A 72089-nucleotide genomic window follows, 5' to 3' on the forward strand; every position below is an offset into this window, starting at 1 on the left:
GATATCATAATGGCAATGTGGTGTCATCAAGGTATTGTGATATTATAATGCTTATGTGGTCACAATGTATTTCTGATATCAACCCACAAGCAATATTTGCAATAGAATGAGATCACAGAATAGCATTCCAATGTATCTGTGACATCACAATTACATGCGATTTGATATCATTGTTGTTTTATGATGTCATAATGTGCTGATGTTATCATAATGACAATGTGATATTACACTGGTGATGATGTTACAAAGATTTTGCGATGTTAAAATGGCATGCCTGATCTCAGTTGTCATTAGCTCAACATGAGGATATGAGTACACAAAAGGCCTGTCATGTCACAAAAGCCATGCTTTCTTTCAAAGCTTCTGAGGTGATAATAGTTTGCGGATTTCACAATGTGATCATGTTGGTACAATGGCAATGTAATAACACAATGAATTTGTGATGTCTCCGAGGTAATGAGGTCACAAAGAGTTAATGATGTCTCATCAAGTTTGTAATATAACAATGTTATTTACAATTTCAATTTCTTCTAATTCACTATGAGGATAGTATAATAACCAGTGGGGCCAGAATTATCTGTGGGAGCTGATATTCATTGTAAATTCTTGGCTTGGCCCCCTGGAGAGTGTGGGGAATGCCGCCAAAGGTGGAGGTGTCAAGCCTCACACGATGAGCTGTCAAGAAGTGATTGAGCATTGGGCAGTTTTGGAAGTGATGGTTAAAAACTGTTAGGCAGGAAATCCGTTGGAGGGAGGAGGGGTACAACCTATATTTAAGTTGCATTTTCAGAGCAGTGTAAGGGGAGATAAAAATGGGAGTTACCCGGAAGGAAGGAAGTGGTGAGACAGCAGGAAAGGAAAAACCTGAGAAGAGAGGAAGCTGAGGGAGAGCAGAAGGTTGGCAAGTGGTCACTGGGACAGAGTAAGGCAGGCCTGTGGGGAGTGGAGAGGCCTGAAGAGAAGAAAGAAATGGTGGAAGTGAAAAAGGAAAAGACCAGAAAGGAATGACAGGTCTGTAGAGAAGGAGGGAAGAATGGAAAAGGATAAAATCTTGCCCATTGAGGTTTGGAGCTTTGGAGATCATAATTTTGTGGTTGGTGGTTTCCAGACCAATTAAGAAAGGGTGGAGCTGCCCATTGGAGGTCTGAGGGTAGGTGGTCATGGCTGCTCTTGAACCTGGGTATCCAGTCCAGGATAAGGTAATCACAGTCCCCTTCCTAGTGAAAAAATGGTTTATTATATTAAATGTGACTGGATGGTTTGTCTCCTCGCCTTAGAGGTCATATGTACATGAGTTCACAGAAAGAGCTTGAAGTCTCAAAGTCCATGAATTTTCTAAGATCTGATGAGGCCATAACAGGTTTGTAAAAACATAATGGGAGAGTGCTATCACAACAGAAATACCACAATATCATGTCAAAATAATGATTTGATACAACAATTAGTTGTTGATGCCATTCTCGTGATGAGGTCACAATAAGTTTGTGATGTCACAATGAGTTCACAGTGTCAGAGTGGCATGGGAGATCTCAACTGTCATTAATTGGCAATGAATATATGAGTTCAAAAAGGGACTGTAATGTCTCCAAAGGCATGTTTTGTTAGAAATGTGAGGTCACAATGTGACAAAATAGTCAGGACAACTGGCAGTTTGATGTCACTGGGGATTTCTGATATCACCTGTCATACCAGAAATATCAGATTGAAAACAGATTATGAGCTCACAAAGGGCCTAATATATGGCAATGGCAGTATGTCACAAAACTTATAAGAACAGGACTGGTTTGTGATGGCACAGCAGGTTAATTATATCACAATGGCAATGGGATGTTACAAAGGATTGTGATATCACAATGGTTATATGGTCAAAATGGGTTTCTGATATAGAATGAATTCACAGAATAGGCTTTCTCACTGTTAAGTCTATGATGTAACAATGTCACTGTGATTTATATTGCTATGATGCCATTGTCATTTGGTTATGTCACAATGAGCTGATGGTGTCATAATGACAATTTGATGTCATTGCTGATTTATGATGTTACAATGGTTATGAGGTCAAATTATGTCTCTGATATTAACATGCATGTCAAATTTGAAATAGAATGGAAAAGCTGGGCGCCGGTGCCTCATGCCTGTAATCCTTGCTACTCCAGACACGGAGATCTGAGGATCGCAGTTCAAAGCCAGCTCAGGCTGGAAAGTCTATGCGAATCTTATTACCAATAAAAACCATTTGAAAACCGGAAGTGGCTCTGACTCAAGCGATAGAGCGCTCGCCTAGAGCTGAAGAGCAGGGACAGTACCCAAGCCCAGAGTTCAAGCCCCACGACCAACAAAAAAAAATATTAGAAACAGGCATTCACGATCTTTATAACATCACAATGACAATGTGATCTCATAATGCTATCTTGTCATTGTAGTTTTGTCATGTCAAAAGTAGTTGATGCTGTCATAATGACAATGTTATGTCACTCTGGTGATGTCACAAAGGGTTCATGATGTTAAATTGGCATGTCTGATATCAATTGTCAATTCATAATGAGGGTATAGTTCCACAAAGGATCTGTGTTGTCACAAAGGGCATGTGGCTTTTCAAAGGTGATAAGAGGTCCTAATAGGTTTGGGATGTCACAATGTGATAGTGATGTCAAATGGCAATGAAAGCTCACAATGGTTTTGTGATGACACATTGGTGATGATATCAAATAGTTTTGTGAAGTCACATCTCATAATCACATGTCCAATTTTACATGTCCAATGAGGATATGAGTTCACAGAAGAAGACAAGTATAAATGGCCATGAATTTTCTAAAATGCTATGAAGACATACTAGGTTTTTGAAAACACAATGGGACAGTGATATCATGATGGCAATGTGATGTTGCAATAGGATGACTTAAAATTTTGATATCATAATTTGTGATGCCACACTGATGAGTTCACAAGAAGTGTGTGATGTCACAATGGGTTGGTGATATCAAAATGACACATGTGATTTCAATTTTCATTAACTCACAATGAGTACATGAGTTCACAAAGGGACTCTGATGTCTCCAAAGGCATGTATTTTCACAAAAGTGATGAAGTCCTAACAGGTGTGTGTTGTCAGAATGTGACAAAATGCTCATAACATCTATCAGTGTGATGTCACCATAATCTGGATGTCACACTGGATTCAAGTATCACATTTCATACATGGATTGGATTTGAGAGGATTGGAATTTCACAGTGGCTTCGTGTTATCACTATGGAAATGTCGGGTCACAAAGGGATTGTGCTATCACAATGGCTATTAGATCACAATGTGTTTCTACTATAATAGGTTTGTGCTGTCACAATTGGTTGGAAATGTCACAATGGCATGCCAGATCTCAAATATCATTAATTCACAATGAAGATATGAGTTCACAAAGGGACTGTGTTGTCTCTAAAATCATGTGTTTCACAAATATGATGAAGTCCTAACAGATTTGTGAGTACATAATGTGCCACCATGGTCTTGATATATATCAATGTGATGTTACAATGTTCATGATGTCACAATGTTCATGATGTCAGAGTCAATTTCTGATATCATGTCATACCTGAATTATTATGAGTTTCAAAAAATTATAAGCTTACTAAAAGCCTAAGATATCCTAATGGCAGCATATCATACAAGTTATGACTTAGTTATGACCTCCTCATCAGTATGGCATCACCAATTGTGACATCAGAACATTATTACAACATGATGCCTGGACATCACATTGTCATTGTGAAATCACTGTCCCGTTGGGTTGTCACAAAGTATAACCTCACACTATGAAGCTTCTTCTATCAAATGGTATCCTCATATTGAAATATGAGTAATTTAAATTGGATATATCATTCTGATATTACAAACAAACTGTGACATCACAAAGCCATTGTGACCTCATCACCACTGTGACATCAAAAACCCAAAGGGACATCTCATTCTATTGTGACATTATGGATCACATTGTGCCATTCCAAAACTATTATGACTTATAACCACCTTTGAAAACACACATGGCTTCTGTGACATCAAAGAACCTTTTTTGTATCCATAACCTCATGGGGAACTAATGACAACTGACGTCAGACATAACAAGGAAACATAACAAATCCTTTCTGACATCATAATTGTGATATCATGTTGCCATTATGACACCATCAGCTCATTTTGACATGTAAAACTACAATGACATCATAGCATTGCAACATCACATTGTTATTGTGATGTGATAGACACGTTGTGTTTGCCTATTATGTTACTGAATCTATTTCTAATGTGGCATGTCAGTTGATATCAGAAACCCATTGTGTGTTCATGACCATTTTGATATCATGATGGCTTATTTCCCTCACATTGCCATTGTGATGTCATGTTGCCAAAATGATGTCACAAAGGAATTTTGATGTGACAATGGTTGTGAAATCAAAATGAGTTTCTGATATCAACTCACATGCCACATTTCAAATACAATGTAATCACAGATTAGGCATTCATAATGTGACTGTGATATCATAATGATATAATGGCAAATGTTATAATGTCATTGCCATTTTGTGATGTCACCATAAGCTAAAGATGTCATAACAACAATGTGATGTTACACCAGTTATGATGTCACACAGGGTTTATAATGTTACAATGGTTATGAGGTCACAAGGTGTTTCTGATATCAACTGACTTGCCACATATTAAATAGAATGAAATCACAGGATATATATTAACAATGTGTCTAAGACAGCAAAATGGCAATGCGATGTCATAATGCTATGTGGTCACTGTAGCTTGTTGATGTCACAATGTGCTGATGGGGTCATAATGATTGATATCACACTGGTGATGATGGAACAAATGGTTTATGATGTCACAATGGTATGTCAGATCTTAATTGCTATTAGTTTACAGTGAGGACATGAGAATGAAGTTACCATGACATATACAAATGAACTGTGATGACACAAACGCCATGTTTTTTTTTGTCAAAAGTGCTAAAGTTCCTAACGTTTTGGTTGTCAAAATGTTAATGATATAAAAATGGGTTAATGATGTCAAAACTAGTTTTAATATTACATATTATTTCAAATTTCAATTGCTACAATTTCACAATGATACAAGTTCACAGAAGGAGCTTGATGTCCCAAAGGCCATGCATTTTCTAAGATGTGATTCGGTCCTAATAGGTTTGTGAAAGCATGATGGTACAGTAATATCACAATTGCAATATGATGTCAAATTCTAATTAATTGGGGATGCCATAATAGTGATGAGTTCAAAATTGTTTTGTGATGTCGCAGTAGATTGATGATGTGACAATGGCATTCCAGACCTCAATTGTCATTAACTCACAATGAGTATATAAATTTAGAACGGGCTTGTGAGGATTCCAAAGCATTTGTTGGCACAAATATGATGACGTCAGAACAGATTTGTGGTGACAATATGACACAATAGTCATTACATCTACCAGTGTGATGTCACTATGCTTATGATGTCAAAGTATATTTCTAATATTTCATGTCATTCTTGAAATAATATGAGGTCGAAAATAGATTGAGCTATCAATGGGCCTAACATAACACAGTGGCAACATGTCACAAAACTTTTGAGGACAGGATATGCTTGAGTTGTCACAGTTGTTTAGAGATATCACAACTTCAATGTCACATCACAAAAGGATTGTGATGTCACAATGGCTATGAAGTCAAAATGTGTTTTTGATATGAACCCACATGCCACATTTGAAATGTAATGAAATCACATAATAGGCATTCATAATGTATATATGATGTCACAATGACAATGTGATGTCATAGTGGTATGATGTCATTACAGATTTGTGATGTCACAATGAGCTGATATTGTCACAATGACAATGTGATGTCACACCGATGATTATATTGTAAATACTTTGTGATATTTCTTTGGCATGTCTGATGTCAATTGACATTTCACAATGAGGATATGGATACACAAAGGGACTGTCATGTCACAAATTCCATGTGTTCTTTTTCAAAGCTGCTAAAGATGTCATAATGTGTTTGGGAGATCTCAAGGTGATTGTAATGTCACAACAGCGATGTGATATCACAATGGCTTTGTGATGTCACCTTGGTGATGAGGTCACAGTGGACAGGACCAGTTTGTGATGTCACAACAGGTTACTATCACAATGGCACTGTTATGTCACAAAGGGATTTTCATGTCACAATGGCTTTGAGGCCACAATGGATTTCTGATATCCACCAATATTGCTCACTTGAAATAGAATGAAATCACAGAATAGGCATTCACAATATGTCTATAATGTCACTTGACATATGATGTCATAATACTATGATATGTAAGTTTAATGATGTTAAAATGGCATGTCTTATCTTAGTCATTAGATTACCATGAGGATCCCAAAGGTTGCTATTTGCTGAGTCCTTCAAAAGGCTCATTGTGCTAAGTCCATTACACAGGGTTCTTTGTGCTATTTTTTAAAATTGTTCTGAGTCCTTGCGAGTAGGTATCCCCAACAATATCTCTCTCTCTCTCTCTCTCTCTCTCTCTCTCTCTCTCTCTCTCTCTCTCTCTCTCTCACACACACACACACACACACATAGAGGGACACCGTGCACCTGCTTGGTGTGTGGGGTGGATGGAGAAGAGTCCCCCAGCGGTTGGGCTGAGGGGAGATTCGATCCCCCCTCGGGCAGCTGCTGGGGTTGGGGGGAAGCCCTGACCTGAGGTGAGGCTGCTTCTGCCATGGTCTGGTAGCCTTAGGGCAGTCAGGACAGCACAAAGCCAGGGATGGGGCATGGCTGAGGGAGGAAGGAGGCATGACCCAGGGGAGAACAGGGTATGGCTGAGGGGGCACATATCTGCTGCAGCCAGGGGCACACAGGGGCTGGAGCACTTGTGCAGCGGGGGTGGGGCAGCCCCAGAGAGAAGTGGGGGCAGAGAGAGAGCAGAGAGAAGAGCAGGCTCATGCACCAGGGATGGCAGCCTCAAAGACTCTGCTGCTGTAAGAGCATTGGTCTGGGCCAAGAGCACAGGACAGAAAACCAGCACATCAGGCACATCCCTCGCACAATCGCTGCATGCTGCACACAGAACCACAGCCTACAGATTCTCCCAGCAGCACAAGTGAGTGGCCGCCCGCAGGTCAACACCTTGCGACCTCCCCCTATCACTACCACTCCCTCCCCTGCAAATCCTGCCTTCCCTCTTGTCTCCCAACCATGCCTCCCCAGCACAGGCAGGACAGCCCTGACTCTGCCACAAATGCGACCCAGAATTGGGGGGGTTGAGGAGTGGGTGTTGACTCTGGGAACTCACCCCCACCCTAGTGGCCAGTATCCCTGGAAATGGGGAGATGTAGGAATGGGTGAGAAGGGGTCACCACTGAGCCCCTGGCTGGAGCAGTGGGAGCCACACAGTCCCACATCTGTACCCTTCCTCTCCCTGGTGGGCACCTGGTGGCTTTAGTTAGAGGTGGGGAATATCACCAATGCACCTGCCTTATTCGGTCTTTTCCTTTGTTTCTGGGAGTGGGGGATGTTGGATGCAGAAGATAGGCCTCTCTTGCTGTGTGAGCACTTGTCTTCTGTGCTCGGTCACCCTTTCATCTGAGGAGGGTCCCAGAAAAGCCCACTAGGGAGATGAGTGCACTGGGGGTCAGATAGTAGGTGAATGTATGGAAGGAACACACACCCTCAGACACACATAGACCCTGCCTATCCCCACACCCCAACTGTCAAAAGTACTCACAGGGTGATCACATTTCCCAGCTCTGCCAGCATCTGCTGGTGCTCCCTATCCATCTCGTCTCCTTGTCCTCTCGAAGAATCTGCCCAGTTGCCCAGAGGCATCTAGGCTGGAAGTAGGAGACTGTCCATGTATGTAGCCTTTAGGACCCCATCCATTTCCTCAACACCGCCCCCACCCTGGGTCAGACACCCCCCTTGGGACCCCATGACCCACTGCTTGTTTCAGTCCTGCTCTGGGGAGCCACCTGTCTGGGGATTCCTTCACCCAGCGTCCTGGCCTAGGGCTTTGGTGAATGGGGAGTTAAGGCTGGTTGTTCGCAAGGGGAAGGGTCTGGCTCTGGAGAAGGGGAGAGCCAGGGTCCTGCTGTGTCATTAGAGTGGTGCTCCCCTTGTGTGGAAGCCCTTGGTTCTGACAAGGGAACGGAGAATGGGAACCCACGTGATCCAATGAGGAGCCAACAAACTTAGGAGAGGTACTACTCTGAGTCTGCATGTGTGTGTGTGTGTGTGTGTGAGAGAGAGAGAGAGAGACAGAGAGAGACAGAGAGAGACAGAGAGAGAGAGAGCAGAGAGAGAGAGAGAGAGAATCTTTTTTCTTGTACAGCCTGACTGTCCTCAGGTGAGTGATCAGTTGGCAAATTGCAGGTGCTGCATGGAAGAGTCATCTGTCACCATTCTGGAGTTGTGTGTGTGTGTGTGTGTGTGTGTGTGTGTGTGTGTGTTTGTGTGTGTGTGTTGGGAGAGCAGGGAGATGAGAACAATGAAAATATATTTAAGTCACCATGTCTAAAAACAGCAAAAGCATTTTATTTCTCTCTCTCTGTGTGTATTTGTTGTTGTTTTGCTTCATCAATACCAAGTACAAGCCCAGCCACAATTTTTGTTTTCTCCTTCACAGTTTCATGGCTCCTTTATGGAAGATTTCAGTAGACATTACTTTCACCCCCTTTCCACCTCTCTCTTCCCCATTTCATGTAGCCCACAGTAACTGCTGGGCCTGAGTGGGCCTCCCCCAGAAGAACTGTGTGAACCCTGGACTGGAGTGGACTCCTGTCCTTCTATCCCCAGCCAGAATTTTGGTGAGGCGAATGAGATCACAGCCACATTCTTCCAGCCAGACACTTTGCTCTTGTGTGTTTAGTGGGAGGTAATTCAAGGGTTTGGAATGTATTGGCCCAACATAATTAGGGAACGAGATGAGGGAAATGATAAGGCATGGGCTGTGAAGCTATGAGGTTTTTGGGGACTGGCATATGGTGTTACATGGCAGATGGGTCACCAAGACAGTGGATGAGAGGGGAACCATATCTAGGGCATTAATGGTCTCTGTGGGAATCCAGGCACAGGCTGCAAGCCCCCACTGGTGGTGAGGATACGCTCCTGGGGCAGTGCCCAGGGTCAATCCTCCCTGGAGTCCTGCAGAATCCAATCTGTGTCCCGCCTCGGCTGTTTCCAGCTGGGCAGTGGTAGGCAAGTCCATTCCCACTGCTGGAGCCCGCTCGGTATCAGGAGGTGGCAGTTATCTGTAACCTACTATAGGCTGTCTGGAATGAAAAGGGGACCACTGACTTTGGAAACCTTTAAGTTTGATTGGGACAAATTAAGTACCACATTTTCCAGTTTTGTTTTTTTTTTTAATTTAAGCTGGCAATTTCCACTAATGCCTGGGATTATGGATCAAATTAGATGTATGACTTCAGCCATCAAACAATCATGTTCAAAGCAGCACAGGCAGAGTTCCCAAGCCAGATTGTCTCCTGCTTTGAACGTTGTGCCTTGACTGTCTTTCTCTGGCAGCTGTTGTATCTCTCTAGGGTGATGACCCCACTTGAGGACATTGTGGGAAGCAGAGATTGTGATCTCGCCATCCACAGCCTGCCAGCAATGAGCAGAGATGATTCCCAGCACCTGTACTGGACTCTAGGAGATTCAGAGAACCCAGGCTGCCTCAAGAATCCTTCATCTGCAACATGAAATTTAGGGGCCAGACGATCCTGGCTGGCCCCAGAGGGAGGACAGGAGTTCCCTTGAGCCAGGCATTCAGCTCACAGCAAACTAATTCACACCTCCATGGGGAATTGAGTGCCACAGAGCTTGTCAGCTGCTGGAAAGAGATCTTAGAGAAGATAGACATCCCAGAGGTCCTGGAATGTAGCGAGTACATAGTGGCTCACACCTTCAAAGCCAAAACAGTTAAGTGTTGTGGCACGAGGAGTGTGTAAGAGGGAGGAGGGACAACTGTGGGAGAGCTACATCAGGCTTTGTCCCCACCCTCCCACAGATGATTCTTACCTGAATCAGATGGGAATTTTCTGGAGTATTGTCATAGACAGATGTTCATTTATTTAACCAACAAACCATTACAGTGTGCACCAGGCTCTGGGGGGTCATAGAAAACGAAAAGTTCCAGGAATGGTTCCACAGCCCATGAAGAAACCTTGGATTGATCTGGATGCCAGTGCTTCTAGCCTGTCATCCTAGTTACTTAGGAGGCTGAGATCAGAGGATTGAGGCTTTTGTCCCGGGCAGGAAAGCCTGTAAGACTCTTGTCTTGAATTAACTACCAAAAACAAAACGCCAGAAGTGGATGTGTGGCTCAAGCCATAGACTGCTAGCCTTGAATACAAAGGCTTAGGGACAGCACCTAAGATCTGAGTACAAGGCACAGAACTGACACAAAATAAGTAAAGAGAGACAGGAGGAAAGGACAGAGGGAGAAAAAGAGGAAAGTAAGGAAGAAGGGAGAACATGAAAGCCTTGGTTTGGAGTCCCTGGATAAAGGGAGCCAAGTATTCACAATCTATGTGGGGACAGTTTCAGAGCCTAAAGCCAGTATGTGGGACCAAGCCACTGACCCCTCAAAAACTTCATGGCATCCAGGAGCTGTGTGTTCACCGACCACACAGAACCTAGGGCTCAGAGTGAGTAACCAGTTTTCAATTATGCCCAGCCTCATCGAGTTTATTTTCTGGTCAGATAAGAAGAAAGTTTCCAAGGGCTAGGGAGGTATTGGGGTGAGAGAGTTTAAAGGGGGGTCAAAATATAAGTAGGAATTTGAAGAGGGAGAATGATCCTGGGTCACGTGTGTCAGGCCATTGGAGCCATGACCTCACCTGACAACATAGACTACCAGCCTTTGATCCAGCCACACTGCTATTAAGTCCTGGCACCTTGGGTTCATCATTGACAACCCTGTTTCCGTTCAGTGCAGGATGCCTGTGCAGTACATCCTTAGGGACTAGGACTTTCCAGGGCTCAATCTGACGATATCACTCCCGGTGTTCATTCCTTCACCAAAGACTGAGGTAAGCATGCCACTGCCACAGGACAGCCTGGGAATGAGGGCAGGAAATGGGTCTCTTGGCTGGTTCACTCTTTAGTATAGATGGCAGATCTGGGATTCAGAGAGGGCAGGCTGAAGGTGGGGCAGAGCTGGGTAGAGGTTGGTGGGAAAAACAGAGGCACGGAGCTCTGAGCAGGGTGGTTTCTTCAATAATACTCACAACATAGGAACATTTCTGGGATAGAGCAGCCCTTTTCAACTCCCCAAGAGGGACCTAGATTCCCCCAGTCTCCGTCCCTTGACCAGGAATCCCTTTGGGTCCCATATCATGTGGTGGATAACTAGACCTTACCTCACTGCCCAGTGTTCAGGCAGGACAGCGAGAGATCCTGAGTCTTGATAAGGTCAGGGGATCTTCAGTATGAGATTGTACTTGAATGTCCCAACTTGGTGCATGGTCAGTCCCATCTAAGACTGCCATGATGTAGGACATAGAATCTAGAGAATCAGGTCTGTTCTGGGAGTCCTGAGTATTATGTGTTAGTTTTGAGCTCCCGTGTGCCCACTTGCTTCCCTTTCTTGGGTGGGTCTATGCTAGAGAAACCTTGAAACTAGGGTGTGGATCTTGTCTTTTATGCTCCAAGATAGCACTCTACCATTTGAATCCCAGCTCCACTTCCATCTTTTTTGGGTGTTTAATTGGAGATAAAGAGTTCTCACGGGCTTTGCTGCTAAGTGACATCCAATGCAGACCTCAGATTTCAGTCTCCTGGGGGTAGAGGATGACAGGAATGGGAAAGTTTGTTTGGCTGGGTGCCAGTAGCTCATAGCTGTTATCCTAGGTACTCAGGAGGTTAGATCTGAGGATCACGGGTCAAAGTTAGCCTGGTCAGGAAAGACCCTGGGACTCTTACCTAAAAGGAATTGCCAGAAAACCAGAAGCTGTGCTGTGGCTCAAGCAATTGAGTGCTTGCCTTAAGCTGAATAGTTCAGGGACAGCACCCAGGCCCAGAGTTCAAGCCCCACAACATAAAAAAGAAAGAAAAAAGTAAGACATCGTTGCCTGCAAATGATGGTGGGGGTGTGGGGGTGTGGAGAGGGTGCTATGTTTGAGAGACCAAGTGCTTGCCTCACTGTACAGATATTTGTAAGAACTCCCCATGTTTGCCCCAGTTTGAAGCCACATCTTCAAGAAGACGTGTCTTGTGACAGGCAGTGAGTGGGCGGAGGGGTGCAGGTGTGAGATAGTTGTGTCTTTATTTTCTACATTGAAGGATAGATTTGGATGCTGGGTATCAAAATCTGAAGTGAAGAGTTGCAAACAGTTTGTGGCCTGACGAAATGGGTTTCCTCTTTGTATATGAAGGTGGCTGAAGCCGGAAGCCACCGGTGGCTCACAACTCTCATCCTGGCTACTCAGAAGGCTGAGATGTGAGGACCGTGATTACAAGTCAGCTTGAGCAAAATAGACTGGGAGACTTGATGATAGACCACTACAGAACAGGAAGTGTTGCTTTGGCTCAAGCGGGAGAGTGCTCACCTTCAGCTGAATTGCTGAGGGACAGCACCTTGGCCCAGAGTTCAAACCCCTTGACCAACAACAAAAAAAGAGGTGACAAAGTTTTCCACATAGCAGTGTGCATGATAGGAAATGCTTGCTGGTCTATGAGACATTCCAGATATGTGTGAGGCTCAATGTTTTGTCTACAGTGGGTCTGATGTCAGTACTGCCACCTTCTAGGGGGTGGGATCTGATCCTAATTGAGGGAGTTCATGTTTCTGTTCTCAGGGACTGCTGAATCCTTGAGCTATCCTGTCTGTGTGTGTGTGTGTGTGTGTGTGTGTGTGTGTGTGTGTGTGTCTGTCTGTCTGTCTGTCTGTCTGTCTGACTGTCTGTGTCTGTGTCTGTGTCTGTGTCTGTGTGTGTTTGGAGGTAGAAGAACTGGGCCTTGAACTCAAGGCCTAGGTGCTGTCCCTGAGATATCTTGCTCAAAGCTAGAGCTCTGACACTTGAGCCACAGCACCACTTGGGTCTATTTGGTGGTTCAGTGTAGATAGGAGCCTCACAAACTTTCCTGAGTGGGTGGCTTTGAACAGTGATCCTCAGATCTCAGCCTCCTGAATAACTATGATGACAGACAGGAGCCACCTGTGATGGCTCTCTGTGTGTGTGTGTGTGTGTGTGTGTGTGTGTGTGTGTGTGTGTGTGTTTGTAGAAGTTGGTTGTTACAAGGAGTTGTTACAAGGAGTGCTGGACCCTTTGGTAACTTCTAACCGCTATCTTTTGGAGGTGCATGGACTTTGTGGCTGAGGTCTGGGGGCATGGAAGGGTGAGACGTTTGAAGGGGACTTAGCACCTTCAAATTATAAGAGCAAGGGATATTTGTGACGCGGAACTATCTACTCCCTTGGGCCTGGTTGGTGGCAGAGGGAGCACGGGAGGACCTGTGGGTGGGGCCCATAGGTATTGGCTCCCCAGGGGGTCAAAGAGCGTGGTCAGCACTTAGTAAGGCTGTGAGCCCTGTTAGTATGGATCTTATTGGCATGCGTCAGACTCTGGGTCATCGCATCATGAAGTCTGATGGGCAAGGCCAACCCTACTTTAAATCTTGACCTGTAATCTTCAGATCTCAGCCTCCTGAGTAGGTAGGGTTATAGGCATGAGCCTCTTGCACCGGGCCTCAGATTCTTTTTGGTATATTAGGGTTTGAACTCAAGAGCTTAGGCTTTCCAATCAGGTCTTCTTCCATGGGAGCCAAGCCTTTCTGTCTTGGGCATTTCTGAGATAGAGACTCCATATATGCTCAGGCTTGGCTGGATCATGGTCCTCCTTTGACAGGCAGGTGTCACCATGCCTGGTCCTCTGTAGTTGGGATGGTAGATATGTAGCGCCATGCTCAGTCATCGGTTTAGATGACTGTCCCAAACTCTTAGTGCACAGCAACCGATTTTTGACCACATTTGAAGCTCTGGGTTCGGCCTGGAACCATTGGTCCTCAGTCTCCTCAAAGGACAGTTGTGAAGAAACAAGGGACCAATACGGGGAACTCTGGGGCAGGGCCAGCATAGAGGCAACGGTCATCAGATAAGTTTCTTGGCAATTCTGTTAGCATATAACAAGAAGATACCTGGAGAGGACTCGGAAGGAGCCTGTTATTTATCATGCCACAGGTATGGGATTATGAAACAAAACATGGCTCTTTTTCATCCTTACCCTATCCCCATGAGGAAGGGGATCCTTCACTGTTCAGCTTTGCAGCTGGGGAAAACGAGGCACGGAAAAGCTGGGTGACCTACTCATGACCCCCAGATGACAGGAAGCTTGGCCTGACTTCTCTGCCATGCTCCCTAGGACAATGAGTGCTATTCAGTCCATTTCTTGTGGTGGGAAGTCCATTTATCGTCAGTCGTGGGGCTTGAACTCTGGGACTGGGCACTGTCCACAAGCTGCTCAGATCAAGTGTAGGGCTCAATCATTTGAGCCATAACACCACTTCTGGTTTTCTGGTGATTCTTTGGAGATAAGCATCTCACAGACATTCCTGCCTGGGCTGGCTAGGAACCATGATCCTCATATCTCAATGTCTAGTTACCATTGTAGGCTTGTGCCACCGGCAGCCTGCTTAAGTGTAATTCTCTCCCTCCCTCCCTCCCTCTCTCTCTCTCTCTCTCTCTCTCTCTCTTTCTCTCTCTCTCTGTCTCTCTGTCTCTGTCTCAGTCTCTGTCTCTCTCTCAGTAACTTGTTGAATTTGTCCTGGAGGAGTTGGCTCAGCATCCCCATGTGGCTGGGACCCAAGGTGACACTCTCGTTCTGGAGGTAGTTCCAGGATCAGGTGTGTCAGGAGGTGTGTCAGGATCATTCTCGCTTGGACTGTGGAACTAGCTCTCTTAGGTAAGCCCCTCTGTGCCCGGGGTAGACCGTGATGGTTACTCATTGTCAGTCTGTCTGGTGAGTCCTTCCCCACTACCCTCTGCTAAGACGGTTAAAGGAAATTGGATGAGGAGGCATCGCATTGTTCAACTGCACAGCACTATTCCGAGCCTCTGATCCTCACTGCCACCTATCTGGCCAGACCCTGATTATAAGAAACTGAATTCACTCTATGTCTACTTCACGTTGTTGCAGTGTGTCATTTCGGGGAGTAGAGTCAGTGTGCAGAGGAAAGACCCGAGGTCCGACACCTCCTGGCGGACAGTTGTTCTGTGACAGCGCAAAGTCATTGCTGTTGATAAGGAGGAAGCTGGCATCAGACTGAGCCAGAACAATGCTCAAAGGTAGGTAGGCTGTTGAAGTATCAAACCCTCACAGGTCTGCTTCCCAGTCACAAAAAGGAGGATGCAGTGCAGGTAGCCCAGCACTGGCCCTAGGGGACTATAAATGGATGGTGACGGTCAGGTGCCAGTGGCTCTCGCCTTTCATCCTATCTATTAGGGAGGTTGAGTTCGGATGGTCATGACTCAGAGCCAGCCCAGGCAGGTAGGTCTGTGAGATTCTTATCTTCCATAAACTACCTCCTCCCTCCTCCCCGAAAAAGCTAGTTTTGGTGCTATGGCTCAAGTTATAGAGCCTCAGCCTTGAGTAAAAGAAGCTCAGGGATGAAACCGAGTCCCTGAATCTGAGACCTTGGACTCAGAAAAAATAGAAGAAATGAAAAGTGGGCACTTGTTATCTTACTACCAAAAAGGATGGATGCATTCTTCTCTCTGGTACTTGTAGCCAAAGTAAGTGGCTTCCCTTGATGCTCCTCTAAACATCTCCTTCTCTCTATTATCTCTCCTGGCTTCAGCTGCAGGATAGAATTCAGATCATCCCATTGGATGTGACCTTAAGTACCCTCCCCTACCCGCCTTTCTTGGGGTGGGGATCCTGGATGTACTCACCACTGGGTGAAAGGAAAACCAGAGAGATGGGGGTAGGTATCCCTGAAACTCATACTAACATGCACACACACACACAAACACACACACACACACACACACACACACACACACACACACACACACACACACACACACACACACACTCACCTAGGCCAATTCTGACTAGCCTTTTCCAAAGATACTTTATCTCCTTGGGTTAACTGACCTAGGAGAGAAACATGATCCCCTATAAATGACTATTTTAACTAGAGCTTGCTAGTTGACACAAGATAAACAGAAGCTCAAAGGAAAGGTTCTGGAGCCTGGCTCACACTTGACATCCTGGCTCCTAGGTAGGCAGATATCTGAGGATCAAAGATCGAAGCCAGCCGGAAGCTGGAAAGCTGATAAGACACTTCTATGCGTGGAACCACCAAAAATCCAGATGTGGAGCTGTGGCTCAAGTGGTAGAGTAGCAGCCTTGAGCATGAAAACTCAGAAAGACAGCTCCCAGATCCTCAGTTCTAGCCCACAAAAGAAATGGCCCCATTTGTTGCCCCCAGACTGCCTGGGTCTCAAGTGCCCTCTCACAGAGTGTGATACTGCACTGGTTCCTGGGTAGTGTATCAGAGCCTTCAGAAATTGGGTGGTGAAAGCCAGGCCTTCGCCTTTGTGGGCTCTCAACCACACCAGATTGAGGCAGAGCATGACAAGGTCAGCAGCCTGGAGAAGATCCCCCTCTGCCAGGGTGATTAGAGCAGGCTTCATAGAGGCAGCACTTGAAAGGGGGTCTTGCTTAACAAGGAAGATAGGACAGGAAGCACAGAGAGAAAAGATGCCATAGATAAAGGACAACATAGCAGACCATGTTCTTTTCCAGCCAAGGCTGCTGGTTAGATACTCAGTAAAGATGTGCAAGACTGTCCTGACTCAGGCCCAAGGGGTCACAGAAGAACAGCTATCCAATGTTGGGATTTTGTCTCAGCAGTAGTGGGCTCACCTAGCACACAGGAAAACCTGGGTTCGATTGCTAGGTCCCACATACACAGAAAAAGCCAGAAGTGGTACTGTGGCTCAGGTGGAAGAGTGCTCTCATCAAGCAAAAGAAGCTCAGGGACAGCACCTTTACCCTGAGTTCAAGCCCCAGTTCTGTCAAGGTAAAACTTTACTCCAAGGGACTTGGGTGACAGGTGGATGGTGTGCCCTGTAGCACTTAAGAGATCCATCCATGCTTTGTGTCTCCTTCTTTGACAGAGGGGATCTGGTCAGTCTTTCTGCCCTGGGCACCCCTACAACCGGTTATCAGCAACCTTCCAATGTCTTCCACTGGGACATGGAGCAGCTGACCCCATAAATTTTCAGGTACAAGTTGGATGTGCCGGAGGGATACAAGGGAGGCCTAAGAGGTAGAGGAGGGTCTAGGTGGTAGTGTCTAGAGGAAGACTAGTTGGAAATTGTAAAGAATGAGACACCATTGGCCATGTGCTGATGGCTCACGCCTGTCATCCTGGTTACTGGGAGGCTGAGATCCAGAGGGACATGGTTTCCCAGCACAAGGAGGAAATTCCGATGAAATTCTCATCTCCAATCTCCAACCGGAAGTGGTGCCATGCCTCAAGTGGTAGAGCACTGGCCTTGAGCAAATTCATCATCAGGGACAGAACCCACGCCCTGAGTTCAAGCCCCTCATCCAAAAAAACAAGAGAGAAAGACATCCCTTGCTTGCCAGAGATGGTGAAGGAGTGTGGTTGCTGTGGTTGGGACACCTGGTTCTGGCCTCAGTGTACAGCCATTTCTAAGAGCTCCCCAAGTTTTCCCGAGTGTAAAGTTACAGCAGGCTGGACGTTGTCTTACCAAGAACTCCAGAGGTTGTGGCCTATTTTAGGCAGGGAGTGAGCGGATGGGAGTAGGGTTGGAGGGTAGTGTCGATTATATTCTCTGCAACCAAGGAAGAATGGCTTTGGATACTGGTGTCAAAGTCTGAAAGTGAAGGGTTGCATGTGCTTTATGGCCTGACAATTTGGATTTCCCCTGATTGTAAGAAGGTGGCTTAAAACGGGCACTGCCAGTGCCTCACAACTGTCATCCTAGCTACTCAGGAGGCTGAGATCTGAGGATCACGGTTCAAAGCCATCTTGGGTAGGAAAGTCTGTGAGACTGCATCTCAAGGGAAACACCAGAAAACTGGAAGTGGTGCTGTGGCTCTATTGGTAGAGTGCACACCTTCAGCTGAAGAGCTGAGGGATAGCACGCAGGCCCAAAGTTCAAACCCCATGACTGACAACCAAAATGCTGTGGCTGAGTTTTCATCATAGCGGTGTGTACAGTAGGAAATGCCATGCTGTTTTATGTGCCATTCCAGATGTGTGAGAGCCTCTGAGTTTTGTCAAGATTTTGTCTGAGGATGGTAGTGCCATCTTCTTTGAGTTTGGGATGTTCAGTTGCTCAGGGACTACTGAGGCCTTGGGCTACCCGTGTGTGTGTGTGTGTGTGTGTGTGTGTGTGTGTGTGTGTGTGTGTGTATTTTTCCCTCATCATTCTCTGCCCACTGCCTGGGTGCTTGTCTGCCTCTTCCTGACCTTGGATGGTGCCCTTCCTCAATAGCAACGTTGTCTTTAGTCCCCTATCATGGTCTACAATGAATCCCAAATTGCCAGATACCTGCATATTCCAGCTTTTCCTTGGGACCCAAGTCTGGCTGTCCATGTCTTTGTCATCATCCAGGGGATTCTGGGTCCTCAGGGCCGGTTGGCATATGTTCTCTCCTGCCTCTGGTAACCAGGGTGACTCATGCTGTGTCCTGTCTTTTTCACAGCTGGGCCCCTGGCTGCATATCCCACTCCCACTGGTAGTGGTGTGGGGGAATATACACAACTCTATACTCATGGGAATAGGTTGTCATCCAGTTCACCACAGTTATATCTGTCATCCTATACTCAAGGAAATACATAATACATCAATGAATAAAACACAAAACAAAGAGAATGACTACACCAACCCCATGATGCCGCCCACCCATGTTTGGAAATATAGATCCTCTATTTAATTATGAATTTATTACTATATTGGCCCCCACCAGGGCTCCATCCCAGGTCCCAGGAATGGCCTAGTTCTTTAGTGGCTCGTAGCCTGCTGTGCTCACCATGACCCATTCACCAATTGGGCCTGCTAGGCTTTGAGTTCAAATTCCTGCACTATCAAAAGATTCATTCTGATGTGAGAAGCCTATGGTGGCACAGGTTTTCCTGTCCTGTGAATGTCCTAGGTCTCATTGAGGATGGAGAATGCTATATAGGCAACTCTTGGCCATGGGAATAGGCTGTCATCCATGTCAGCACAGTTATACCTGTCACCTCCTATGCAATAATATACACAATACATCCTTGAAAAAGACACAAAATAGAAAGAATAACTACACTGAATGCAAGATACATATCACACCTGCAGGTAAAGAGAAATCCTATGTTTAAAAAAGGTGGCCTTGCTATTTTGTCCAGTGCTGGGGCTTCAAATCAGGCTCTGCATCAGGCCTGACATTCTACTCTTCAAAGATGGTGAGCTTCCCCTTCTCCCACAGTGCAACAGAGTTACCCAGACCTGTGCTAAAATCCCAGCACTGACAAAGGTTCATCCTGATGTCAGAAGCCAGTCGTTGTGCCTTTTATCCTCTCCTGTGAGAGAATACATAGGCAACCCTGTAACCATGAGAACAGGTTGTCATCCATGTCAGCACAGTTATACCTGTGACCATGCTTATTAAAGTACAAAATACCTCCATGAATTAGAGACAAAATAATGAAAATTATTGCACTGAACACAAGATGCTGTTTATACATGTATGTCAATTTAGATCCTATGTTTAAATTATGAATTTCTGACTATAGTGGACCACCCTGGGGATCAATGTCAGATTCTGGGGATGGCCAAACTCCTTATTTGCTCACAGATTTGTATGATCACCTTGACTGATTGGCCAATTGGTTTTGCTCTGCCCTAAGTTCAGATCAAAGCACTACCAACAAGTGGATCGTGGAGTAAGAAGGAGAGTGTGAAACTTTTTTCCTTTTCTCTGAGAATCCTGGGGGTCAGGCATGATGGAGAACATTTCTACAAATCTAGATGTTCTGTGATAGGTTGTCATCAATGTAATAAACACAATGGGTTTCATCATAGTAAAATCAATGATAAATAAATGAATAAAACCAAAGATACAAGGAACAACGACACCAAACATGTATGGACTGAACATCTATAGGTAAGGATAAATCCTATCTTTACAATATATATAAATAGCATGTTTTCCAGGGCTGGGTCTTGCATTCAGGACTAGTGAACAGGCCTGACTTTTTTATCTTCATGTAAGATGATCTTCCCCTTCATCCACATTGCTGCAGATTTACCCAGATTCTGAGTTCAAATCCAAAGCCTGTAAGAATAAACTGTGTGAATTGCAAGCCAGGGATCTAATTTTTTTTTCTCAGCATGGGGCTTGAACTACGGTCTTGGCAAGTCCACCTCAGCTTCGATCACCCTATGATGGGGTGAAGCCATTGGACACGCAGGTGCTCCTGTGATCCTAGAACCCCAGGTCTTTCAGGGAAAACAATGCACAGAAAAAATGTGGCCTTTTATGTTTTCTTCCTTTGCAGTGACCCTTCTGGGTCTGAATGACACTGTTGCAAAGGGTACTTCACCTTGCATTGCTGAAGGCTGGCAGACTATCAGGGAAGCTATAGGCCCACGTGGCAACCTAGGCCCTCATTTCGAATCCCCGTCCTGACACCAGCCAATGGCAGGAGATACTAAGAAACTGGTTCCCATCCAAAGGAATAACACTGGAATTTACTCAATGTCACAGTTGAATGAGTTCATGGTGCATGATGATCTTATAAAATTAAACAGCATCATTTCAGAAGGCTGGTTGATTTTATTTAATATTTATGAAGCATTAAAAGAATATTATTACTTACAGGAACACAATAATTTCAGACACTGTGCTTTCATTAATACTTTAAGGATTTAAACAGTAACATTAATTACATGGATGCATAATGAATACTCAAGAATTGGTAGGAATATAGTCTAAATAACTGAATAATGTTTAGACATCTCTGATACTCTATAAAGATATGTATTTATTAGCATACTGCCATGTGCATGTCCATCTGTTTTCATTTTGTTAACCCCTGGGGCTCGTTCTCATGTCCTGGGAACATCTTGGCAGCTCAAATTGCCCCAGGATGGCCTGTTGACACTCACCCATTCTGCTTGCTTCACAGGATTCTGGCCACACCCCCATTCTTTCATACTTCTTTCTGACCAATGGGATACAAGAATGCTCTCCACACACACATTCCATGCTGCCAGGTAGCACTGGGATTCCCTCGATTAGTTTACACCACTACCAGAATTTGAGGAAGGTAGAGGTGGCTGAGTGGTGAGGAAGAGACTCAAGGTGACGTTGGTGTATAGTAGCCAATTGATGCTCACACCCCCACATGGTCCTTTCCCTCCTTCATGCGGTGCCAGGTTTCAAACCTCAGGCAATGGCGTGCTGCCAGCAGGCCTAAATCCCCAACCTGTTCTCTGCCCCTAGTCATCTGCTCTGGGCCCATGTGTCCCCAATGCTGCTGGCATTGCTGCTGCCCCACTTGGAGCAGCTGCCAATAGATTCTTTCAGCAGCACAGGTGAGTGGCCGCCCCAACACCAACCCAGGTCAAACACCCCTCTGGGGGCACCATGACTCCCCTGATTGTTTCCTCTCCTGGCTCTGATGAGCCATCTTTCTGTCTTGAGCATTTCTGAGATAGAAAATAAATATATGCTCAGGCTGGGCTGGATCGCAGTCCTCCTGTGAAAGATATGCTCCACCAGGCCTGGTCCTCTCTAGTTGGGATGGTAGACATGTGGCACCATGCTCAGTCATTGGTTTAGATGGATTATCCCAAACTCAGTGAACAGCAGCCGATTCTTGACCACATGTGAAGCTATTGGTATGGCCTCAACCATCGGACCTGATTCTCCTCACAGGACAGTTGTGAGGAAACAAGGGATTTATACAGACAGAACTCTGGAGAATGGCTAGGCAGAGAGGGAGCGACCTTCAGATATGTTTTTGGCAATTCTGTGAGCATATGACAGGAAGATACCAGAAAGGGCTCAAGTGGGGCCTGTTATTAATCGTACCACAGGTGTGGGATTATGAACTGAAACATGGCTCTCTTTCATTATTACCCTATCCCAATGAGGAAGGGGATCCTTCACTTTGTTCCGTTTTGCAGCTGGGGAAATCGAGGCACAGAGAAGCCAGGTGACCTACTTATGACTTCAAGTTCAAAGGCAGCTCGGCCTGACTTCTCTACCATGCTCCCTAGGACAATGGGCGCTATTCAGTCCAATTCTTGTGGTGGGAAGTCCACTTCCTTTCAGTCGTGGGTCTGGAACTCTAGGATTGGGCACTGTTCCTGAGCTCCTCAGCTCAAGGCTAGCGCTTTATCACTTGAGCCCACAGTGCCACTTCCAGTTTTCTGGTGGTTCTTTGGAGATAAGATTCACACATATGTTCCTGCCTGGGCTGTCTATGAACCATGATTCTCATATCTCAGCCTCCTGTTTAATTAGGATTAGAGTTCTAAGCCACTGGCACCGGATTTAACTATAATGCTGGTTCACTTTCTCTCTCTCTCTCTCTCTCTCTCTCTCTCTCTCTCTCTCTCTCTCTCTGTGTCTTTCTCTCTGGAACTGATTGAATGGGTGCTGTAGGAGGTGGTCCAACATCCCGAGGTGGCTGGAACCCAAGATGGCCTACTCATTCTGGTTCTGGAAGTGGGCTGTGGGTCAGGAGTGGTCTCACTCAGCGTGTTGATACATCGCCATGAGGTAAGCCCTCTGTGCCCTTGTTAGACTGTGAGGGTTATTCATTGTCCAAGTAGCCTTACTGGATTTATTTTATTGTATTCTTTTCTACCTCATTTTCTAGCACCTGGCCAATATTATGGTACATATTTATGGAATGAAAATATAATATCAAATTAAGATAGTCATTTAGGGTTCTGGGAATGTGGCTTCATGATACGGTGATTGCCTAGCATGCATGAAACCCTGAGTTCAATTCCTCTGTACCACATAAACAGAAAAACACTGGAAGTGGTGTTGTGCCTCAAGCGGTAGAGTGATAGGCTTGAGCAAAAAAAATAAATAAATTCAGGAATTATTCCCTAGCCCTGAGTTTAAGCCCCTTGACTAGCAAAAAAACAAAAAAAAAACAAAAAAAAAACATTTAGATAGTAAAAACAAAATAAGGAACCCATACTCAGAATATATAATTGCTCCTGCCATACTGACTCCTGACAATAGTCCTTAATTCATGTACTTTACTTATATTAGGATATTGCGTTGAAAAAAAAAGTTTTGTTCATTAGGTCACAGCAATTAATGGCTTGAATGTGCTTAGATGTCAGGTGAAGATTAATTCTGGAAATTCAAAGATTCCAGGTTTTTTTGGAGGGAGGGTCAGATTGTGGGACCTGAACTCTGGGCCTGGGCACTGTCCCTCAGCTCTTCAGCTCAAGGTTAGCGCTCTACCACCTGAGCCACAGCGCCACTTCCGGCTTTTTTCTTTTTGCTTATGTGGTGCTGAGGAATCGAACCCAAGGCCTCATGCATGCAAAGCAAACACTTTACCACTGAGCCACCTTCCCAGCCCAAAGACTCCAGGTTTTTGAATGGTCACTGCTAATCACAATGAGAAGGGTAGTCTAAGTGAGATTTGGGAATAGTTTTGGTCATTTATGGCATCAAAACGGCAGAGGCAAATTAACAGTTGTGACAGAAGAGAAGGCATAATTCCAGAGTTAATGAATAAAGGACAATAACTAAGGTATACCAGAAATCGTTTTAGAGAACCATTTTTGGTTATTGAACAAATAGTTATCAACTAGTCTTATTCCTCAATGCCTTTAGCATTCTAAATTTCTTAGGCTACTTCTTAATTTCTGTGTAATAAATGTATCTCCTTCTGGGCTGTTCTTTCATACCTTATCTTCTTTGCTTTCTAAAAATCTGTCTTTCTGTATTTCTCTATGAACATTTCCTGATACTAAATACACCTACACAGATGGCAGAGGATGCAAATGTAAGGGTCCCATAGCTCATGAGTCATTAATGAAACAACATGGAAAGGAGGACATATTTATTGCTACCTCAAATTTTCTGAAAAGCTGCAATGCCATCATTTGATTCAAATTTCCATTATTTGTCTACATAGTGTCATTCAGTGCACATAAGGGCAAATATGAGTTGGGTGCTCGTGGTTCATGCCTGTAATCCTAGCTAATCAGGAGGTTTAGACCAGAGGATTGTGGTTCAAGGCCAGCCTGGTCAGGAATGTTCATGAGACCCTTATCTTCAATTAACCACCAGAAACCCGGAAGTGGTGCTGTAGCTTAAGCTTGAGCTGAAGAGCTGAGGGAATGCGCCTAGGATAAGACATCAAGCCTGACAACCAACAAAAAGTGCAAATATTACCTTAAGTTTCCCCAAAAGGAAGGACAAGATCAATAATCTTCTCAAGCAGAAAAAATAATTTCAAAATGATTCAGTGCACCTACTTTTGCTGAGTTATTTAAGTTATGGCTTCTTTGCTAGACATATTCTCTTCCTTTGAAAATTGTCAAATATTAGCTTTACAATAAACTTCATCTAATATTTCTTGTTTCAAAAGAGAAGTCTAGGCAATTGATGTCACTTAGCTTTCTTACTATCTTAATTCAAAGCCAAACCAGGCAGTAGAGTCTGTCAAACTTTTATTAAAAATTGAACACCAAAAACCAGAAGTGGAGTTTTGGCTCAAGCAGTAGAGTACTAGCTTTGGGGGCAGGTGGGCAGGAAAGACAACTGTTCAGGGACAGGATCCAGCCTCTGGATTAAAGCCCCAGAACCAGCACAAACTAAACAAACAAGCAAACAAAAATCCCAGATATTTCTTTGGGAAATATCTTAAAGGTGTACTGTTCAGAGAAGAGGGTCCTTTTGTTGATCATACTCACTGGATCCTGCTTTTTTTGAATCCTCATTGCTCTGGAGAACTCAGGACCAGACCAAAGGAATTGATAACTGACTTCTGCATCAAGAGAATCATCTCAGGGGTGAAATATCCATCCATAAGACACTTTAAAACCTCCATGTCTTTGTTCCTTTGCAGGAGAACACTTTTAAAACAACATTATTTCCTTTTGTTCTATGCTGGCCTTCAAATGGTTCATTATTTCCTTTTGTAATACTCTCAACTAGAAGTTTACAGAAATCTTTTATATGAGTAAAGAACACACTCTGAAAAGCCAGGGATAGAGTTTCCTTCAAGCCTTGGGATACTTTTCCTGTACAGTAAAAAGGAAAGCACAAGATAATTTGAACTTTGTTATTCCTCTATGTTCCATTCCTCTCCTGGGGTCAGTTTCCACATCCAGTAACAGTTACTTCCAGTAACAATCGATTGTGCTGCTTGAGGTATAATGAATGTTTTCTGGCTTCACTGAAATAACACTAGGACACTTTGGACCTGAGGTAACACATGTTTCAGAGACAATTTAATAAAGAGAAAATGTGAAATTTATATTGCTTATAAATACATTATACATGAGTACATTGAGCTCAAACTTTGTAAGTTCTCTGTGAATTAAGGGAATTTTAAATGGGAAGAAGGCTTTCAGAACATTCTTTTTGTGAGTGTACGTGCTGTTCATAATTTCCCAAGTGTACATGAGCTAACAGTAAGGGAAAGAATAGCAAAAATAGGAGAAAGAGAAGTTCTGAGTTTAAGTATAAGGTTTCAATACAGTATAGAAGACTACAAATAAGACAACATTGAAACAATAAAGCCAAGTCCAGTATGTAGATTTATGGGAATGATATACAGAAAGGAAGACTCCTACGTGGAACATGAATTATGAGGCCATTCTCATTCTAAATCATGTTTGCTAATCATGCAACTTTGTAGAAAGTAGAATGGAAGAATAATCCTGTTTCCAAAGCAAGTCAGATATAAGATCATGGATGTTGTGATGGCCACAGCCTGGCTTTCACTCCTGTGCATATAGTCTGTTTGGCCATCGACATTGGGTGTGGCATAATCCGTTTATGGAATATACTGCCCATAAAAACCAACTATGATGTAAACAATGTTTGACAAGGTGTTAAATCCAAAGTTACAATGGTTTAGCTTTTTTGGGGGGGAGGAGGTCCAGTCGTGAGGCCTGAACTCTGGGCCTGTTTGCAGCGCCACTTCTGGCTTTTTTCTTTTTGCTTATGTGGTGCTGAGGAATCGAACCCAGGGCCTCAGGCATGCAAGGCAAGCGCCCTACCACTGAGCCACCTTTCCAGTCCTAGCTTTTTTCTTTAAATAGTTAATTGCTTTTTAAAGTTTATCTGCTTATTTAATCTAGGAAATCAAAAGTTAATATTTGTGTTTTTTGGTGAAATTTGAAACTAGGCAATTAAAAGCACTCATTGTTCTCAAATTGAACATTTAAAATTATTAAAACTTTGTTCATATGTTTTAGTGGTCAGAAATTTGAGCCACGCTTGAGAGCTCATAGTTGTAATGTTAGCTATTAGGTCTTGACTGATACAGAGAGAATTATGATTTGAAGCTAGCCCAGGGAAACATTCACAATATTGGATCTCAATCAATATCTGAAACCAATGCATTGTGCTTTATATTTTATTTACTCAGAAAAGGTAAAAAGAAGGATAGTGGACCATGCTGGCCAGGTCATAAACAGAAAACCCTGCCATAAAATTGGAAAAAGCAGGGTTGGGAAGGTGGCTCAGTGGTAGAGCGCTTGCCTTGCATGCATGAAGCCCTGTGTTCCATTCCTCAGCATCACATAAGCAGAATAAAAAAATACTGGAAGTGGAACTTTGGCTCAAGTGGTAGAGTGCTATACTTGAGCTGAAGAGCTGAGGGACAGTGTCCAGGCCCAGAGTTGAGCCCCCCCCAAAAAAAAATAAGGCTAAAGCAGAGCTGGGTGCAGGTGGCTCATGCCTGTAATCTTAGCTACTCAGGAGGTTGAGATCTGAAGATGACAGTTCAATGCCAGTCTAAGCAGAAAAGTCTGTGAGACTCTTATTTCCATTAAACCACCAGAAAATCAGAAGTGGCACTGTGGCTCAAACAGTAGATCACTTGCCATGAGCTGAAGAGTGCAGTGACAGTCTCCAGGCCCAGAGTTCAAGCCACATGACCAACAAAAACAAAAGTGACTAAAGCAAAAAGAGCAGGCGTGTGGCTCAATTTTAGAGGACCTACCTTAAGTGCATGAATCCCTTAATTTAACTGCTAGTATAGAAAGGAGGAAAGGATATGAAGAAAAGAATTAAGGGAGGAATTATGATATAATCAAATACTAGAATGGTAAGTATTAAATAAAGGCATTACAAGTATTTTATATGAAAATATACTGATTGTTTACTAAAAGGAAAATTATAAAATGTGGAATTCAGGCTGAAATACATGTACAATTTTTGTTTTTTTGTAAAATGATACTTATGTGCCCCTTTAGTTTAAAAGTAGAAATAAGTTTAAAACAATATGAGTGGTTAGAACTGAATCATTATTTCTTATCACTTTTTCTGCTATATTCACCACTTACAAAATCGAAACAATGTTGATCACTTTAATTATTAATTCATTAATGTAATCTTTCATCTTTAGTATATAGTCTATTGTGCACATCATTTAAATGTTTGAACTATTTTTGTTTGTTTGTTTTTATCCATCATGGATCTTAAACTCTGGCCTGGGCATTGTCCCTTAGCTCTTCACCTCAAGGCTAGCAGCTTCCACTTGAGGAACAATGCCAATTCTCGCTTTTTCTGCTTATGTGGTACTGAGTAATTGAACCCAAAGGTTCAACATGCAAGGCAAGCACTCTAGCACTGAGCCAACATCCCAGCCCTGATTTCTATTTTTCCTTCAGACATGGGACTTGAACACAGGGCATGGGTATTGTCCCAGAACTCCTTTGCTCAATGCTAGTACTCTACCCTACCAGTTTAAACCACAGTGTCATTTCTTGTTTTTTAGTGGTTAATTGGAAATAGCAGTCTCATGGGAACTTTTCTGCCCAGGTTGTCTTTAAACCACCATATTCATTTCTCAGCCTCCTGAAAAGGTAGGATTACAGGCATGAGCCACCTGAACCCAACTGCTCATTTTTTTAAAAAATGTTATATGTTTAGTTCCCCCTCAAATACATACGAAGTGAGATGCAAATTAACTTTAGATACACCACCAATTGAGGATGTTGAGATTACAAGTGATTGCAATTTTTTTACATTTTTTTATATGTGGGGCTTGAACTCAGGGCCTGGGGGCAGTCCCTGTTCTTTTGTGCTCAAGGCTATCACTCTACCAGTTTGAGCCAGTGCCCCTTCTGGTTTCTTGCTAACCAGATTATGAGATAATGGTCTCACAGACTTTCTTACCCAGGTTGTCTTTAAAACTCAATTATCATATCTCAGCCTCCTGTGGTGCTACGATTACAGGCATGAACCATTGGCACCAGCTTTTTAAAAAAGGGACAACAATTCATAAGCCAGAAGCCTTGACTCAAGCCTATAATACTTCCTACTCCAGAGGCTGAGATCTGAAGGTGATGATTTGAATCTAGCGGTGCAAAAACGTCTCTGTGAATCTTTTATCTCCCATAAACTGTTCAAGAAGATCCCAAAGTGAAGCTTTGGCTCAAGTGGTAGAGTGTACTCTTGAATAAAAAAGAAGCTCAGGGATAGCATCTAGATCCTGCGATCAAACTCCATTTCTTACACACACACACACACACACACACACACACACACACACACACACACACACACAAACACAAACCAAAAAGTAAATAGAAAATATGAAGAAATCAATGAAAAATTTGAATATTGTAAGGACTTTTGGGTTTAGAGGTATGACTCAGTTGGTAGGACAATAGATATTGATTGAAACTATCAGATACCAAGGACATAAAAAAAGAATTATCTGCTCTGTATTTTCCTATTCTCATATGTTCTCATTTGGGAACCCTATTCTTTTTAAAAAAAATTGTTTTAGCAGTGATATAGAGCAGGGTTACCTTTCTGTTCCCACAATCTCTTCCATACCCTCCCTCCCATCTTGACCCTCGACTTGCATGGTTCACTTTCATCAATGTCCAGTACAGCCAGAGGGCTCTGGTGCTGCATTTTTTGCACCCACTTCCCACTAATTCTGTGCCCTTCCCCCATCTTCCCTGTATATTAGGTGAAGAATACAGATTCATCAGAAAATGAAAAGACAAATTAAGAAAAGTTCCTTTGTTTCCTTATCATTGCAATTCAATTCCTTCTCTCTCTCTCTCTCTCTCTCTCTCTCTCTCTCTCTCTCTCTCTATATATATATATATATATATATATAGTATTATATAGAAAAGGTACTTGGGTATTACAACTTTGTGATTTTCTCCAAATGCTTCCTCTTCTGTTCTTACTGTAAATGATGCCTAGAGTCCTGTACAGTATGTCATATCCCATTGTGTTTTAAACCTTTCTTCCACATATCAGTGGAACAGGTACCATTTGTCAATTTGATGTTCTCTTAACTTTCTTAACATGATTTATTCTAATGTCTCCATTTCCCTGCAAATGACATTATTTTATCCTTTCTAATGGCTCTGTAAAATTTCATTGTATATAGATGGCATAATTATTGGTTCCATTCATTTATTGTGGGGCATCTGGGTTGTGTACATTTCTTGTCACTGTGAATTGAGCAGCAAGGAACATGGTTGTACAAATGTCCTTGCCTTTTTCTAATTTCTCCACTTCCCCACCAACATTTGTTGTCTAATTCAAGATATTTGGATAAGATTGTATCTCAGGATTACTTTGATTTATAATTTCTTTATGGCCAGGGATGATGAACCTTTCCTGATATGTTTCTTTGCTATTCTTACCTCTTCTTATGAGAAGTCTCTCCTTAGCTCCTCTGCCCATTTGGTGATAGGTTTATTAGTTTGCGGAGGGGTTGTTTGTTGAGATCCATGTATACATGGAAAATTAGCCCTTTGTCTGATGTATTGCAGGTAAATATCTTTTCCCAATTTGTTGGCTGTCTTTTTAATTTAGTGGCTATGTCTCTAGCCTGTGTAGGTTTTTTCCTTTGATGTAGTCTCATTTGTTGGGTCTCTTTCCTATCTGTTATGTCCCTGGGATTCTATTCAGGAAGTTCCTGCCAGTACCTATAAGTTCTTTTTTTAATTATTATTTTAATGGTAAAAACTTTATTTACTTTTATAAATACATCTCAAGACAAAACTTTTCAAAAAATACTTTCCCCCCCCAAAAATTAAAAAAATAAAGGAAAGCTCGTAATAAGTAGGCAGACTGTCTTGAGGCCTCTTTTTGTTCTTAAGGAGAGCTCTCTGCAGTGTAGGACAGGACAATCGCCACACATCCAACGCTGCCATGGGTTTGGCCTTGGGGAGAGAAAAGCCCAGGCTGGACTGAGTGCCCTCTCCTGGTCACGGCCATAGTGACACTTTCCAGTATCTAACACTATCTAGGATTATCTAGTATGGATCCTATTATAGTTGGGCTATGCTGTATACAATGTTAACTGTTGAGAACATATAACTCTCTCTGCATATAAGTGTGAATTGTAAAGTATAAGTTGGACTCCAAGTTCAACAAACACAAGTTATTCTCTATGTGCTCCCAGTGTCCCTATGAGGCTTCTCAACAAGCTGTTCATCTTTCCTGTTTAGATAACATTAAACACCATTGTTTTGTTAGGTCAAGAATAAAGATGAGGGGTGAAAATAAACCTTTGCCTTTAAATAGTTTATTATCCTCAACACCAAACTAGGAGTTAAATTAGAAAACATTTTGTTGTTGTTGTCTCCATTACTGGTGAAGTGTGGGGTATACTCCCAGCCTCCTCCATGCCCTGCTGGACCACAGCCAAGGCCACCCTGGGCCTTCCACTGGGCTCCATCCTTGAAAAGCTGCCTAATGGAGGGAAGTCAGAAAGATCTGCATTTACAAGTTTCCCAAAATGTGCTAGAACTTTTTTGGTCAGTTTTATAGAACTTTCTTGGTCAGTTGTATTCCACCTCAATGACTCCAGTATTTTCCAAGCAGATCAAGTCACTTGCAGATAATGAAGAAGCTTTGTGGCCCAGGGGTCCTTGCCTTGGAATCAGATAGTTCCAGGAGGGCCAGAGGTCTCATGTATGGTAGAGATGTCTTGTCCAGGTGACTAGAGTTTCTGACTTTCCTGTTCTCCATGAGGCCTGAGCAGGGAGGAGGGCAAAGAGGTGTCTTCTACAATAGCCACTGAAGTGAGGGAGGCAGAAGGTCAGCTGTTCCAATGGGCAGATGTGGAGAGGATTCTAGAAGGGTATCAAATCCGCTGATTTGGGCAGGAGTATCAGTTATTTTTACAGAAAGCAACAGAGAAATTAATTTTCTTTTCTGACTACTGAAAAGTGGAAAGATGCTCGAGTTTACCATTTAAAGGAACAATAGACATTTCAAAAATCTCTGTCTAAACTTTGGTTTTCTTAAAAACACACACACACACACACAAAACCAAGTCATCACAAAAAGAAATATAAGTTGAGGCTGTAGGCAGGTGCTGTTCTGTCCGTGGCAGTCTTTTGTGCAAAGTAAGGGGTATTCGAGCTCCAATTTAACTGATGCAGTGGGGTTTACTGCCTCTGCATGCCGAGGCAGTGCACGTCATCAGTGCCCTTGCTCTTGAAGCCTGAGAGGGGCTGACCATACTTGTCCACGCACCAGCAGAAGTCCCACTTTCTGCCTTTGGAGTGGCTACACTGCTTCTTCTTATAATATCCTTTCTTGTCCCAGTTGGGGATGTGCACACCCCTGGGACTCAGCACATTGAGGAACTTCAGGTGATTCAGGGTGTCTTCCATCTCTCTAAGGCAGGGACCATATTCTGTCTCCCGTTTGGGCTCCGAGGAGAAGGTCTGGGTGTCCATGCTCTGGGACTCATAGTCAACTTTATAGCGCTGGTTGTCCTTCCCGTGACCTTTCTTGATGGTGTTCAGCTTTGCGTGAATGGAATGAAACTTGGAGTCAGGCACCTTATGTGTGCTGGGCAGGGCATGGCTCTCCACGCTCCCTGTGCCTCGGTCCTTCTCCGACTCACTAGCATTTCCTGAGGCGGAGGGCACCAGCAGCAGGTAAGCCTCAGCTGGCCGGGATGCTGGCGTTGGCGGAGAACCCGCAGCCGTCCAGTAGCGCCTGCAGTGGGCATGGCTTGCCCAGTGGCAGTTGGCAGCTGAGCCCCTAGCTGTAGCTGCAGCGTTCAGTGTAGATACCGCACGGCTGGCCCTTGCGCAGAGCACATGTCAGGCAGCAGCCATAGCCTGGCTCGGGCACCAGATCGGCACACCCCTGCACTGAGCCAGCGCGTTGGCATCTCAGGGCTCTCAGCATAAGATGGGACCCTCGTCACCGGCGGCCTGAGGAACAGAGCCAGGGCGGTGAGCAGAGCGGCCCAGAGTGCGGGGCGCCGCTCGATGCATGGCGCCTGTCGCAGGGGCCAACTGGAGTAAGCGCTTACTGGGTCTAGGTAGGGGGTGTGAGATTGCAGGATCTGGAGCGCAACTACTGGTGCTCGGCGTGCAGCTGCCCAGCTCGCACCTCAATACCTATAAGTTCTAATATCACCCTTTTTCTGTGTTATAGTAGTTTGGCTGATTTTAATATAGTTAATCTATTTTGAGTTGATGTTAGTGCAAGCAGAGATCCACTTCTAGTTTTCTGCCTGTGGATGTCCAGTTTTCCCAACACCAATAGTTGAAGAGGCTATGATGTGTGTGTGTGTGTGTGTGTGTGTCTGTGTATGTGTGTGTGTGTCTGTGTGTCTGTGTGTCTGTGTGTCTGTGTGTCTGTGTGTGTTGGTCGTGGGGCTAGAACTCTGGGCCTCGGAGCTACCCCTTTGCATTTCATCTCCAGGCTAGTACTTGAACCACAGTTCCACTTCCCATTTTCTTGAGGTTTATTGGAGCTAAGAGTCTCATGGACTTCCCTGGCCCTGCTGGCTTTCAAAAACCATCCTCAGATCTCAGCCTTCTGAGTAGCTAGATTAAAGGCATGAGCCACAGGCACCCAGCAAGGCTATGTTTTTTCCACATTACATCTTTCGCTCTTTTGTCGAATATCAGATGATTGTAAGTATGTAGTTTTATTTCTGGGTCTTTTCATCTTTTCTAATACGTTTTTTATTGTAAAAATAATGTACAAAGAATTACAGTTATATAAAGTAGGTAATGAGTTCATTTCCTCTCAAGCATTGTTACTTCCTCCTTTGTTTTTCCCCTACCATCCCTACCCTTCCACCTCCACAACTACTCCTTTCCATCCCACCTCCCCACTCCTTGCATAAATTGTAAAGTACGTTTTTGAACATAGTGTCTTGATCTCATTGTTAAAATGGGTCAAACTGTATCCCTAGTTAAGCATTTGTTTTTTCCCTTCTCTCCCCAAAGCTAGAGAAATGTATATACAAGATACAGGGCATCGACATCAAAAAAAAACAAAAAAAAAACACACATTACATAGGTTACAAGATTGGGTCGAAGAATGATGATTGTTGACTTAATTTGATAAGTATTCTATAGCTTTTAATGGTAAGCCTTATTAACTCAAAGGGGGAGCAAAAACATTCATAATAGTGGAATGTGGCTACCACTCATTTGATGTGTGTGGATAGATTATGATTAATCAAAATATATCTATTAATTCCCAGTGGTAGACTGCTATGCTAACTGGGAGGAGACTTTGGTAATGCCAGGCATTTGAATACTGGTAATGAAGCAGAATATGAGGGGAGAGCATTTGCTAAGGATGTAACTTCCTAGGCTCATACTAAATACATTGAAGTAGAATGCTAAGTGCTGATCGACTGAGCACCAAATTTTATTTGTTGACTTCTTTGTTTTGTGAAGTCCAGGGATTTGAATCTAGAGCCTGGGTGTTGTCCCTTAATTTTTTATCAAGGCTAGTGCTCTACCAGTTGAACACAGCTTCATGTCCATAATTTTGGTGTTTAATTGGAGGTCAGTCTTTCCAAATTTCCTCTTTGGGCTTGCTTCAAACCTGATCCTCAGGTATCAGCCTCCCGAGTAGCTAACATTCCAGTTGTGAGCCACCAGAGCCTGGCTAGAATCACATTTTAAAAGTATATAGGTGAATCAGATGTGTCTAGGTACTATTTGAGCACTTTGGTTCCAGTGGGTCATGTCAGATTTAGAATAACATCAGAATTTTTCTCCTTGTAACTCGCAGCATCCAATATCTTTATAATTTATTCTGATCTTCATGTCTGATCTTTTTTTCTTCGTTGTACCTTTTTTTTCTTACTTCACAAACAAGCACGTCAGTGATGTTTGCCTTTTCTGAAGCAAGTTACGTCCTTTCCCATCACTGAGGGATGTAATTGCTGCTCTTACTGCCTGGAGTACCTGCGTCTAGTTAATTGCATGGATGATGGCTCTCAGGTTAACTATCTCCTCCTCAGGGATATCTCCTCACATACCCGCTGTGAAATTGTTGCCACAAAACTACCAATGTCATGTCTCTGATTTACAAAAATTATCATTATGATTTCTGGTTTTCTTTTCAGCATGAAATTGATGAGGAGAGAGCCACATTCACTTGTTTCTCCAACACCTATAATAGTGCCTAGTCCTTAGTGCTAGGAGCCTTGCATGGGGATCAGCCTTCACCAGCTCAATTTATCCTAGATTCTGGTCAGGACAGCTCTTGAAGCTGATATCTGGTGGCTAGCAGTCATTCCCTCTCATTCTTTGTGCCTTTCTGTGTTGCTGAGTCCACTTCAGAGAAAGATCAGTGCCTGACACCTATTTGCTGTTATGGAAAGATGGCTATGACACCATACAAGTTATGGGCATTGTTTTGTGAAGCTGTGTGCGGAGACGCATCCCCACACAAGTTCTCAAAGGCAAGTGTCTCCCATGCCCAGGAGTGCATTCCACAACTCAGCATCCAAACTATCACCTACTCCCTAATGCACTCAGTGTATATTCCCATTTCCATTAAAAAAAGAAAAATCAAGATATGCCTTTCATGATTTGTCATTGAATTACTGAAACAACTGAAACAAAGTATATAATTTGGGGGCTGGAAAGGTGGCTCAGTGGTAGAGTGCTTGCCTTGCATGCATGAGGCTCTGGGTTCGATTCCTCAGAACCACATAAGCAAAAAGAAAATAAGCTAGAAGTGGCCCTGTAGCTCAAGTGGTAGAGCACTAGCCTTGAGCTGAAGAGTTGAGGGATAGCACTCAGGCCCAGAGTTCAAGCTGACAACTGGGCACCCCCCAAAAGTATATAATTTTATGTATTTGTAAGTCTTTGTCCATCTCTCTTGAGCCCTTGACATATTTCTATGTGTTTGCAGCTTGGGAAGGGAAATAAGGTTTAATTCAGGATAGTCAAAAACATTTTGGGAGGGAATGCCAACTTTCCATCTGATGTTCTACAGATGTCCATCTTGGCACAGGAACTGAGTAGACTGTCATAGCATAAGAGGCTTGTCCTGACTTCTACTGACTTTCCTCTGGGGTCACAGAGTGTGATCCAACTGCATACGTGTCGCTTGGCTACACTCGAGGGACCAGGTCTCCTCTGAAAATCTAATGGCATGGGAGTAAGAGAAACTAAAACTCAGAACTCAGCTTCCCACATCACTAGGATTACAGGCCTGAGTCTCATATACTAACTCATAACCGCCTTTTTATACATTGTGTAGCCTGTTTCATTATATTCACCTCATAGACAGATATACAAATATATGTTTATATTTATTCATCTATTTATAATCAGTGTTATATCTAGAAACACAAAAATATGTATTCATATAATTATAATCAAAGTTATATTACCGCTTTCCCCAATAATGTTTTACACTAATATTATGTGAAAAAAAATACTTAAAATTGAAAAAATTAAAAGCCCTTGTAGTATGAAAAATCGTATTCGATCTTATATATCATATAATATACTATATAAAATATAATGAATATAACATGTATTTCCATATAACTGATTTAATTGCTTCCTGATTTTGTTTGTCCATCTATGTAAGCCTTCTTTCTTCTATTGATGATGGCTTATACTTTCCAGTGTCGATATTTCTTATGTATTTTGTCAAATATATTCAGCCCTAAGTAGAATTTTTATGTTAATGGAGCCAATTTTTTCTTCAATATTTCCCAAAGCACAATGAATATGTATACAGACTTGAACTCATTGTTGGAAGAAAGTCCCACATACCAGTATAAGTATTGTAGCATATGTCCCAATTGACAGAACAGCTTTCTAGGTCATCTGATCTGGTATGTCCTAGATCTGTTGTAGCCACCTTATCACCACATGCAGGCATGGCCTGGCTTCCTTGCAACTCTCTGTGCATTTAACCATTCCCTTTATATCCAGTAGGCTCTCTTGTTCATCCCCCTGTCACTCTGTTTTCCCACACACAAAACACATGTGCATGGTGCTTTACATTGTAGGTTGAAAAATAAACACATTTAAGGCTCATGAATTGTATAACATAACATAAACATTGACATTTTAATAACGTTAGAAAAATAACTAGAATGATCATTTTACAACAATCAGGACCAAAAAGAAATATAAAGATTTTCTAAATAAGGGGGGAAGCAATCTCTAAATCTGGATTGTCTTCTAAGTTACCTTCAGACACAAATTCTGCCTCAGTGTCCTCAAAATGATCTACTTCCTCATTAAAGGCAGTATTTTCTTCCTGAGTCTAGGGAGGGACAGATCTTATTTCTCAACTGGAAATTGGATCCCCAGCAGAAGGACAGATTGGTCTGGATATTCTGTGAGAATAGATTCCCTTTCCTCAACTGAATCTAGACTTTGGACCTAACTTATTGGTTTTCCTGAACATAGACTGGGGTCATTTTCCATTAGCACATATTTACCCTGCACTCCAAGACCAAAACATTTTTTACTGGTTTGGATGTGATCTAGGTGAATTGTGAACATCAATGGAAGACATTCTAGATCATCTTCTTCCTTGGTGGTATGTGCAGGTACACCTACATAACATGTGGAGTTCAGAACCAGTGGGATGTCCACAGCACTCAAAACCTAGTTGGGCCTTTCTACACATTGAAAAAAGCCTCTATGTTCACATGCTTTCTGGAGTCCAGTGTTGGCTTCCAATCTCCATCAGTCACCATAGGCGACATCACTGATGGGTTCTTTATCTGGAGTTCAGCAAGAAGTTCTCTACAGTGACACAAACATAAGAATGAAAACAGGTACAGGAGTCTTAGAGTACACTCTAGAAGTTAAAGTGTGACTAAACTTCTATGAGGATTTAGTAGGAGAAGCTGTAGAACTTGAGTTTGGACTGAACACTGATGAGAAGGTAGGGTGTTTCTAATGAGTGGTTATGTCCAAGTTCTTTTAGAAAGGGAACAGACATTACCCGGCATAGAACATCCATAAAAGGACATTTTGCCAAGCTGGGTAGTACAAAGGGCTTTTGGCCAAGCAGGCCCATCCCTTGAGACCGGATCTATCTCTACTCACAAGCTCTAAGGCATCTAAACAAGGATTATTTACTCTTTTTCTTGGTCTCACAGGCCATGCGTTGCTCCAGCTGGTCCAGAAGAATATGTAAGCAGAACAGCAAGTCTGAAGAGGGCATGTTGAGCTTGTCATACTGTGTAAGTTTTTTCAGGATGTCAAGTTTCTTGTGCTCATAAAAATCATCAGGGTAGATGTCCATCCAAATAGTTAAGATGGAACAATCGATGCTGTGGGCATATTGGTAACAAGGAAAATAAGAGTCTGCTATCTCCATCCTGAGCCTTCTACTATAGACCCTTTCTGGCAGGACTAGAAGGTTGGGAAGTGGGAAGAGACTCCTGGAAGCAGAATGCTCCTCACAACCCACTTCTAGAAATTTCTAATACAATACTCCAAAATTCTCCCTGTGATGGGCAGAGAAAGTTGTTTCCCCACTGTATCTGACTTGCTACACACAACCCTCCCTGTCATCAAGGGATTGTGATCCATGCTGGGCTGGTCATAAACAGAAAACCCTGTCATAAAAATGGCTAAAGCAGCACTGAGCGCAGGTGGCTCATGCTTTTAATCTTAGCTATTCAGGAGGCTGAGATTTGAATATCCCAGTTCAAAGCAAATCTAGGCAGGAAAGTGTGTGAGACTCCTATCTCAATAATCCACAAGAAAACTAGAAGTGGCACTGTGGCTGAAACAGTAGAGCACTCGCCTTGAGCTGAAGAGTGCAGGGACAGTGTCCAGGTGCAGAGTTCAAACCACATGACCAACAAAAACAAAAGTGACTAAAGCGAAAAGAGCAGGTGTATGGCTCACTTTGTAGAGCACCTACTTAAAATGCATGAAGCCCTGAGTTTAATTGCTAGGATTGAAAGGAGGAAAGGATATGAAGGAATGGAAAGAAGAAAAGAAGGAAAGGAGGAATTTTGATATAACCAAATACTGGAAAGATGTGAAGTATTAAATAAAGGTATCACAGCTATTTTATATGAAAAGATACTGATTGTTTACTAAAAGGCAAATTATAGAATGTGGAATTCAGGCTAAAATACATGTACAATTTTGTTTTTCTGTAAAGTGATACATGTCTCTTTAGTTTAAAAGTAGTAAATGAGGTTAAAAAATGGAAGAGTTGTTAGAAATGAATCATTTCTTATCACTTTTTCTGCTACATTCACCACCTACAAAATTGAAACAATGTTCATCATTTTAATTATTAATTTATTAATTTAATCTTTCATCTTTAGTGTATAGTCTATTGTGCACATCGTTTGTTTAAACTCTTTTTTTGTTTGTTTTTTGTCCATCATGGGTCCTGAACTCTGGGCCTGGGCACTGTCCATTAGCTCTTCACCTCAAAGATATCACTCTACCACTTGAACCACAGTGCCACTTCTGGCTTTTCTGCTTATGTGGTACTGAGAAATCGAACCCAAAGGCTCATACATGCAAGGCAAGCACTCTACCACTTAGCCACCTTCCCAGCCCTGAAATCTTTATTTTTTCCTTCAGACATGGGGCTTGAATACAGGGCATGGGTGCTGTCCCAGAGCTTCTTTGCTCAAGGTTAGTACTCTACCATACAAGTTTAAACCATAGTGCCATTCTTGTTTTTTAGTGGTTAATTGGAAATAGCAGTCTCATGGGAACATTTCTGCCCAGGGCTGGCTTTGAACCACCATCCTCATTTCTCAGCCTCCTGAGAAGATAGGATTACAGGCGTGAGCCACCTGTACACTTGTGCTCATTTTTTTTCCTTTTAACTGTTACATAAGTTTAGTTCCCCCACCCAAATACGTGCAAACTGAGATGCAAATTGGCTTTAAATTACAAATTGGCTGAAATTACAAATGATGGCAAATTGTTTTTAACGTTTTTTTAATATGAGAAGCTTGAACTTAGGGCCTGGTTGAAATCCCTGTTCTCTTGTTCTCAAGGCTATCACTGTACTAGTTTGGCCCACAGTGCTCCTTTTAGTCTCTTGGTAACCAGTTTATGAGACAATAGTCTCACAGACCTTCTTACCCAGACTGTTATTAATCCTCGATTATCAGATCTCAGCCACCTGAGTTATGATGATTATAGGCATGAGACACTGGCACCAGTTTTTTAAAAAGCAACAACAGATTACTTTAGGGGAGGATGGAGGAGGAGAAGCTAGAGGCTAAAGAAGCTCTCACATAGAAAATAGTTGTAGTGTTCCAGTGAAGAGTCCTAGCCAGAGAATTACGAAGTGTGCCATCACAGTACAGAGAGTTTGGCCAGAGAGGGAAAATCCAGTCAAGGAAACAGATCTGAGCACTTGCCATTAGCTGCAGCTGCGGTGGTGGTGGCAACCGCAGCAGCCGAGCCGCCAAAAGAACAACACAGAGTCTGGGACAATGGTGCCAGATACAGCAGGTGACCGGATTCTACTTAAAACCAGAAAGAACTGACAAGTAGCAGATATCTTCATCCTGCAGATCACAGACCAGAGACAACCAAGGAACCAAGACTCCAGCGTGAGTAGAATCCTGACATACTCACTCCTTCTCAGGGAACAGAGGAGGGAAGGCCACCCTTCCCGCCCTCACCCCCGGAGATCTCCATATTTGATATTGAAAAGGCCCAGCTGAGCAGCTAGTTCTAACTCAGGCCTTGCCTTGGGAAAAAAAACAAAAGAGTCATTTATGAGGTCACAGGCACCTGACTTGAACTGCCAGGCTCAGCTCCTCCTTAGGAAAAGTCACCCATCCCAGGCAGACAAAGCTCTGCCCCGAGGGGAGTGACTTTCTTCACTGGGTAAACAGAGCCAGAGGCTGCCCCTCCCTACAGCAGCCTAAACAGTCAAGTGAAATTCAGTAAACATAAACCCTGAGAATGGCTCCAGGCTGGGCTCCCTGTGTGTATCAGAAGCTATCCCTCAGGGAAAAGCTACAATTTGCTGAAAGGCCTCAACTCTACCCAGAACCTAGCCTCATCACAGCATCTTCAAATTAGAGGAAACAGCCATCTCCCTCTTTTGTGAAACTCAAAGCAGATCTCCCTCTCATTGAACTAGCCTGGGAGGAAGATCACAATTGACTTAAGAAACCAATCATGCCACAGGCAAACCAAACACCACAAGCAGACTAGAGACTCCACCAAGAGACTGGTTACAGACACAGGGAGATACAGGATCTTCCCATCTACTTCTCCCCCCCACCCCCCAAAAAAGAACTCTTTTTTGTACCTTTTTTAATTTTTAGTTTAAAAAAATTGTTTTCTATTAATCTTTTTTTCTTCTCTCCTAATTTTTATTTTAGGTGTATGTGTGTGTGAGTGTGCTTTGTTTAAATCTCTAATGACCTTTTGGTCCTTTTTTCTTTTTTTTTTTTCATTCTTTTCATTTTTTCTTCTGTTTCCTTGTTTTTTGTGTGACTTATTTGCTGTTCTGCTCATCCTCAGATATATGCCCGTCGTCAAATATTAGACCTTACCCCCATTGTATACACACTTAATCAAGAATTTTATTACTCAATTCAAAACTTCTTAGCCTTAAATAATGTAATAGCAGTATTATCTCTTTAGGCTATATAATTTTTGAGAATTTTTAGTTTTTAGTTTTTCATGTCTCCTTTCTATCCTTCCCCTCCTCTCATCGTATCTTGTTCTTCTCTCAATACCACCTTAAACTTAGATAATTTTAAAGATTCATTTAATAAATTTAATATTTGTTTTTCCCATTTTTTTCTTGTCTGTTTTTTTCTCTCTCCTACTATTCTGTCCAATCCATTTCCCTCTTTGAGATTAGAACTTGGTTAAATTCACTCTCCTTTTACCTCTCCACATTCTTCTAATCCTATTTTTCCTCATATTTGTCCCTAAATATAATAATTTCTGGTTTGCCAAATTCATCCTTGCTGTTGTTAGCCCATTAATCCATAGTTGTTTGATGTTGAATAGATTGTATCTGTTGAACTAGATTATATCTGAGTCCTTTTGCCTGTGCAACTACAGGACTTTGGTTGATGCATGCCTTTGAAAAAATATTCTACCAGAAAATTGGTGTTACTTTCATATCAAATGGACAGAACAAGCCAGAGAAATACAAGAAAAATCCAAGTCCTGGTATCTCAACTCCCACTCATGATAACCAGTATTCCAGAGGAGAGTTCTCCAATAGCTCAATAAATATTACTGGGAAACACGGTGAATGAACAGATAGAAAACCTGCAAAGGACTCAGTGTGATCATGATAGGGAGAGAGCAGAGGCAAACCAAAGATCAATACAATAATCTCATGAGCATGAGGAAGCTACTCAAAGGTTGATACAGAAATGTGTGAACAGGTTGAGAACACTCAAAGAGAAATAAAGGAATTGTGTGAACAGGCTGAGAACTGTCAGAGAAATACAGGAATTGCATGAGCAGGCTGAAAAGAGACAAAGAGAATGTCAGGAATTGCGTGAACAGGCTGAGAACAGTCAAAGAGAACTACAGGAATTGCATGAACATGAGGAAGCTAATTAAAGAGTAATACAGGAATTGCAAGGGAGGGACGAGAATAAACAAAGATCAATAGAGGCATTCATGGAATCCATAAACAGACAGCTTAAAGAATTCAGGGAGAACACAAAGGGAATGCTGATTGGAACCCGAGAGAAGGAATGGGAGTATAAGGAAACCATAACCAAACAACTAAGTGATTTGAGAATAAGAACTGAACACCAAATTAAGGAAGTAAAGAAGTCCATACAAGATCTGAAACAAAGCTCCCAAAAAGAATTTGAAGTCATGAAAACCAAACAATTAGAAGGAAAATGAATGAAAAACAAAGAATAAAGTCTTGACATTAGGTTAGACCATGCAGAAAATCGAATTTCGGTGAATGATGACAGCCTAGATATTATGGAGAAAGAATGTACAACTATCCAAGACAAATCCAAAATATGATAGATATATTCAGCAATTGGAAGACACCATCAGAAAGCCTAATCTGAGAATAATGGGTGTAGAGGAGCACCTAGAGACAGAAGATAATGGTCTAGGAAATTTGTTTAACAGGATCCTAGCAGAGAAATTCCCAAACATGAAAAAGGATAGGCCTATTCAGATACAAGAAACGTTTAGAACCCCAAATAGACCAGACAAGAGCAGGACATCCCACCATCACATTATAATATGCACAAGATCAATTCAGACCAAGGAAAAGATACTTAAAGCTGTCAAGGAAAAAAGATCAATCATCTATGAAGGGGAAACAATTAGAATAACTTCATTTTTTTCAGCAGAGAAAATTAAAACAAGAAGAGCCTGGGAAGATGCATGCCATGACCTAAAGACGAAGGATGAACCACTAATAGTGTAAACAGCTAAATTCTCCTTCATAACCAAAGGTGAAATAAAAACCTTCCATAGCAAAGAAAAACTGAAAAAAAAATATCTCCACCAAACTGGTCCTACAAAAGATACTTAAAGATGTCCTACACAGACAGAACTGACAATACCACAATAAAGGCCAAGAAATGGCATCCAAACTGAGAATCCAAAAACCATAGGAAGAACCAAGTTGCCACAGCACCCAAGAAGGTGGATAAAATGGCAGAAACTACCAAACACTTCTCAGTCCTTTCTCTCAACATTAACGGACTTAACTCTCCAATTAAGCGACATACACTGTCTAGATGGATTAAAAAGCAACACCCTTTTATCTCCTGCCTTCAGGAATCACACTTTGCTCATAAAAACAAACACACTTTGAACGTGAAAGTCTGGAACAAAATCTACCAAGCAAATGGCCCCCATAAACAGACAGGAATTGCAGTCATAATATCAGATAAAATAGACTTCAAATTAAAATTAGTGAGAAGAGATAAAGAAGGTCACTACATATGAATTAAGGGATCTTTCTTTCAGGAGGATATTACAATAATAAATACTATTCGCCAAACAATGGATCACCGAAACAAATACTACTTTCCCCAAAATCTCAAATTGATCCAAAGATAAGAATTGTTGGGGGCTTTAACAGACCACTATCCACACTAGATAGATCAACTCGAAAAAACTCAATAAAGAAAATGCAGATCTAAAGAATTGCCTAGATCAGCTACATTTAACAGACAACTACTGAATATTTCACCCAGCAGCATCAGAATACACTTTTTTCTCATCACTACATGGAACATTTTCCAAAATAGACCACTTATTTTATTGTGAAAATACTGTACAGAGGGGTTGCAATTACATGGGCAAGACAATGAGTACATTTCTCATAAAGCATTGTAGCCTCCTCCTTTGTTTCCCCTTCCCATCCCATCCTCCCCCCCCCTCCCACCACCCAACCCTCAATCCCCCACCAAAGTTGTAAAGTTCGTTTTTGACATAATGACTTGTACATCTCGTTGCAATGGGTCCACCTATATGCCTATTTAAATGATTTATTTTTTCCCTTCCCCTCCACAAATGATAACAACATCAAATAGAGTGAAAACAGGGGTTCTAAAGTTGTGCAGGCACATACAAAGCACCAAAGAAATGATCTTATAATTGTTTTAGAAACAATTGCATGAAAGAAAAAAAAACATTTGAATAAATATCTTAGGGTTCATTTCCCTAAAATCGACTTATCTGACCTTTTCTGCTTGATTCAGACTGATACTAGTTATTACAAATAGGGGAAGCTATGGGACCTATGTTTCTTTGGGCCTGTCTTACTTCACTTAATACAATTTTTACCAAATCTTTCCATTTCCTAACAAATGGGGCAATGTCATTTTTTCTGATGGACCCATAGAATTCCATTGTGTATATATACCACATTTTCTTGATCCATTCATCTACTGAGGGGCATCTGGGTTGGTTCCAGATCTTAGCTATGGTAAATAAGTCTGCAATAAACATAGTTGTGCTGGTAACTTTCTTACAGTTTTGCTTGTGAACATTTGGTTAAATGCCCCAAAGTGGGATTGCTGGATCATAGGGGAGCCCTATGTGGAGTCTTTTGAGGAAACTCCATACTACTTTCCAAAGTGGTTGTAAAAGTTTATACTCCCACCAACAATGTATTAAGGTTCCCTTCTGTCCACATGCCCTCCATCATCTGTTGTTATTATAGTTCTTGATTCTAGCCATTCTGACTGGGGTGAAGTGGTATCTAATGCTGTTTTGATTTGCATTTCTTTTATTGCTAGGGAGGTTGAGCATTTCTTCATGTGTCTATTGGCCATCCTTCTTTCCTCTTCAAAGAAGTTTCTCTTTAAGTCTTTAGCCCACTTATTTATTGGGCAGTTTTTTCTTTGAAGGTTTGCTGTTGGGGGGTTTAATTTTTTGAGTTACAGGTATATTTTAGATATGAAACCCTTGTCTGTTGTATGGCTAGTGAAGACCATCTCCCAATCTGTGGGCTTTCTATTGATATTACTAGCTATGTCCTTTGCCATGCAGAAGCTATGCAATTTCATGCAATCCCATTTGTTCAACCCTTCTTAGATTTGTTGTGCTTCTGGGTCTCTATTAAGAAAATTTCAGCCTGTGTCTGTGGATCTATGTGGGATTTGAGCGAAAGTAGTGTTTCTTGGATAAATTTGGGAGCTCCATTTTTTGGCGAGTAGATATTTAGAATTGTAATATCCTCCTGAAGGAGAGATCTCTTAATGAGTATGTGGAGACCTTCTTAACCTTTTCTCTCTTATTTTAATTTGAAGTCTATTTTATCTGGTATTAGGATTGCAACTCCTGCCTGGTTATGGGGGCCATTTGCTTGGTAGATTTTGTTTCAACCTTTCACATTGAAAATGTGTGTTTTTACAGGCAAGATGTGACTCCTGAAAGAAGCAGATAGAAGGATGTTGCTTTTTAATCCAAGTAGGCAGTCTATGTCGTTTAATTGAAGATTTAAGTCCGTTAATGTTGAGAGATACGACTGAGGTATTTGGGAGCTGCTGCCATTTTATCCACATTCTTGTGGCTGCGGCAACTTGGTTCTTCCTATGGCTCTTGGATTCTCAGTCTGGGTACTGTTGTTTGGCCTTTATTGTGATCTAGTTGGTTATGAAGGAGAGTTTATCTGGGTACAGTATTCTTGGTTGATATTTGTTTGTCTTTAGGGCATGGCATACATCATTCTAGGCTCTTCTGGCATTAATTGTTTCTTCTGAGGAATCTGAGGTGACTCTAATTGGTTTCCCTTTACCGGTGATTGAGTTTTTCTCCGTGACAGCTTTAAGGAACTTTTCTTTGGTCTGAATTGAACGTGTGTAGTTTATAATGTGATGGTGGCATGCCCTATCCTGGTCTCATCTATTTGGTGATCTAAAAGCTTCTTGTGTCTGAATAGACCTATCTTTTTGCATGTTTGGAAAGTTCTCTGCTGGAATCCTGTTAAACAAATTTCCTAGACCACTAACTTCTATCTCTACACCCATTAGCCTCAGATTAGGCCTTCTGATGGTGTCTTCCAATTGTTGAATAGCTCTATCATATTTCTTGGATTTGTCTTGGATGGTTGTATGTTCTTTCTCTATAATAACTAGGCTGACTTCAATCCCTGAAATTCGATCTTCAGGATGGTCTAACCTACTATCAAGTCTTTCTACTTTTTTATTTCTTTTCCTTCTAGTTGGTCACCTTTGATGGCTTCAGATTCCTTGTTGGAGTTTTGTTTTAGATCTTGTATGGACTTCTTTACTTCCTTAATTTGGTGTCAGTATTTATTAACAAATCACTTAGTTGATTAGTTATGGGTTCCTAGGACTCCCATTCCTTCTTTTGGGTTACGTTCAGCACTTCTTTTTGTGGTCTCCCTGATTTGTTTGAGCTCTCTGTTTATGGATTCCTTGAATGCCTTTAGTGATCTTTCTGTATTCTCATCCCCCCTCTCTCAATTCCTCTATTACTCTTTGATTAGCTTATTCATATTCACGCAGTTCCTGTAGTTCTCTTTGAGTGTTTTCAGCCTGCTCACGCCATTCATGACTTTCTCTTTGACTGATCCCAGCCTGCTCATGCAATTCCTTTATTTCTCTTTAAGTGTTCTCAAGCTACTCTCGCAATTCCTGTATCAAACTTTGAGTAGCTTCCTCACACTCATGATATTCTTTGTTTTGCCTCCTCTCTCTCCCTATCACGCTCATACAGAGTCCTTTGCAGGTTTTCAATCTTTTCATTTACCATGTTTACCAGTAGTATTTGTAGACCTTTTTGGGAACACTTGTATGGATTATTCGTTATCTTTTTTGTCCCCTGATTATTATGACTGGGAGTTGAGATACCTGAACTTGCCATTTTTCTTGTGTTTTCCAGATTGCTCTACCCATTTGGGATGAAAATAAACCAGCTTTGTGCTAGCACACTATTTTAAGGCAAGCATCAACAAAAGTCTGTAGTTGCACAGTCAAAAGTCTGCAGATACAATATAATTCAATAGATATATCTATTCAACTTCAAACAACTAAGTATTATTGAGCTACGAACTGCAAAGAATAAGTTGGCAAACAGAAATTATTAGGTTTAGGGAGAGATGTAGTAAAAAATAGGCATAGAATGATGTGGAAAGGCAGTGGGAGAGTTAACATAACAAATCCTAAACTCAAAACGGGAAATAGCTTGGATAGAATGATAGTAGAGAGAGAAAAAAAGAAGAAAGAGAAAGAAAAAAGTCAAGAAAAAACAGGAAAACAAACATTAAAAATTAAGAAGTGCAACACTTAAAAATTATGCAAATTGAAGACATAATATTCAGAGAAGAATGTGGATAGAATAAGAGAACAGGAGGGATGGAAGGGAGATGTGAAAAACTTAAAAATAAAAATGCTAAAAATATTATATAGGTATTAAGAGGTAGTACTGCTATTAAGGAAGTTAAGTCTAAGCATCTTTAAACTGAGTAATAAATTTCTGGATTAAGTGTGTGCACAATGTGGCTAAAGTCAAATAATCAACTACGGGTATATATGAGGATGAGAACAACAATTAAGTCATGCAAAGCATGAAAGAGAAGAAAACGTGAAAAGAACAAGAAGGAAAAAAAAAGGATCAAATGGTCACTAGAGCTAAATAAAAAAAATTATTTTAAAAGATAAAAAGAGAGTTCTGGGAAGATGGCAGAGGAGAATCTAGAAGTAAAACAATCATTCACATAGAAAGCAGTTTTAGAGTTCCAGTGAACAGTCCTCAGCCAGAGAATCACACCAAGTGTGCCATCACAGGACAGAGAGTTAGGACAGAGAGGGAAAATCCAGACAAGGAGACAGATCTGACCTCTTGCCAGCTGCTGCCTCATCACAGCTTCTCCAAATTTGAGGAAAAAGCCATCTCCCTCTTTTGTGATACTCAAAGCAGATCTCCCTCCAATTGAACTAAAGTGGAAGGAAGATCGCAAAATCCTGGGCAAAGCAGAGCATTTCTCTGCCTGTTCAAACAAACTGACTTAAGAAACCAACCAAGCCACAGAACCACAAGCAGACCAGAGACTCCAACAAGAGGCTGGTTACGGACACAAGGGATATGCAGGATTTTTCCCAACCCTCCCAGAAAAATGAAAGAACTGCTTTTTTCTCTTCTTCATTTTTTTTGTACCTTTTATAAAAAACTTTTTTTCTTTTCTAAAAATTTTTAATTTTTAAATTTTTTGAAAAAAATTGTTTTCTAGTAACTTTTTTTCCTCTTATAATTTTTATTATAGGAGTACATGTGTGTGTGCATTTTTCTTTCTTTTTATTTCTTTGTTTTTTAAAAAAAAATTCTTTTTGTTTACCTCTACTGAACTTCTGATCTTTTTTTTCTTTCTCTCTTACCCTTTTCACCTTTTCTTCTCTTTCATTCTTCATGTGACTTAATTGTTGTTCTGCACAGCCTCAGATAAACCCGTAGTTGACTATTAGATCCTATCCCCCATTGTGAACACACTTAATCCAAAAATTTATTACTCAATTCAAAACCTCTGAGACTTAAATTCCTTAATAGCAGTATTATATTCTTTATACCTATATTATATTTTAAGTATTATAATTTCTAAGATTTTCACATCTCATTTATATCCCTCCCTTTCTCTCATTATATTCACGTTCTTCTCTGAATAGTTTGTTTTCGATTCTGCATAATATTTTAAATTTTTCTTTTCTATTTTTTCTGGTCTCTTTTTTCCCTTTCTCTTTCTTCTTTTTTTCTCTTTCTCTACTTTCATACTACCCAACCTATTTCCTGCTTTGTGATTAGGACTTAGTTAACTCTCCCTGTCTCTTCCCACATCTCTCTATTCCTATGTTTTACGCACATCTCTCCCTACCCCTAATAATTTCTGATTTTCCAAATTCTTCTTTGGGGTTCGTACCCCATTAATATATAGTTATTTGATGTTTAATAGATGTATCTGTTGAACTAGATTTTATCTGCAGACTATGGACTGTGCAAATGCAGACTGTGGTTGATGCTTGACTTAAGTTAGTGTTCTAGCAGAAAACTGTTGTTATTTTCATCCCAAATGGGCAGAGTAAGCTGGAAAAACACAAGAAAAATGGCAAGTCCGGGTATCTCAACTCCCACTCATGATAATCAGGGGACATAACGGATAATGAATAATCCAGAGGAGAATTCCCAAAAAGCTCTAATAAACACTGCAGGAAAACATGATAAATGAAAGATTGAAAACCGACAAAGGACTCTGTATGTGCGTGATAGGGAGAGAGAGGAGGCAAACAATAGGTCAAGGCAGGAAAAGATTGAAAACCTACAAAGGACTCTGCATGAGAGTGAGAGGGAGAGAGAAGAGGCAATCCAAAGGTTTATACAGGAATATCATGAGCGTGAGGAAGCTACTCAAAAACTGATACAGGATTTGCGTGAGCAGCTTGAGAATACTCAAAGAGAAAGGCAGGAATGGCTTGAACAGGCTGAGAACACTCAAAGAGAACTACAGGAATGGCATGAACAGAAGGAAGCTAAGCAAAAAGTAATACAGGAATTGAGAGAGCAGGATGAGACTACACAAAGATCACTAAAGGCATTCATGGGATCCATTAACAAATAGCTGAAGGAAGTCACGGAGACCACAAAGGGAATGCTGAATGGAACCCAACAGAAGGAATGGGAGTCCAAGGAAACCATAACCAATCAAATAAGTGATTTGAGAATAAACACTGAACACCAAATTAAGGAAGTAAAGAAGTCCATTCAAGATCTAAAACAAAGCTTCCACAAAGAATTTGAAGCTATCAAAACTGACCAATTAGAAGGAAAAGAAATAAAAACCAAAGTAGAAAGTCTTGACAGCAGGTTAGACCATGTAGAAGATCGAATCTTGGAAATTGAAGACAGCCTAGATATTATAGATAAAGTACATACAACTATCCAAGTCCAAGAAATATGATAGACCTATCCAACACTTGGAAGACACCATCAGAAGGCCTAATCTAAGGATAATGGGTGTACAGGAGCAACTAGAAACAGAAGTTAATGGCCTAGGAAATTTGTTTAACAGGATCCTAGCAGAGAACTTCCCAAACATGTAAAAAGATAGTCCTATTCAGATACAAGAAGCTTTTAGAACTCCAAATAGACCAGACCAGAATAGGACATCCCACAGTCACATTATAATCCACACAGGATCAACTCAGACCAAGGAAAAGATCCTTAAAGCTGTCAAGGAGAAAAGATCAATCACCTATAAATGGAAACCAATTAGAATCTCTTCAGATTTCTCAGCAGATTCAATCAAAGCAAGAAGAGCCTGGAATGATGTATGCCATGCCCTAAAAACAAACAACTATCCTCCAAGAATACTGTACCCATCTAAACTCTCCTTCATAACTAAAAGCCAAATAAAAACCATCCATAGCAAAGAAATATTGAAACAATACATCTCCACCAAACCAGCCCTACAAAAGATTCTTAAAGATGTCCTACACAAAGAAAACCAACAAGACCAGAATAGAGGCCAAGAAACTGCACCCAAACTGAGAATCCAAGAACCATAGGAAGAAAACAGTTGCCACAGCCCCCAAAAATGTGGATAAAATGGCAGGAACTCCCAAATACCTCTCTCCTATTTCTTAACATTAACGGACTTAACTCTCCAATTAAGCTACATAGACTGTCTAGCTGGATTAAAGAGCACGATCATTCTTTCTGCTGCCTTCAGGAATTTTGCCCATAAAAACAAACACATTTTCAATGTGAAAGATTAGAACAAAATCTACCTAGCAAATGGCCTCCATATACAAGCTGGAGTTGCAATCCTAATATTAGATAAAGTAGACTTCAAATTAAAATTATTTAGAAGAGATAAAGAAGGTCGCTACATACTTATTAACAGATCTCTCCTTCAGGAGGATATTACAATTCTAAATATCTATTCACCAAACAACGGAGCTCCCAAATTTATCCAGGAAACACTACTTTCCCTCAAATTCCACATAGATCCAAAGACATTAATTGTTGGGGATTTTAACACACAACTCTCCCCACTAGATAGATCAACTCGGCAAAAACTCAACAGAGAAACTACAGATCTAAACAGCTGCATAGATCAACTAGATTTAACAGACATCTACCAAACATTTCACCCAGCAGCACCAGAATACACGATTTTCTCAGCAGCACATGGAACATTTTCTAAAATAAACCACATTTTAGGCCACAAAGCAAACTTGTCCAAATTCAGAAACATTGAAGTAATACCTTGCATTCTTTCAGACCACAAGGGAATAAAATTAGAACTCAACACCAAAAGCCACCAAAGAAAGTCTGGTAACACATGGAAGTTGAACAACACTCTGCTGAATCACGAGTGGGTCATGGAAGAGATTAGAAAGGAAATTCAAATATTCATGCTATTCAACAAAAATGAGCACACAAATTACCAGCAACTCTAGGACACAGCAATGGCAGTGAGCAGAGGCAAGTTTATAGCTCTTAGTTCCTACATCAACATATTGGAGAGATCTGAAACCAACAATTTAATGAGACATCTGAACCTCCTTGAAAAAGAGCAGCAAATAAACCCCAATCCAGTAGACAGAAAGAAATAATTAAAATTAAATCAGAATTAAATGAATTAGAATCCAAAATATCTATAGAAAGAATAAACAAAACAAAGAGTTGGTTCTTTGAAAAAATTAACAAAATTGACAGACCCTTAGCAAATCTTATCAGAAAAAGAAGAGAACACACCCAAATAAATAAACTCAGAGATGAGAATGGAAACATCACCACGGAAACAACCATGATTCAGAACATTATAAGTGAATACTTCTCAAAACTTTACGCTAATAAGTTTGAGAACATGGCAGAAATGGACCTTTTCCTAGCAAATATTGACATGTCAAAACTAAACCAATATGAGATAAACCATCTTAACAGGTCTATATCAAGCATTGAAACAGAAACAGCAATAAGAGACCTCTCAGCTAAGAAAAGTCAAGGACCAGACGGTTTTAAAGCAGACAAAGTTCACTACCAAACACATTCTATGAAGCCATCATAATTCTCATAACTCTCATCCCAAAACCAGGAAGGGACTCATCAAAGAAAGAGAACTATAGACCCATGTTTTGATGAACATTGATACAAAACTTCTCAACAAAATTTTGGCCAATCCAAGTCAACAATTCATCCAAAAAATCACACAACACGATCAAACAGGATTCATTTCAGGGATGCAAATCTGGTTCAATATACGCATATCAATTAATTTTATTCATCACATCATCAGGAGCAAGGATAAGAAACACATGGTTATCTCAATAGATGCAGAAAAAGCATTAGACAAGATCCAACACCCCTTTATGATGAAGGTTTTGGAAAAATTAGGAATCCATGGGATATTCCTCAATAAAATAAAGGCTTTATATGACAAACCTACAGCCAGCATTATACTTAATAGTGAAAATTAAACCCATTTCCTCTTAACTCAGGAACAAGACAAGGATGTCCACTCTCTCCACTTCTCTTCAATCTAGTATTCGAATGCCTAGCTACAGCAATAAGAAAAGATGCAAACATAAAGGTGGTCCATATAGGGAAAGAAGAAATGAAACTCTACCTCTTTGCAGATGACATGATCTTGCATTTAAAGAATCCCATAGAATCGGCTCATAAATTACTCAAGCTGATTCAAAACTTTGGCAAAGTAGCACGGTATAAAATTAACCCCCCAAAATTAATGGCTTTTCTGTATGCCAACAATGAGAAAAGTGTGGCTGAAATTCGGAATGCAACTCCATTTGCAATAGCCCCACAAAAAGTAAAATAATAGGAATTAACTTAACCAAAGAAGTGAAGGACCTCTATGATGAAAACTTTAAAAACTTGAAAAAGTAAATCAAAACAGAACTTAGAAAATGGCAAAACCTCCCATGCCCCTGAATTGGAAAGATTAATCTTGTGAAAATGGCAATACTTCCCAAGGCTATCTACAAATTCAATGTGATACTTATCAAAATTCCAACCTCATTCTTCAGGTAAATAGAAGAGGCAATCCAAAAATTCATATGGAATAATAAAAGACCCCGAATAGCAAAAATGCTCCTCAATGGAAAGAACACTGCTGGAGGAATATCAATACCAAATTTCAAACTCTACTATAAATCCATAGTAATCAAAACAGCTTGGCACTGGCACAAGAACAGACCTCAGGACCAATGGAATAGAATTGAAAACCCAGAAATGAATCTACAGACTTATAGTCATCTAATCTTCGATAAGGGAGCACAAACAATAGAATGGAAGAAAGAAAGCCTCTTCAGTAAATGGTGCTGGCAAAATTGTTTAAATACTTGTAGAAAACTAAAACTAGACGCTTATCTATCACCTTGCACCAGAATCAACTCCAAATGGATCAAAGACCTTGGAGTCAAAGCAGACACTCTGAAAGCATTGCAGAATGGAATAGGAGAAACCCTAGGTCTCCTTGGCGCAGGCCGAAATTTTCTGAATAGAGACCAGGAAACACAACAAATCAAAGAAAGGTTGGACAAATGGGATTGCATGAAGTTGCAGAGCTTCTGCATGGCAAAGGACATAGCTAGCAAGCACAATAGAAAGCCTACAGATTGGGAGAAGATCTTCACTAGCCATACACCGGACAAGGGACTCATATCTAAAATATACATGGAAGTCAAAAATTAAATCCCCCAACAACAAATCCTCAAAGAAACAACTGCCCAATAAATAAGTGGGCTAAAGACTTAAAGAGAAACTTCTCTGAAGAAGAAGGAAGGATGGCCAATAGACACATGAAGAAATGCTCAACCTCCTTAGCCATAAAAGAAATGCAAAACAAAATAACATTGAGATACCCCATTTAGAATGTCAAAAATCAAGAACTCTAACAACTACACATGCTGGAGGGGATGTGGACAGAAGAGAACCTTACTTCATTGTTGGTGGGAGTGTAAAGTTGTTCAACGACATTGGAAAGTAGTATGGAGGTTCCTCAAAAGACTCCACATAGAGCTCCTCTATGACCCAGCAGTCCCACTTTTGGGCATTTACCCAAATTTTTACAAACAAAACCACACTAAAGCTACCAGCACAACTATGTTTATTGCAGCATTATTTGCCTTAGCTAAGATCTGGAACCAACCCAGATGCCCCTCAGTAGATGAATGGATCAAGAAAATGTGGTATATATACACAATCGAATTCTATGCCTCCATCAGAAAGAATGACATTGCCCCATTTGTTAGGAAATTCAAAGTCTTGGAAAAAATTATATTAAGTTTAGTAAGCCAAGCCCAAAGAAACATAGGTCCCATGGTTTCCCTTATTTTCAATATCTAGTACATGTATGAGTCCAGCAGAAAAGGTCAGATAAGGTGAAGTTAGGAAAATGAACCCTAAGATATGTATTTAAATGTTTTTTTTTTCAAGCATTTGTTTCTAACGCATTTATAAGATTATTTCTTTGTTGCTTTGTATGTCCCTCCCCCACAGTATAACCCCTGCTTTCACTCTATTTGATGTCAGTCTAATTTGTGGAGGGGAAGGGGCAAAATAAGTCGTTCAAATAAGGGCACAGGTGGACCCGTTGCAGCAATGAGAAGTGCAAGTTGTCATGTCGAAAACGAACTTTACAACTTTGGTGGGCTGGGGGGAGGATTGGGTGGGAGGACATCGACATCGGGAGGCTGGGAAGGGATGTGAAGGGTAAACAAAGGAGGAGGCTACTATGCTTGATAGGAAATGTACTCATTATCTTCCCATTTAATTGTAACCCCTCTGTACAGTATGTTCACATAAAAAAAAAGAAAAAAAATAAAAGAAAATAATTTCTAAAAAAGAAAAAAAACACACAGACATATAACCCCAAAACAAAAATTATGAGTTAGAAAAAAATGTTAATAGAAAACAAAAAATTTTTAAAGTTAAAAATCTAAAAAAAGGTTTAGAAAAAAATTATAAAAGGTACAAAAAAACGATCTTTGATTTTTTGGGGGGATGGGACGTTCATGTATCTCCCTTGTGTCCATAACCAGTCTCTTGTTGGATTATCTGGTCTGCTTGTGGTGTTTGATTTTCCTGTGCTTTGGATGGTTTCTTTAGTCAATTTGTTTGAGCAGGCAGAAAAATGCTCTGCTTTACCAAGGATTTTGTGATCCTACTCCCAGACTAGTTCAATGGGACAGAGATCTACTTTGACTTTCACAAAAGAGGGAGATGGCTCTTTCCTCTAGCTTGGAGATGCTGTGATGAGGCTAGGTTCTGGGTAAAGTTGAGGCCTTTCAGCAAACAGCAGCTTTTCCCTGAGGAGTTAGCTTCTGAGAAACTCACAGAGCCCAGCCTGGAGCCTTTCTCAGGGTTTATGTTTACTGAATTTCAATTGATTGTCAAGGCTCCTGTAGGGAGGGGCAGCCTCTGGCTCTCTTTACCCAGTGAAGAAAGCCACTCCTGGAGCTGGCTACTCAAGCTGGGTGATTTTCCCAGGGAGGAGCTGAGCCTGGCAGGTCAGGTTAGGTTCCTGTGACCTGCTAAATGACTCTTGTTTTCTTCCAAGGCCTGAGTTGGAGCTAGATGAACAGCCAGGCTTCTTCAGTATCCAAGATGGAGATCTCCGGTAATGGGGTGGGGGAGGGTTGGCCTTCACTCCTCTGCTCCCTGAGAAGGAGTGAGGATGTCAGGCTTCTACTCATGCCAGAGGCTTGGTTCCTGGCTCATCTCTGGTCTGCGAACTTCAGGATGAAGATGTGTGCCCCTTGTCAGTTCTTGCTGGTGTTGAGTAGAAACTGCTCTCTTGCCGCGTCTGGTGCTTAAGTCCCAGACTCTCTTTGTTGCAGGTACGGTGGCTATGGCTGCCGCCGCTGCCGCCACATCCGTGGCCACTGGCAAGTGCTTATATCTGTCTCCTTGCCTGGATTTTCCCTCTCTGGGCTAACTCTCTGTCCTGTGATGGCACACTTGGTGTGATTCTCTGGCTTAGGACTGTTTATTGGAACACTAAAATTGCTTTCTATGCAAGAGCTTGTTTAGCCTCCAGCTTCTCCTCCACCATCTTCCCAGAACTCATCAAAAAAAAAAACATTTAAAGGCAATTCCAGGCAGGAAAGTACATGGAACATTTTTTTCTGTGTGCGCCAGTCATGGGGGTTGAATTTGTTCTACTTTATTCAAGGCTGGTGTTCTATTACTCTCAGCTAATCAGTGGGATGATTACCAGCTAATTAGAGGTAAAGAGTCTCATGGAATTCTCTGTGCAGGCTGACTTCAAACTGATAATCAGATTTCGGCTTCCTGAGACATTCTGTGCTTTGCATGAGACACTTATCTCCAATGAGCCACCAAAAAGAAGAAAAACAAAAAAAACAAGAAACACCTGGGGTTGAGATGTGGCCCCAATGGCAGAAATGAGACAATGATTTCTGGGACAATACCCACACCTTGAGATCAAGCTCCAGGACCAGCACACACAAGAATAAAATAAATAAATGAAAAGAAAGTTGGAAGAAGAAAAGGGAGAGCCGATTTCAGAGGTTAAAATGAGCAAAATTGAGTTAGCTTACACTTGTTACTGTACTTACTCAAGGGTCTCACATCTGAGGATGAGTACTCAAGGCCAGCTAAGGCAGGGGAGTCCATGAACTCTACGCTAATTAGTCAATTACAGTTTTTTTTAGAAGCTCCGAATTGTCCTGTGTCTCACATATTAGAGGGCTAGTTTTAAAAATGTACTGGGAGGGGCCTGGGAAGTGACTCAGAGGGAAAGTGCTGGCCTTGCATGCATGAGGCCCTGGGCTCAATTCCTCACCAACACATAAGCAGGAAAAATCAGAAGTGGCTCAGTAGCACAAGTGGTACGGCTCTAGCCTCAAGCTGAAGAGTTGAGGGACAGCGCCCAGGCCCAGAGTTCAGGCTCCATGACAGGCAAAAAAACAGGAACTGGGACAATACCTAGGCACTGACTTATAGCTCCAAGCCCAGCATACATATGGAAATAAAAAGTAGAAATTAAAAAATGTATAAGAAAATTCAATTAATTTTTTTAATGAGTGATGAGATTTTGGTTTTTGTGTATAATCCTCTTTTTTTGGTCGGTTGTAAGGCTTGAACTCTGGGCCTGAGCACTGTCCCTCAGCTCTTCATTTCAATGCTAATGCTCTACCACTTGAGCTACAGTGCCACTTCTTTTGTGTGTAATCCTAAATACTAAGATAGATTAAATCTGAGGGCTATGGTCTCTAATCTTCAAATCACCAGCAAAACATGTAAACAAGAAAACAGTAGTGAATCTTGATGGAGTTGTAAAGCACCAGGCTTGAGTGAGAAAGCTATGAAACAGTGCCCTTGCTAAGAGATCCAGCCTCAGGATCACAAAAATGTAAATAAGAAGAGAACCTAGGGCTGGTGACTCATGCCTGTAATTCTCCAGGAGGCAGAAATATGGGTATCCAGTGTAAAGGCCAATTCTAGCAGGAAAGTCCACAAGACAGTTGCTTGTGGGCCAACCTGGGGCTAGAACTGTAGTACTCCCAGATTTTTGGCAGTTAATTGGAGGTAAGGATCTGACACTTTCCTGCTCAGCCTGGCTTTGAACCATGATGGTCAGATTTCAGCATCCTGAAACAGGCCAGGCCTTGCATGAGTTCTGGCTCCAGAACTAGCACATTCACAAAGAATGAAATGCAAAGAAGACTAGAAGAAAAAGAACCAATAACTGAGGCTGCAATGAGCCAATCAGCCCATTACTGGTGGCTCATAACTGTAATTCTGTTTCCTCAAGAGGCTAAAACATAGGCCCCATGGTTTCCCTTATTTGCAATATCTAGTATATGTATGAGTCAAGCAGAAAAGGTCAGATAATGTGATGTTAAGAAAATGAACCCTTAGATATGTATTTTAATGTTTTTTTTCTTTCATGCATGTGTTTCTAACGCATTTATAAGATTATCTCTTTGTTGCTTTGTATGTCCCTCCCCCACAGTATGACCCCTGCTTTCACTATATTTGATGTCAGTATAACTTGAGGAGATGGGGAAAAACCAGTTGTTTAAGGATACAGGTGGACGTGTTGCAACAATGAGAAGTACAAGTTGTCATGTCCAAAACGAGCTTTACAACATCGGTGCGGGGTGGGGGGGGGGGGGGGAAGGGGGGAAGGAGAAGGATTGGGATTGGGCGGGGAGGGGGGAGGCTGGGAAGGGATGTGAAGGGTAAACAAAGGAGGCTGCAATGCTTGGTAAGAAATGTACGCAATATCCTGCCCATGTAATTGTAACCCCTCTGTACAGTATGTTCACAAATAAAATTAAATTAAATTAAAAAAAATAAAAATAAAAAATAAAATAAAATAAAAAAAGAAAAAGAATCTCAGACTTCATCTGGGAAGTTGGCTCAGTGGTAGGGTGCTAGCCTTGCATGCATGAGGACCTGGGTTTGATTCCTCAGAACCACATAAGCAGGAAAAGCTGAAAATGTTGCTGCAGCTCAGTTGATAGAGCACTAACCTTAAGCTGGAACGCTGATGGACAGTGCCAAAGCCTAGTTTTCAGGCCCATAACCAATGGCAAAATAATAATAAAAGAAAACCCTCAGACTTTGCTGCTCAGACTGGCTTCAAACCAAGATCCTCAGATTTCAGCCTCCTTAGTAGTGCTGGGGTTCGTATGAGACTCTTCAAAAAGAAAGAAGCCGGAAGTTGAGCTGTGGCTCAATTGGCAGAACTGAACAAAATCTCTGAGACAGTGGCCAGTCCCTAGATGGAGAAAAAAAAAACATAAAAAATTTCAAAAATAAATAATAAATTGTAATACAGAAAAAATCATGTTTAATATGATACAAAGGAAAACTGTTTTTTTTTTTTAAGTGCAGTAAACAAAAACGTACTACAAAGTTTCAAAATGACATACTGAGAGTAAGGGGAAAGTGAAAATTTTTAAAATTCATGTAAATATTATATCCAAACTGACATGACCAAAACCTAATATGATCAGAAACTTATCTCTCACTTGTAATTGCTTACAAACAATTGTCCGTCCAGTTTCAGCTCTAGCATCCGAATTTAGGAAGGACCTCTCTATGCAGCCTTGACTGAATAGGCATCTTCCTGCTTTAGCCTCTTGAGTTAGAAATACAGGCTTTGCCTGTATTTGAAACTCAACATCAATATTCAAACTTTGAAACTCAATATCAATATTCAAATAATGGATTATATGTAAAAGCATGAATAAACATCCACCAGAGAAGCTCTGAGCAATACAATCGTAACAGTAGAAGAGCACCTACCATTTAAGGTAGGTAACAGAAGGAAGATTAAGCATTTTTTTGAAGTGCAGGGGTTTGAACACAGGACCTCATGCTTGCTAAGTATAAAATTCAGTGACATTAATTATATCCACACTGCTTTTTAACCATTACCTCTGCTTGTGAACTTTCTTTTCAATACTGATGGAATCCACACAATGACCTGCACCAGAAACTTTTGTTTTGTTTGGTTTGGTTTTTGGTCTGTCATGGGTCTTGACCTCTGGGTTGGGCACTGTCTCTGTGCTCTTCAGCTCCAGGCGAGTTCTCCACCGCTTGAGCTACAGCGCCACTTCCGGTTTTCTAGTGTTTTATTGGAGATAATAGTCTCACATACTTTCCTGCCCGGGCTGGCTTTCAACTGTGATCCTCAGATCTCAGCCTCCTGAGTAGTTAGGATTATAGGTGTCAGCCACTGTCCCCCAGCCCCAGAAACTTTTAATCTTCTCTTTTTCCCTTATGAACTTTAGTCAATATATTTCACATAAATAGATTATTTTGTGTCCATCCATGACCGACATATATTAATTGCAGCCTTTTGTGGATGAGTCATAATTTATGCACACCTCACATTTTATAAACCAATTCATCTGGGCCCACATTCAGCAGCTTGTTCTGAGAAGAATGGTAGCTATTTTGCTAGCCACCTCTATCCTCTGCCATTCCTACTCAAATTAGTCTTTGGAATCAGTTTGAGTCTGCTCAGAGGGTAGAGTCATACGGGTTGGCTTTGAACCATGATCCTCAGATCTCAGTCTCCTGAATAGCTAGGATTACAGGTTTGAGACACCTGCACCAGGCCATCATTTCTTCCAAGAACATGTCAGGGGGATGGAATAGAAGTACTACATACATTCATTAGCAGCTGCCCCAGGGTGAGCCAGATGCTCAGACCAAATCCACCGACCTTGATACTGTCTTTGGTGTCCAAAAGAATATTGTTGGACTTAAGGTTTTCGTGTATGATTTTGTTTGGTGTAAGTAGTGTACTGCACTTACATGTGTGACAAGCCTCCTGGCTTCATCCTCATATAGGCGGCTGAATTTTCAGAACCACCCCAGGTGGTATCCCCTAGTGGCCAGTTCCATGATGAGATACACATACTTTTCCTTCTCCATTACCTGGTACAACCTGATGATGTGTTTGTGCCATATATTCTTAAAAATATATATCTCATTCTTTATCCAATGATGAGGACTCTCACTTCCAGAGTATTTTAAATGCCACGTCCTTGTCTGTGAGGAGGGAATGAGCCAGCTTCACTTTTCCATGGTACCTGTGTGGAAGAGCTCTTTCTTCTGGTATTGTTTGATGATCTCCTCCTTCAAGGAGCTTGAGATTGATTCTTTCTGTACTTCCATCCTTCTGCTACAACAGCAAGTAGCTAGTCTACCTAAATAAATTAAATAAAATAAAGGAAAACCCAGAAAGAGTAAAAAGAAATACCAAAATCCAAATAACAGCCCGTCCCCACTACCAAAAAAATCATTTAACTTTGATTCAGTCCAGTGGGTCATTAAGCAAGAGCTCCAAGCTCTGTTAACTAACATAGGTTGGAGCACACTGGTTTCCTATATATCCTTCATGACCTCACACAATGGAGCAATCACAACCAGGCATAGTGATGTCATAGAAGAAATGGACCAATCAGAGTCTGGCCCAGTGAGGTCAGAGAAATACCGGACCAATCATAGCCTTCCAGCATTGACACTCTAGCTCTTGGACCTCAAAGACTGTTGCTAAGGAATCCATGTGGCTTAAGGTTGCTTTGGTCATTCTCGTGGCATTTCTGAAACTACTAGGACAGTGGTCAAAATCCTCTGATTTTCTAGAGGACTACTGAATCTTATAAATTGCTTCTCTGTAGACACTAGTTAATAGCCTCCATTCTTGATGGCCACCTTATCCAATGTCTTTTTCCAGCAATAGCACTGCACAAAGGCCTCCGTCCTTCTCAAGGACAGCTGTGTCCTACAACTTCCTCCTGAGGGGACAAGTTCCAGAGTGGCTTTGAGCTACCACCCTCACAATTCACCTTCCTGAGTAGTTAGGATTATATGCCTGAGCCATCGGTAGGTACTTAGCTCATCTCTTACATTTGGAGGAAGTATATTTGTTAGAAAGGTGGTTTTTAGATGTGTACTTTTAACATTTTAAATTTGTTGCCCTTGCTGTCTAATAGTGTATCTAGTTTCTGATGAGAAATTAGTCTTAATATCATTGAAGATTATTTATGTATGATGAATTTTGTCTTTGTGCTTTGGGAAGTTTTCTGTTTTTGTTTAATTAGAATGTGTCTTAATGTGGACCTGTGTAATTATGTTAATTGACATTTTTGAGCTGATAGATTCCTGCATGGAAGGTTCATGCTTTCAATTAAAATTGGGAAGGTATTTGTTTTTATTCCTTCAAATACTATGTATTTCTATTTTTCCCTCTGTATACATATATATATATATATATATTATACATTATATATTCACATTGTATACGTGAATATACATATATATGCCTACATGTTTATATTATATATACATTTATATACATATATAGTTTTACATAGCTTCCACTTTTGTGATTGTTTATGGTAGGAAGTTTAGACTGATCCTAGCTACTCCATCAGTTAGAGTTTGAAGTTTTCCTCTTTATTTCTTGATAAAAATATGCATTACTCACCAAGGATATTGAAATAGGTATTAAGCACAGATAGACTCTCTCTCTCTCTCTCTCTCTCTCTCTCTCTCTCTCTCTTTCTCATTTCCTGCCTTGGTTAGGTCTCTGAGCACAGGGCCATTGCTTGTCTGGTCCTTCTAGTGTGCTGTGAAATTTTGCAGTGTCATACTCTGCTTCAAAGGCCACCAGGCAGGCCTGCACTTGGAAGAGGAGCTTCTCAAAGGCAGCCTCTATGGGTGCACCTGCCTGCCTCTCTCTTGATGTCAGAACTCCACAGCTACTTGAGGTGGCCTTAGCAGATGCCCCTTTGCCTGGACTGCTGACTGGTGACTGTGTCAGCACAAGCACAGCCTCTTTTTATTACAAATTAGAGGTCTGCGGTGGAACCTGGGGGTGTTCCCTTGTTGGTGGTTATGCTTGGAGCAAGGGTGGGGGCTGCAGAAGCCTCACTGTGGCCTGAATTCTGAGGCACAACAAATGCCAAGGGTTCCTTTGGGCTCTTTACAGAATACATGGGCAGGTTCAGGAGCAGAAGCTGAGCTCAGGGGGCCCCTAAACACAGGGTGGGCTTTAGAGCTGGGCATCACAGATTGATCTTTCTGAAGGGCTGCGGACATCATCTGGAAGGTGTTGAACCTTTAGGAGGTCTGAGTACAACATGAGATTATGTGTGGGCATCTGAGCTTCATCCATTGTTTGTAATAGGGCTGAGGCCTCCCTCTTGTATTGTCCTGGTGCCCTCTGAGTGTGTGATGGTTTCTGGCAGTGAGAAAAGTTTAATGTGTCTTTTCTTCCCTGAGCCTCACTAGGAAGTTTCTATTGTTGGCAGGGATGATTCTGTCATTGGGAGTTCTGTGTGTTCTCTGAGTAAGGGAATCTACAGACCTCAGAGCACATCTTGGCTTTCTCTCTGAAAGGCCTAAGTGTTTAAGGCTTCAGATGCTTTATAGGTTTCCAGACATATCCAGGGCTTGTTCTTTTTGATCTTTCAATGACAGCTCTAATTTCCTCTCTTAGTCATGGTCTATTCACCCCTTTCACTCTGGCATAAATGAGAGAACACAGGCAGGGCTGTTGTGTTGCTAAGGAAAGCAGACAGGGCTGCCTTGTGGCTGAGAAAAAGCAGGCAGGCCTGCCTTGTTACATAGTTTCATTTTATTCCCCAATGTTGGTAAATAAAACCTCTAGGTTGGACTTCAGGAGCTGCCCATGATCATTGTTCCATTCCTTTTCCCTGCTCTTATCATACTGCCTTTCTATTTAAATTCATATTTACTTTTTATTTTTGTCAGAAACAAATAAGCAATTAAAAAATGTATATGTAATGTTAATTTTTATTCTTGAATTATTAAAATACATGAAGAACATGTCAATTAAAGCAGCATAAAATGGCAGATGGCGTGAGCTTGATCACTGTCCCTCTACTCTGTCTCTCTTGCTCTACCCTGAGGTGACCACTGCGACTAGTTAGTTATGAATCCCTACATCTAAACCAAATGTGTACAAAGAACAGCCTATTAAAAAGAGACTTGCCCACAGCTATCCAAGTCCCTCAAACTGCTATCTTAGTAGGAGGCCAAATTTCCATTCACACTATGAAGATTCAAACGTCTACAGTCAGGTTCACAGACCTGAGCCAAGTCTGTGCTGGAACCAGGAATGAAGTTGATAACTTATTGTTCACTAACGAGAAGTCTGCAATATTTAGTATCAGGTAGAGGACCAAGGAGTTACACAGGCATTTTAGAGGTTACTAGACTTTGGGTTTTAACTTTTGTAATTCCAAGTTTCTCTTCAGATCAAATATTAGGCCTGCACAACAGCAGCCCATGAGGAAGTGATGTCCAGAACTTGTGTAATTGTCTCAGACTCTTTGAATTTGTTTTTACTGAATTGTCTTTTTTTCTACAATCCACACCAACGGCTAAATAAGTGTAGAAAAACAAGGCCACTTCCACCAAACCAGATTGTTGGTGTTCAAGACCTAACTTGAGTCCACTACATTTGATGCAATACTGTTCAAAGGAACATTCATTCAGTGAGGAGTAAAATATTGTACATCTGTCAGAGATAGGTGTTAACAGATATCCTTGACTTTTAACGTTATAGGTGGTATTTGAGCCAGATGCTGGTGGCATATACCTGTAATCCTGGCTACTCAGCATTCTAGTTTGAAACCACCCAGGTCCAGAATGTCTGTGAGACTTTTATCTCCAATAACCCCCAATAAGCCCGAAGTAGAGTTGTGGTTCAAGTGGTAGAGCAATAGTCTTGGACACAAAAGTTCAGGAACAGCACCCAGGCCTTCAGTTCAAGTGCCAGGGCTAGCAAACACATAGCAAAAATGTGGTATTTGCAACCAAAGAATAAATTTTAATTTTATCTCTTTTTAGCCAATTTAATATCCGAGTTCTTGCTCTGCAAGCCTCTTGGCCACTCTACACCTGGAGACTAACAATTAATCAAGTGGAAAAGAAGGATATAGAATGATTCACCATTAGAGATGCTGATGTTTGAAAGACTATGCAAAAAAAAACTACTTCAGTCTCTAAAAGAATATAGCACTCACAGTGGAAACTCTGAATTTTTTAATTGATGGTCAGTATCTAGGCTTGAACTCATAACCTGTGCTTTGTCCCTCAAGGCTAGCACTCTACCACTTGAGACACATCTCCACCTCTAGTCTTTTTGGCAGTCAATTGGAGTAAGAGCCCCATGGATTTTCCTATCCGAGCTGGCTTTGAATAACGATCCTCAGATCTCAGCCTCCTGAGTAGCTAAGATTACAAGCTTGAGCCTGTGATGGCTAATTGAAATTTAATGGTACCAACTACCAGAGATGGTAGTTAAGACATTTACATCCACCACAAAAGTCCAAGTTAATTTCAGCTTTGGTTTCTACAACACACTTAAGAGAAAGATCGTAGAGATCTTTCATTAAACCTTAGTAGTAGAATTCAAATACTCTTGGCTTATTTTTTTAATTGTGAGAATACTACACAAAAGAGTTACAACTACATGGGCAAGATCTTGGCTTATTTTGAGCCCTGCTGAATCCTAGATTTCAGGGACAAATCCCAAAATACAAATGTTAGGAGTTCAGAGACAGGAGAGTTCCCTGAAATTGCAATAAAATTAATATTAAAAATAATATCATTTGTTTAACTTCCAATCTAACAAATACACTTAATATATTTTTTTCCAAGCCTTTTCATTTCTTAACAAATGGAGCAATGTCATTACTTTTCATGGAGGCATAGAATTCCATTGTGTATATATACATACATTTTCTTGATCCATTCATCTACTGATGGCCATCTGGGTTGGTTCCATAACTTAGCTATGGTAAATAATGCTGCAATAATTAACATAGTCGTGCTGGTAGCTTTAGTGTGGTCTTATTTGTGATCAATTGGGTAAATGCCCAAAAGTGGGATTGCTGGGAAATAGGGGAGCTCTATGTGGAGTATTTTGAGGAACCTCCATATTGCTTTCCAAAGTGGTTGAACAAGTTTACACTCCCACCAACAATGTAGTAATGTTCACTTCTCTCCGCATCCCCTCAAGCATCTGTTGTTATTAGAGTTCTTGATTATTGCCATTCTAACTGGGGTGAGGTTTATATCTCTATGGTTTGATTTGCATTTCTTTTATGACTAGAGAGACTGAGCATTTCTTCATGTGTCTATTGGCAATCCTTCTTCAGAGAAGTTTCTCTGTAAGTCTTTAGCCCACTTATTTATTGAGCAGCTGTTTCTTTGGAGATTTGTTATGTGGGGATTTAATTTTTTGAGTTCCAGGTATATTTTAGCTATGAGACCCTTGTCAGTTGTATGGCTAGTGAAGATCTTCTCCCAATCTGTGGGCTTTCTATTGATCTTGCTAGCTATGCGCTTGGCCATGCAGAAGCTCTGCACTTTTGTGCAATCCCATTTGTTCAACCTTTCTTTGATTTGTTGTGTTTCTAGATCTCTATTAGTAAAATTTCGGCCTGTGCCAAGGAGACCTAGGGTTTCTCCTATACCAACCTGTAATGTTTTCAGATTGTCTGCTTTGACTCTGAGGTCTTTGATCCATTTGGAGTTGATTCTGGTGCAGAATGATATATAAGAATCTAGCTTTCATTTTCTACAAGTAGTTAACCAATTTAGCCAGCAGCATTTACTGAAGAAGGTGTCTTTCTTCCATTCTATTTTTTGAGCTCCTTTATCAAAGATTAGTTGGCTATAGGTCTGTGTGTTCACTTCTGGGTTTTCAATTCTGTTCCATTGGTCCTGAGGTCTGTTCTTATGCAGGTACAATGCCGTTTTGATTACTATGGCTTTGTAGTAGAGTTTGAAATTTGGTATTGATATTCTTCCAGCACTGTTCTTTCTGTTGAGGATTGTTTTGGCTATTCGGGGTCTTTTACTGTACCATATGTATTTTTGGATTGCCTCTTCTAATTCCTTGAAGAATGAGGTTGGAATATTTATAGGTATTGCATTGAATTTGGAGATAGCCTTCGGAAGCATGGCCATTTTCCTGATCTTGATCTTTCAAATCCAGCAGCATAGGAGTTTTTGCCACTTTCTAATTTCTGTTTTGATTTCCTTTTTCACGTTTTCAAACTTTTCTTCAAAGATATCCTTCACTTCTTTGGTTAAGTTAATTCCTTGGTATTTTTTTTGTGGGGCTATTATGAATGGAGTTGCTTTCCTAATTTCAGCCTCACTATTTCTTTGTTGGCATACAGAAAAGCCATTGATTTTTGAGGGTTAATTTTATACCCTGATACTTTGCCAAAGTTTTGAAACAGCTTGAGTAATTTGGGAGTGGGGTCTGTGGGATTCTTTAAACACAAGATCATGTCATCTGCAAAGAAGGAGAGTTTTACTTCTTCTTTCCCTATTTGGATCCCCTTTTTGTTTGCATCTCGTCTTATTTGTAGCTAGGCATTCTAATACTAGACTGAAGAGAAGTGGAGAGACTGGACATCCTTGTCTCTTTCCTGAGGTAAGAGGAAATAGCTTTAGTTTTTCACCATTAACTGTAATGCTGGCTGTAGGTTTGTCATATACAGCCTTTATTGTATTGAGGAATGTTCCATGGATTCCTAATTTTTCCAGAACCTTCATCATAAAGGGGTGTTGGATCTTGTCAAATGCTTTTTCTGCATCTAATGATATAACCATGTGGTTCTTATCCCTGCTTCTGTTGATGTGATGAATTATACTAATTGATTTGCGTATATTGAACCAGCTTTGCATCCCTGAAATGAATCCTGTTTGATCTTGGTATATGATTTTTCAGATGAATTGTTGAAGTCGATTGGCCAAAATTCTGTTGAGAAATTTTTCATGAATGTTCATCCTAGAAATGGGTCTATGGTTCCCTTTCTTTGATAAGACCCTGCCTGGATTTGATGAGGGTTATGATGGCTTCATAGAATGAGTTCTGTAGTGAACTTCGTCTTTCAATTTCATTGAAGATTTGGAGGGGTATTAATGTGAGCTCTGCTTTGAAGACGTTGTAGAATTCCGCTGTGAAACCATCTGCACCTCGACTTTTCTAAGATGAGAGATCTCTTATTACTCTTTATATTTCAGTGCTTGATATGGGCCTGTTAAGGTGATTTAACTCATCTTGGTTTAGTTTTGGCATGTCAGTATTTGGTAGGAAAAGGTCCATTTCTGCCAAGTTATCAAACTTATTAGCATAAAGTTTGGAGAAGTATTTCCTTATAATGTTCTGAATCTTGGTGGTTTCTCTGGTGATGTTTCTATTCTCATCTCTGAGTTCATTCATTTGGGTATGTTCTTTTCTTTTTCTGATAAAATTTGCTAAGGGTCTGTCAATTTTGTTAATTTTTTCGAAGAACCAACTCTTTGTTTTGTTGATTCTTTATATGGCTCTTTTGGATTCTAATTCTTTCAATTCTGATTTAATTTCAATTATTTCTCTCTGTCCATTGGGTTGGGGTTTATTCTGCTGCTCTTTCTGAAGGAGGCTCAGATGTCTCATTAAATTGTTGGTTTCAGATCTCTCCAATATGTTGATGTAGGAACTCAGAGCTATAAACTTGCCTCTGAGTACTACCTGTGCTGTGTCCCAGAGGAGTTGGTAATTTGTGTACTCATTTTTGTTGAATATCATGAATATTTGAATTTCATTTCTAATATCTTCCATGATGCACTCATGATTATCAGCAGAGTGTTGTTCAGCCTCCATGTGTTACAGGACTTTCTTTAGTGGCTTTTGGTGTGGAGTCCTACTTTTAATCCCTTGTGGTCTGAGAGAATGCAAGGTATAACTTCAATGTTTCTGAATTTGGACAAGTTTGCTTTGTGGCCTAAAATGTGGTCTATTTTGGAAAATGTTCCATATGCTGCTGAGAAAAACGGGTATTCTGGTGCTGCTGGGTGAAATCCTCGGAAGATGTCTGTTAAATCTGGTTGATTTGTGCAGTTGTTTAGATATGCACGTTCTTTGTTGAGTTTTTGCCAAGTTGATCTATCTAGTGGGGATAGTGGTGTGTTAAAGTCCCAAACAATTAATGTCTTTGGATCTATGTGGGATTTGAGGGAAAGTTGGGTTTCTTGGATAAATTTGGGTGCTCCGTTTGGTGAATAGATATTTAGAATTGTAATATCCTCCTGAAGGAGAGATACATTAATTAGTATGTAGCAACCTTCTTTAACTCTTCTCACTTATTTTAAATTGAATTCTATTTTATCTGATATTAGGATTGCAACTCATGCCTTTTTATGGAGGCCGTTTGCTTGGTAGAATTTGGTCCAGCCTTTAACATTGAAAATGTGTTTGTTTTTATGGGCAAGATGTGACTCCTGAAGGCAGCAGATAGAAGGTTCTTGCTTTTTAATCCAACTAGACAGTCTGTCTCTTAATTGGGGAGTTAAGTCCGTTAATGTTGAGAGATAGAACTGAGAAGTGTTTGGGAGTTTCTGCCATTTTATCCACCTTCTTGGGGGCTGTGGCAACTGGGTTCGTTCTGTGGTTCTTGGATTCTCAGTTTGGCTGCGGTTTCTTGGCCTTTTTGTGGTCTTGTTGGTTTTCTATGTGTAGGACATCTTTAAGAATCTTTGGTAGGGCTGGTTTTGTGGAGATATATTGTTTCATTTTTTCTTTGCTATGGAAGTTTTTTATTTGACCTTCGTTTATGAAGGAGAGTTTAGCTGAGTACAGTTTTCTTGGTTGATTTTTGTTTGTCTTTACGGTATGGCATACATCATTCCAGGCTCTTCTTGCTTTGATTGTCACTGCTGAGAAATCTGAGGTGATCCTAACTGGTTTCCCTTTATAGGTGATTGATCTTTTCTCCTTGACAGCTTTATGGTTCTTTTCCTTGGTCTGATTTGATCCTGTGAAGATTATAATGTGATGCTGGGTTGTCCTATTCTGGTCTGGTCTATTTGGGGTTCTAAAGGCTTCTTGTATCTGAATAGGCCTATCTTTTTGCATGTTTGGGAAGTTCTCTGCTAGGATCCTGTTAAACAAATTTCCTAGACCATTAACTTCTGTTTCTAGGTGCTCCTCTACACACATTATCCTCTGATTAAGCCTTCTGATGGTGTCTTCCAACTGTTGAAAAGATCTATCATATTTCTTGGACTTTTCTTGGACGGTTATATGTTCTTTCTCCATAATATCTTGGCTGTCTAATTGCCTAAGACTTCGTAGGAACATAGTAGATACTATTGAATACTAGATACATGGCTTTGGCACTCTCTACTAATATGCATTTATTGGCATAGTACCACCTGCCTATTCATATATGGCTCTTTTGGCCACCTCTAGGGCTTGATCTCAGTGCCTGCCAAGAATTTCATCCTCGAGTAAGAAGCTAAGTGTGATACCTGTTTTCCTTTTCTGGGAGAGTTCTGGGTGTCAGGCATGATGGAGAACAAGTTTACAAATCTAGATGCAATTTGATAGTATGTAAACAATGTCACATATGTGTTCTTACAATCGGTAAAATAAATGGTAAATAAATGAATAAAACAACAAATACAATGAATAACCACACCAAACATGATATAGACTGAACATGTATATGGAAGTTCAATCCTAATTTTAAAATATATATAAGGAGTATGACTGGGGCATGAATTCAGGCCTATGGAACAGGCCTGAATTTCTGGTCTTCAAGCATAGTGAGCTTCCCCTTCCCCCACAGTGCAACATAATTACCCAGTCCCTAAGTTCAAATCCCAGGCCTTGCAGATAAAAATCACACATTCCAAGCCAAGGAGTTTCATTAGCATTTTTAATATTTTTTAAAAGTTCACTTTGCCTTTATTTGAAACATTTTGATTTTATAACATGAGATTTTTTCAAAAAACGTGTTGAAATGTTTACATTTCAGCATAGCACATTGGTGTTTTTGACCATCTGCCATGAAGAGTGAGAATGAAAATGAGGATATCATTTCTCCCTAGAAGTTCGGGACAGTTGATGTTATTTCTTATTTTTTCTATTTTTTTTTTTAATTTGTCGGTTGTGGGGCTTGAACTCTGGGCTTGGTTGCTGTCCCTGTGCTCAAGGCAAACGCTCAAGCACTTGAGCCACAGCACCACTTCCAGTTTTCTAGAGGTTTATTGGAGATAAGAGTCTCACAGTCTTTTCTCCCTGGCTAGCCTTGAGTCGCCTTCCTCAAATCTCAACCTCCTGAGTAGCTAGGATTATAGGCATAAGCCACCTGTGCCCGGCAGTTGATGTTATTTCTATTTAGAGTTATTTTTGTTATTATAAAATGTCTGCAATTGTGTCCTGTGAGTTTTCCTCAGTGCCTACCACGAAATAGACTAGGGGAGTCCTCATACCACCAAAGGTTGAGTTTCTGAATAAACACTCACTTCTGTGAGGACAGTAGTTACTTGTAAGCATTTTGGGAATGAATGGATTCTAAAATGAAAAACAAAAACATTGGTACTAAGGTGTAGCTCAGTAGTGGAATAGTTGCATAAAGAGCATAAGATCCTGGAAGAAAAGTTTCCTAAGGCTCAGAATGTTAGGATTTTGTATGAACAAACTTCTTTCCTTTTTTTTTTTCTCGGTGGTGGGGCTTGAACTCAAGGATTGGACATTATCCCTGTGCTCTTCAGCTCTTTGCAAGCACTCTACAGCTTTAGCCACATTGCCACTTCCTGTTTTCTACTGGTTTATTGGAGGAAAGTGTCTCCCGGGGCTTGCCTTGAACTGCCATCCTCAGCTCTCAGCCTCCTGAGTAACTAGGATTATAGGTGTGAGCCACTGATGCCTGATACATGAACAAACATTTTAAGATTGATTCTAAAGAAAGAAACTTCGAACATACTTTTTGTACAAATAATTTATAATGCCATGGTTAAGGCACTAATTTAGAAGTATTTTTTCATTGGCTGGTTTCTTAGTTTATTTATTTATATATATATATATATATATATATATATATACATTATTAATTTATATATACAAATATTATTAAAAACAGCTTTGAAGTGTACCTAAGGACATATGGGTTCATGTAAAATTATACAAATGCACAAGATGGATTTTCTTTCAGTTTGTTGGTACCATAAATTAGGTGGGATTTGTGTACTGTTTTTTTGTTTTCTGTTTTTGGAGGATTTCTCTCCCCTTTATTCCCCTACCCCCCTCTCCCCGCACTTGAACTCAGCTTGCTCTTTCTTGGCTTGGTGTTCGTAGCTGATTTTCTACCACTTCAGCCATACCCGTAGACTGGCTTTTTGCTAGTTAATTGGAGATGATATCTCTCAGGCTTTGCTGCCTGGATTTGCTTTGAAACTTCATCTTCCAGTTCTCACCTCCTGAGTAGCTGGGATTAGAGATGTGAGCCACTGGGGTGCCTAGGGATAAATTAATTTGGTTGATGTATTCTTTCTGTTTTTCTAAGCATGGGATGATCTACTCTAAAATTTCAATGAATGTCCTCGGTCTGAAGTAAGAGATATAATACATATGCAAATCTGTATATTTCTCAAAAGATGTAATCAATTTAATACATGTTATAAGTGTAATAATAGTCAATAAAATAATGAATGAATAATACAAAACATAAAATAAATACACTCAAAGAAAATTGCAATAAACATAAGTATGTAGATATTAATCATTATTTCAAATGTGGATGAATATTACATTAACAGGCCTGGGGATTGAATTCAGGCC

General features: G+C 41.1%; 1 long non-coding RNA gene across 1 annotated transcript; it reads right to left on the bottom strand.

Annotated features, from left to right (window-relative positions):
* Window positions 1-30448: 30448 nt before the first annotated feature.
* Window positions 30449-47490, bottom strand: LOC122115130. The gene is made up of 3 exons (XR_006148724.1): window positions 47481-47490; window positions 41290-41293; window positions 30449-30558 (listed from the first exon to the last, which is right to left on the bottom strand). It is a non-coding gene; the product is annotated as an uncharacterized LOC122115130 (long non-coding RNA).
* Between the last annotated feature and the right edge of the window lie 24599 nt (window positions 47491-72089).

Source organism: Dipodomys spectabilis, unplaced genomic scaffold (genome assembly GCF_019054845.1).
Source record: "Dipodomys spectabilis isolate Male_0828 unplaced genomic scaffold, ASM1905484v1 ptg000117l, whole genome shotgun sequence".
Taxonomy (NCBI): domain Eukaryota; kingdom Metazoa; phylum Chordata; class Mammalia; order Rodentia; family Heteromyidae; genus Dipodomys; species Dipodomys spectabilis.